The following is a 72,089-nucleotide window of genomic DNA, read 5'->3' on the forward strand; positions in this document are numbered from 1 at the left end:
AGGCAAGGACAGTAACATACAAAGACTGCTGCAATAAGACCTACCTTAAAGACACTTGAATGGGCTTGCACCAGTGAAGTAACTCGGTCGCCCAAGCACACTGAAGACTACGCACCCCGGCAAAGAAGGCAGAATGGAGAGCACGCCACATATTACAATAAGGTGAGGATAGAGCCAAAGGGTTGAACCCGGGGGAGCTGGGATTAGACATTACCTGATCTTGAATCCAGTCCTCCTGTGCTTTCAGGCCCGAATTCCATTGAAGGTACCACCCGGGATCGGGAAGAGGATTCCAGTTACAAATCAATCAACCAGGGCTGAGTGGTGGCCCCGTGGGTGCCACGTGAGCGTAACAGATGAAGACCTATAAATGGTGGTGAGGGGAATCTTTGTGGAATTTCTAGATGCAGAAGCAAACCCAGAAGTTAGGATCGACAGGATTCATAGAGTGGGCCCCCGAAGAATGGAACCAAGGGCATGACCTAAAGATGTGTTGGCAGCCCTCCAAGATTATAAAACAAAGGAACAAATCTTCCAAGCAGCAAGGAAGGTGAAACAAATAACTTACAAGGGGGCATAGGTAGTGCTTTTCAAGACTTGTTCCAGATAACATTGTTAAAATGGAGGAAAATTGCCCCGGTCCTCGAGGCTTTTAAGGACAAGGACATCAGATATCACTGGACAAGAATATTGGGGATCGAGGAGGAAGATTAGGAGTCAGGGCTCCCTCAGCCAAAAACCCAAGGCATGCACAAAAGCTGGGAATGGTCGATGGTGGTGAAACCAATGAGAAATAAAAAGGGGGGTTACCAACCCCAATTTAAAGGCCCTGCTCTCTGATGAGGTCACAAGAGGAGGTCAAATCCTGTGAAACACACAAAACCTAGAAATGAACTAAGATGTACAAGGGCGAACAGAATAACAAGTATGCGGAGGGTGAGTAATGGTAAGGACATAGGAAGTCCCGAGGGGAAAGATGGGGTGGGGTGGAATCAGGAATGGGTTGAGGAGAACATGCTGGTGTTCGAGCTGGGTTGGTTACGGGCCTCAATTCCCAAGAGGGAGATTCTGGGGTGCTATAGGCCAGTTCAGTCCTCCCAGCAGAGGGGGAGGCGAGAGGTGGGAAGGGCAAGGGGAGGAGGGTGGTTGAGGAGAGGAGGGTGGGTGAGGGTAGGGGGAGAGAGGAGGGAGTCTGACCAGGATTTGACGAGGCCCAATAGGATTGGTGGTCACCCCTATGATAATGGATGGCTATAATAATTTAACCATCATATCCTTGAAAATTAAGGGATTACATTCCCCCTAAAGAGGGAAAATGAAGACAGATACATGTGGAGGGACAGACCTGAAATAATAACACTACAAGAGACCCATATAAAGACCTGGGATAGGAAACGACTGAGATTGCAAGGCTTCTGATAAATCTAACAGTCCACAGATGAAAGCAAGAAAATGGGAGTATTGATCGCCTTACGGAATAACCTTGACCTCACAGTTATGGATACAAATAGGGATGCACAGGAGAGATACATAGCTTTGAACCTGAAGGGGAGGGAGGATTCTTCATGGTAGCAACCATTTACGCCCCAAACAAACAGGAGTATCTGGACCCTCTGATGAAAAACCCACACCACTTACCACCCCAAGGTTTTGTGCATAGGTTATAGCACTTCACCGAACTCAGGGAGGAAGAGGTGGCATTGATGATACCCTTGGATGGTGTGTATGGTGCTGGTTGACATGGCTTGAGCAGTGTCGGGATCTGCCTGCACCTAAAAAGATACCAGATGTCTGTAGTGCTCCAACTCTTCCCTTTTGTTCCACATGGATCCCTGATATCCCCTGTCCCTGGGAATGCTGGAATCACCTGAGGGTGTGGATGTGGAGGAGTTCAAGTGGGAGTGAGGTGAGTGCTGCACCAGTTGCCAGTTGCTTCACTGGGTGGCGAGCCCAGGCAAGCTGCAACAGCCGGGTGCAGTTAGTTCTGAATGTATAGGTGCTTCTTGCAGTTCAAACACTGTAGGCACATTATGACTCCTGTGGTTGTTTTTTCCTTTCAACAATTGGCGTGTGTCTGCTTGTTGTCCTTTGCCAGCTCAAAGCTGTCTTGCTGTCATTTTGCTTGCTTGGTTTGCTTTCCAGTCCTTTTGCTTGCTTCCTCTGCTTTTCTGTTCTTCTACTTGCTTGCTTCGCTTTCCAGTCCTTTTGCTTGCTTCCTCTGCTTTTATGTTCTTCTACTTGCTTGCTTTTCTTTCCTGTCCTTTTGCTTGGAGTGTTTCTCCTGCTCTGAGCAGTTTCTGTTGCTCGGAGCAGCTTGTATTGCTGCCCCTAGCTTCTCCTGTGTGTTGCTGCAGTGTGCGCTCCTATTTTTGTTCTTGTCCCTTTGTGTGCTGCTGATCTCACGGGATCTGTCATTGTTTTCTATTTACATACTTTTTCTGCTTTCTATGCAGGTCATGCTCGTACATGCGAAAGCACGAGGTACCCAGAATCCAGATTCAGTTACAGGTAAGTGCAGGTAGGGTTTCTTCTTCCTTCTGGGTGTAGGCTTCTGGGGATCAGTGTACAGAGCTTGCGGTAAGTATGTTACTGATTGAATCAGTAAAATGTGAACCAAGGCTTAACTCCTGGGCATGGCTTATAGCCACGTCTGCAGGAAGGCTAGCCCGAAATGCTGGTTGAAGGGCCATGGAATGTTCTGGTGGCCATCTTGGGAAAACAGGCAATTGCCAAAAGGGTGGCTATCATGGAAGTTCTTTAAAACATGGCTGCAATCATTGTACAACCTGCCTTCAGTTACTGGCACATGTTGAGCCAGTACACCAATAGTGCATTAATGCAGCCCAGCCTCCCCTTTCCTGCAGGGAGTTTACCCGGTGACATGAGGCCCTTGCCGCTCCATAGCCAAATAATCATCGAGAATTGATTATGCCTGGTTGTCTGGTGACTCTTGGGAAGGATAAATGATATTGAGGTGGGGGCGATTACTTTATCAGATCACGTGCCCCTGACATTGAACATTCTTAGAAAGCCAGGGCCTCTAGGACTTTGGAAATGGAGATATCCTGCCTCGTTGTTCAGGGATGAAATCTTGAGGAAAGAGAGGAGGCGATTGAGCGCTTCTTTGAGGTTAATAACTAGAATGACACATCCTCGCAGACGAGGTTGGATGCCTTCAAGGTAACAATCAGGGGGAACATTATTGTGATTAAGACCTGCCGGGACAGAGAAGTAAGGCTTATAAAGTAAGGCTTATAGAAAATGATCTAGAAGAAAGACTAAAGAGGGTAATGTTAGGGAGAACTCTCAATATGTGCTAATTTCCCTTACCTTTTGAGAGCCCCAGCAACTTTGCTGAGTTTCTAGGATTGATTTTTTTTTACCTGGGAAGAGTGGGAGCCTTTTTTCCTACTCTTACATGTATTTTGATGTGTGTTTTACTTTTGTGTTCTTTGGTTATGGAGTTTTAATACAACTCCATATGCATCATCTTTTTTTGTGTGTCACACAGTACCTTCAGTGCAGTGGCACAGGGATGTATTTCAGACTTCCCAAGGTTTAAATACCTTCTGGGACGGACTACTGACTCCCAGAGCATGTAAAGTTAAATTGACTTTACGAATCTCTTTAAATTTACTGACCCAGCACACCTTATCTTACTATAGAGTGCGGGAGGGGTTGCCTAGCTTCCCCTGAGTCAAAACACTCATGTAACAGTCAAATGTTACCCTTTCCTACTTTAAATGGCTGGTGGCAGTGGTTTAGTTCAAACACCACGATTGTTCCGACAGCTAACAAAGGTAGCTAAAAATGGGTCCAGCCATGTTTTTCAATATGGAGCCCAAGACCTACCTGTAATAACGGCGGTCAATTTTTTTTTGCCATTTCTTTTAGGAAAGGTCCTTCTTGTGTTTGTCTCTGCACGCCAAACCAGGTTTGGTCCCTTTGTTTGTTGGCCTTTGGCGGGCTTCAGTGCTGAAGCCCTCCTCTGGCGCCAGGGTGTCTGAGGTGGACAGGATGTGAGGCAGGTGCCCAAAACTCCCTGTGCTTACTCTCCTAAGAGACCTGAATGCACTCTGGCGTGATTGGCCGGCTGGCTGTCCGGTAAGGACAGACACCGTGCAGTGTGAGTGACAGCCAGGCTGGAATGAATGGGGGAAAACTGTTTAAAAGCAGGTCTCTGGGACTTGGAAAGCAGAGTTGACTACTGGACCGAAAGAATCGAAGACGAGCTTAAGAAGGAAGACTGATGCATTTCCTGGGTGTCTGGTGAAGCCCTGCTTTAGGTCAGAATTGCCTGAAACTCCATTGACAGAGAAGCCCTTCAAGGTTAACTTCTTCCCTTGAGTTTGGTGGTAACAACCAACTCGTAAGCCACCTGGACACCGTCCCCATCTGGACGAATTTTCATCAGAGTGCCGAGGGAAGGAAACCAGCTTCTGGACATTAAGGCACTCACACCTTAAACCGACGTCTTGCTAAAGCTTTTGGCCTCATCCCTGGGCAGTGCAGGAACTTCCTGACGTCCTCCTTCTTGCCCACACAACTGCAGCTCAGGAGCAGCAAGATCTGCTCGAACTGCCAGGAACAACTGCCTCAGCTACAGCTCTTCTTCACTAACAAGGTACTGTGCAAACGCAGTCTGGAAATCTTTTCGCCCTTTGAGAAAGTGAGTGAAACTTTCCACAACTTTGAAGGCTTGTCCTTCCCTAAACATTCGTCAAACTTTTCACCCAGCCAAATTCTTCTAATCTCTGTGGCAAAAACGTAACCGTTATCTACCAAAACTGTGCTATCCTATACAAAGACTCTGAACCACTGACCAAGACCTTCCTTACTTACAATTTAGATCTAATCATATCCACTGGATTAAGGAACATGACAATTAATGCACTGGTACTCTCATTGACCCTCTATGTTCAGCTATAATATAAAACTTGTAAATCGTGTATGTTTTTATGTAAATATTGACAGGGTAATTCATGGAAATCCTGACAAAAGTGGCGCAGGCAGCTGGCGCACAGTGTTCCCGTGCCATAGACTGCGCCAGCCGCGTGCAATAAAATCCATTTCAGTGCACAGCGTATTCATGGATTTTAGCCTCTAAAACCAGCCGTGGCGCAGAGTGGCGCAGCGACTCTGCAGCAGCGCCAGTTACGCCCCCAAGAACGCCCTCGCGCAAGGAAAAGGCATCAAAATCCCCAATCCAGCGCAAAGGTCTGCGACAACCCAAAACCAGTTTACCGGACTGCCAAACAGCAAACACCAAGTGGGGAATGTGTATTACGGGTTTTGCAGTAACTTCCACACGCGAAAGGGCCTGTGCGAGCGGGTACGTGTATAACTGGGGTTTGCGTGAAGTTTCACACGCGATTGGCCTGGGTACGTGTATTTCAGGGGTGCGCGGGAAGTTTTACACGCGATCGGGCCTGGGGGAGCGGTGTACGTGTATTCCAGGGGTGCGCGGGAAGTTCTACACGCGATTGGCCTGGGTACGTGTATTTCAGGGGTGCGCTGGTGTTTTCACACGCGATTGGCCTGGGTACGTGTATTTCAGGGGTGCGCGGGAAGTTCTACACGCTATTGACCTGGGTACGTGTATTTCAGGGGTGCGCGTGTGTTTTCACACGCGACTGGCCTGGGTATGTGTATTTCAGGGGTGCGCAGGTGTTTTCACATGCGATTGGCCTGGATACGTGTATTTCAGGGGTGCGCTGGTGTTTTCACACGCGATTGGCCTGGGTACGTGTATTTCAGGGGTGCGCGGGAAGTTCTACACGCTATTGGCCTGGGTACGTGTATTTCAGGGGTGCGCGTGTGTTTTCACACGCGACTGGCCTGGGTATGTGTATTTCAGGGGTGCGCAGGTGTTTTCACATGCGATTGGCCTGGATACGTGTATTTCAGGGGTGCGCGGGAAGTTTCACATGCGATTTCAGCAGGGTACGTGTATTACTGGGGTGCGCGGGAAGTTTCACACGCGATTTCAGCAGGGTACGTGTATTACTGGGGTGCGCAGGAAGTTTCACACACAATTTCAGCAGGGTACGTGTATTACTGGGGTGCGTGGGAAGTTTTACACGCGATCAGGCCTGGGGGAGCGGTGTACGTGTACAACTGGGGTTCGTGTGAAGTTTCACACGTGATTGGCCTGGGTACGTGTATTTCAGGGGTGCGCGGGAAGATTCACACGCGATTTCAGCAGGGTACATGTATTTCGGGGGTGCCGGGGAGTCCTACACGTGATTTGGCAGTGTGGGTCCTCCCAGGTGTTCCCTGTACACCCTCCATGGCCCCTGCAGGCAGCCCACACCACAGGGGACTACCCTGCATCCCTGGTCATGTCCCGCAGGCAGCCCATCCAACATGGGCATGCCCCCCAGCAAAGGCACATGTCTCTTTGCACTACTGATCACCAACTCATGTCCCCTTGCACCCCCACCCCCCAGCATTGCGGTGCACCTGCCAGCAGGCCCCCACTCATGTCCCCCTCATGTCCCCCTGCACCCCCACCCCCCAGCATTGCGGGGCACCTGCCCACAGGCCCCCACTCATGTCCCACTCATGTCCCCCTGCACCCCCACGCCCCAGCATTGCGGGGCACCTGCCAGCAGGCCCCCACTCATGTCCCACTCATGTCCCCCTGCACCCCCACCCCCCAGCATTGCGGGGCACCTGCCAGCAGGCCCCCACTCATGTCCCCCAGCCAACACGTCATCATAATCTAGATCCCTGGCCCTTATGGGCAGCCTCCACATGCCAAACACCCACCCAAGTATTGCATCCACCCACTTAGATATGCCAATTACATGATACAACCCCAATGGCAAGTATGTAAATGAACACATGTCCCTCACATACACACAATGGGTGTAAGTGAATGTCAAAACCCATATCATGATATGCATGAAACCAATGAGATAATACTACACATTGAAGTTTGATGAAACAAATGTATTAAAAGCAACATAAATGGAATTAAAAACAAACAAATGACAATGGGGATTAAAAACCAAAAGCAGCATGTCCGTAAAATAATGAAAAACCACAAATCATAATCCAAAGGAAAGGTGTCCAAAGTCACAGTTCAAAAAAGTAAATCCAAGGGAAAAACAAAACTGAAAACCATTGCTCCATGGGTAAATCCAACAAAAAAAAGCTAAAATCCAACAGTCAACTATATACTGAAGAAAAAAAACTATATACAAAAATGTGGTCCATTGTCCAAAAGGTCCAAAATAAATAAAAAAGCAAAGGAAACCTAACACTAACTACATAACTATTTACAAGGGCAGCGGGCTAGTCCGACGGCTCACTGGTTGTTGTCATGGGCCAGGGCATCATCGAACTCCTGTTCAATGGCTTGGAGACGGGCATGTTCCCTGGCCCCGACGTCTTGCAGGGATAATGCAGTGTCCAGCTCCAACTCCCTGTGAATACCCTCGAGGCACTCAGCCCGCCTCCGCGCCCTCTGCATGGAGTTCTCCGCCCTGAACATTGTGAGCCATTCCTCCTCTGCCCGCTGCCGCTCCGCACCAATCTGCTGGCCAAACCGCTCCCACACGGAAGGCACTCCCATTCCAGGGTTCTCCTGCCCTCTGGCCGATGCCTGCCCCCCTGAAGTTGATGGCCCCGAGCCATGATGCCTCCCATGTCGAGCCTGCCGCTGCCTCCGACGCAACTGCCTGTGCCAGCACAACGGCATCCAGGCTGATGGAATCCACCGACGCCGTCGTGCACGTGCCCTGCCCGATGATGCCGTCACATCCTCCATCTGCTGGGCTCCAGTTGCTGGTGTGTCCACGCCTCCTGGACCTCCGACTCCCGACTGTGGCAGGGATGGGATCCCCACCGAGTTGGCTGCGTTGGTCGGGGCAGGTCCACAGGGGGCCCTGGTGGCATCAGGGCCGGAAGACGGCATGGAGAACGACTGGCGCATAGCCTCCACAGAGGAGGAGAGGGTAGCCAGAGTGCCCAACACATGTACGAAACCCCCGACCACGGCCACTCCCAACTGGGCCACATTGGCACGGTGCTCTTCGTGATGACGTGCGTGCTCCCCCCAGGAAGCACGCACCTCATCACGAATGACACCCGTGCGCAACGCGACACCAATCAGGACCTTCTCCATACGGCCAGGGGTCCCCTCGTCCGCAGGTGGAGGGGAGTCGGATGACATGGACATCCCCCCTACCTGTGCACGGGCCTGGGATGGGGCATCCCTGCTGGTGCGTGGTGGTGCAGTCACAGTGTCAGGGACAGTGACATGCACAGGCACCTCCACGGCGACCTGTGCTGCCTCCTGCCCCTGCCCCTGGACTGCACCACTTGCACCAGCAGGGATGCCCCCACCAGGCCCCATGTGCGGCTCAGTAGCGGCCTCCTCCTCCTCTGTGGAAACCACCAACCTGGATGGCTCCACCCCATCTTCCGCCATTGCAAGCCCTTGTGGGGGCTCACCCAACCCTTCCGCTGCAGCCGTGGGGGCATCCCCGCCGCTTTGCTCCACAGCGCCATCTCCGCCCTCTTCTTCACTTTGCGCTGTGTAGAGGGAGACATAGAACACAAGCATCATGGTACTGTTCAATGGTCCCCTAGACAGGAAGCAATAGCAGATGAGTGGCACTGTCAAAGATCACTTCCATCATGTCCCTCCACAACACATGGGTCAGTGCAGGCAAAACACATGCAGTAACAGGCATGGCGCATGCTATGGACATTAGCAAACATGTCCAAGGGACTCTTGAAACATACAATGTTATTTTTGAACTCACATGCATCATGGGTCATGCCTATCACATGCACACACTTCACCGTACTTTCATCCATCTGGACTTGTACACCCCAGACACAGTGGATGCAAGGATAACTAGGCTGCATCAGTGATTCTGAACATTGTCACAGACATGTGTCATGCATCCATGGCATTCACAAGTCACAGACACGCATGTCAGACACACAGACATGGACACCATACATGTACATGGCATCAGCACCCATCCCTCACCCCCACCCATGTCCAGGAACAGAGACTGGCATGCTCTCATGTGTCCATTCCGCATAGGGCTCCCCATGTTGCATTTAAACACATACACCAACCGTGTGCTTCACACATTACTGGTCTCACATGCATGACAATGATGTCCCTGCACACACACACGCGTACATGGCCTATGTCACACATACAGGCAAGTATCAGACAACCAGCACACTGCAACATGCCCTGTCTCACACAGCAATGCTTGGCAACTTACCGCTCGACTCCAGACTGGTCTGCCTCTCAAGGATCTGGACATGGAGCGCTGGGTGTACGTGTTCCAGGACCCTCAGCTGGATGGTACTCATGCTGCCCCGGACCCCCTCCACGAGGCGCCTGGCCTTTATGAGGGTCCTGGACCTCAAGTCCTCCCAGCGCTTCTTGACTTGCTTGATGTTGCGGGTTGCCACCCCCTCTGAGATGGCAACCACAATGTCGTCCCAGATCCTGTCCCGTCCTTCCTTGTCGGCGTGTGATGATCAGAAGAGGGCATCATAATGCTCCAGGACAAGCTCCACCAGGGCAGGAGCGTGGTCTTCTGTGTGCTTACGCGTGGCCAGCTTGATACGGAGTGATTTGGCACGTGAAAATTTTGCACGTCAGCGTGTAATTCGAGGAAATGTCCTTAGCGCGTAAGCGCGTCAGCACGCATACGCGATTCCATTGGGCCAAAGGCCCTTAGCGCGTAAGCGCGTCTGTGACATATCACGCACGGGCATTGCCCTGGCAGGGCTTGAAGATCCCACGTGGATTTCCATTGCTCTGTATGTGCTTTTCATGGGGTGCGGCGCGTGTTTTCTGCAGGCATTGGGGTTCACACGCTATTACTTCACAGCGGGTGGGTGTTGGCTACACGTTCTTCTACACGCAAGGCAGACGGTGAGTGGTAGCCTGTTCCCCAGGACCGATCACGTGTTAAACTTCCCCGAGCCCCTGAAATACACATACCCCGTTCCCCCAGGCCCGATCGCGTGTTAAACTTCCCGCGAGCCCCTGAAATACATGTACCCCGCTCCCCCATTCCCGATCGCGTGTTAAACTTCCCGCGAGCCCCTGAAATACACGTACCCCGCTCCCCCAGGCCCGATTGCATGTTAAACTTCCCGCGAACCCCTGAAATACATGTACCCCGCTCCCCCATGCCCGATCGCATGTTAAACTTTCCACGAGCCCCTTAAATACACATACCCCGCTCCCCCAGGCCCGATCGTGTGTTAAACTTCCCGCAAGCCCGTGAAATACACATACCCCGCTCCCCCAGGCCCGATCGCGTGTTAAACGTCCCACGCACCCACGAAATACACGCACACGCTACTATTCACACAGCGGGTGTCCGTGTTTGTCGAGTACCCCTTTGCACGTCATTTAGGGGTGCGCGGGAATTTTCACATGCAAATTCAGCAGAGTACGTGTATTTCAGGGGTCCCGGGGAGTACTACACGTGAATTGGCCGTGTGGGTCCTCCCAGGTGTTCCCTCTACACCCTCCATGGCCCCTGAAAGCAGCCCACACCACAGGGGACTACCCTGCACCCCTGCTCATGTCCCGCAGGCAGCCCATCCACCATGGGCATGCTCCCCAGCCAAGCCACATGTCACCTTGCACTACTGATCAACAACGCATGTCTCCCAGCACCTCCACCCCCCAGCACTGTGGGGCACCTGCCAGCAGGCCCCCACTCATGTCCCCCTGCACCCCCACCCCCCAGCAGTGCAGGGCACCTGCCAGCAGGCCCCCACTCATGTCCCCCTGCACCCCCACCCCCAGCATCCAGGGGCACCCTCCGCCAGGCCCCCACTCATGTCCAACTCATGTCCCCCTGCATCCCCACCCCCCAGCAGTCAGGGGCACCCTCCACCAGGCCCCCACACATGTCACCCAGCACCCCCACCCCCCAGCAGTGCAGGGCACCCTCCGCCAGGCCCCCACTCATGTCTCCCTGCACCCCCACCCCCCAGCAGTGCAGGGCAACCTCCACCAGGCCCCCACTCATGTCCCCCTGCACCCCCACCCCCCAGCAGTGCAGGGCACCCTCCACCAGGCCCCCACACATGTCCCCCTGCACCACCATCCCCCAGCAGTGCATGGCACCTGCCAGCAGGCCCCCATACATGTCCCCCCAACACCTCATGACGATCCATGATCATGGCCCCCATGCCCCCTCAATACACTGCCCACGCCACCCCAGTCCGAACACACCACCAGGTATGACATCCACCCCACAAAGAAATCACCAGCACACGATGCATCCCAAATGGTTAGTCTGCACATCAACATATATCCGTCAAACCCACACAATGACAGTATGTGAATGATAAAACACACATTGCGACATGCATGAAACCAAAGAGAGAATACCACACATTGAAGTACCAAATGATAATGTATTAAACAGAAAAGCAAAGCAATGAAATGGAACAGAAAAAAATGGAAATAATAAATGAAATCCAGCATGTCCAATAAATGAAAAAGACGCATGAAATCCAAATGAAAAGCAATCCAAAATCAAGTCTCCAAAGTGTCAGTCTGAGAAAATAAATTCAAGGTGCAAAAATAATAAAAAACCATTGATCCATGGGAAAAATAAATCAACAATCCAAATCCATTGTCAAACTATGTACAAAGTGAACATCCAGGGTCCATGTGCCCAATCCTTTAAATGAAACCTATAAAATAAAATCCTACCTAATGAAGAACTATATACAAGAAGTAGGGGCATCGTCCAAGTGCCCCAAAAAAAAACAAAACCGAAAGGAAACTTAACACTAAATAAATATTTACAAGGGCAGTGGGCTAGTCCGACAGCTCACTTCTGGATGTTCCGGGCCAGGGCATCATCGAACTCCTGCTCAATGTCCCGGAGACGGTCCTCTTCCATGGCCCAGAGGGTCCGCAGGGATGACGACATGTTCTCCTCCAACTCCCTGTGGATTGCCTCGAGGCACTCGGCCCGCCTCAGGGCCCTCCGCATGGAATTCTCTGCCCTGACCATCGTGAGCCGTGCCTCTTCCGCCCGCTGCCGCTCTGCATCTATGGCATGGCCCAACCGCTGCCACACGGAAGGCACTTCCCGTCCTGGGTCTTCCTGCCCTCCGGCCGATTCCTGCCCCTCCGATGTCGAAGGCCCCGAGCCATCATGGCTCCCACCTCGCTGCTGCTGTGCCTGTGCCCGTGCCCTGGCTCCTGCTGCCTGCACATCCTCCACCAGCCGTGGTGCAGTCGTTAATGTGGCCACCCCTGCTGGACGTCCGACTCCCGACTGTGGCAGGGATGTGTCCTCCACCAGCCTGGCCGCAACGTCAGAGGCAGCTCCACAGGGCACCCAGGTGACAAATGGGTGGAAAGATGGCACGGAGGACAACTGGCGCATAGGGTGTCCAGTTGAGGAGGGGGTCGGAACAAGCTCCAGCAAACGGAGGAATCCGGCCTGGGTGACCTGTCCCAGTAGGCCGACGTGGTCAATGAGCCATTCGAGATGACGTGCAGTCGCCTCATGAAAAGACTGCAGGTCACCTCGCATGGCCCGTTGACGCAATGCCACACCAGTCAGGAGAGGCTCAACCCGTACCTGGATAGCCACTTCTGCAGGCAGAGGAAGGCCAGTTGTTGTAAGCTCATCCCCTGCCTGAAAACGGGTCTGGACGTAGGCATCCCGGCTGGTGCAATATGATGCAGTGATAGGATCAGGGACAGGATTGCACACAGGCACCTCCGCAGCGGTCTGTGCTGCCTCCTGTCCCTGGTCCTGCACTGCACCACTAGCACCAGTGGAATACCCACCTCCAGACCCCATCTCTGTCGCTTGCGCGGCCTCCTCCTCCACCAAACCCCCCACCAACCTGGATGACTTCGTGCCATCTTCCCCTGTTGGGCCCTGTGTGGTCCCAGCTGCCCCTTCTGCTGCCGAGGAGCCCAACTCCGACCTCCGCCTCTTGGACCTCCCCCCGCCAGCTGCGCCCTGGCACGTGGCACTGGACTCCTCACTCCCCGACGAGATGACAACCTGGGAGGGGAGCCGGGCCTTGCGTCTCCGGCTGGAGGTGAGATCCCTGCCGCTGTGCTCCACAGCACCTTCTCCGCCCTCTTCATCAGTTGACGCTGCAGACAGGGAGAAATAAAACACAGGCATCAGGGCACTGTACAATGGACACATACACACATGACAGTTGTACATGAGTGGCATTGGCAAACCTCAGACATGGCATCACAATCGCCAACACACATGTCATTTCAACTCGCACACATGAGCCATACCACAGCCATATCACAACAGCCAGCACCATCCATACACATACAACAGCATGAGCAGGCAAAGGTGAGCCAGACATCACATGCAACACAGGGAGTGCACTACACATGCACACACACCACCACACTTGCATGCATGTGTACACCTCTGCCAACTGTTGCAGTGTTGAGATCGGCATCCATGTCACATCTGCCAATCAGTCTTCCACATCCCGGTGTCACATGCATCCATGTTGCATCACTGTTGCCCCCTTGTCAAATACACACACATGCCCATGTACACAGTGCAGATACATGCAGCTGAAACCAACATCCATTTGTGACATCACGAACATGCCTACTTACATACACATTTATTCAAACATGTGTGCCCACACATCTGCATTTGGCATGCAAGCCTACACACACAAGCACCATCCATGTCTCACACATGAGAGCCCTCGCATGTGTTAGCCTCACGGCCCTGTACACCCCCCAATACTTGGCCCCATAAAAACACATGTGCAACCTGCACACTACTGGCACACCACCACATGCACAGTTTACAATCCGGATGCATGTACACTTACCGCTCGACTCCAGACGGGTCTGACTCTCAAGGACCTGGACGTGGAGCGCTGGGGATATGCGTTCCAGGACCCTCATCTGATCTTCCGACAAGTGGCCCCAGCGCCCCTTAGCATCCGCTGCCTTCAAGAGGCGCCAGGCCTTGTTGACGGTGCTGGACCTGAAGTCGTCCCAGCGCTTCTTGACATGATTGAATAGTCGGACTGCCCCCCCCTCCGCGTTGATGGCAGTCACGATGTCCGTCCAGATCCAAGTCCGTCCTTCCTTGTCGGCGCGCAAACTTCCGAAGAGGGCATCATACTGCCCCAGGACTTGCTCCACCAGGACACCAACTTTGGTGGCAGTGAAGCTGGTGATCCTCTGCCTCTCTGGCCGGGCGTTGCCAGTGGTGCCAGATGTTGCAGTGCCCGACATGACAACCCCAGATGCAGGAGTGGGTTGGCAACTGGGTCCTGGGGAAGGTCTGTGGAGCGATGGAATCCCAGTCGGGAGTCTTCGGTTCCAGCAGGGGTGGTCACAGCAACAGCACCCCTGGCTGATGTGCAGGCAGCAAATGGCAGGGCACGTGGGCAGCAGGCAATCAGGCAGCAGCAGATGGCAGGTGGGAGCGTGCTCGGGGCTCTGCGGGGCAGTAATTCGGCCTTCTGGGCAGGAGCATGGTCTTCCGTGTGCTTACGCGTGGCCAGCTTGATACGGAGTGATTTGGCACTTGAAAATCCAGCACGTCTGCGTGTAATTCGAGGAAAGGGCCTTAGCGCGTAAGTGCGTCAGCACACAAACGCGAATTCATTGGCCCAAAGGCCCCCAGCTCGTAGGCGCGTCTATGACGTTACCCGCATGTGCGTTTTCCATGGCACATAGAAAAAATAACCACGTCAGAGTGTCATAGCGTCTAATTTGTGGAGCGATGGAATCCCAGTCGGGAGTCTTCGGTTCCAGCAGGGGTGGTCACAGCAACAGCACCCCTGGCTGATGTGCAGGCAGCAAATGGCAGGGCACGTGGGCAGCAGGCAATCAGGCAGCAGCAGATGGCAGGTGGGAGCGTGCTCGGGGCTCTGCGGGGCAGTAATTCGGCCTTCTGGGCAGGAGCATGGTCTTCCGTGTGCTTACGCGTGGCCAGCTTGATATGGAGTGATTTGGCACTTGAAAATCCAGCACGTCTGCGTGTAATTCGAGGAAAGGGCCTTAGCGCGTAAGTGCGTCAGCACACAAACGCGAATTCATTGGCCCAAAGGCCCCCAGCGCGTAGGCGCGTCTATGACGTTACCCGCATGTGCGTTTTCCATGGCACATAGAAAAAATAACCACGTCAGAGTGTCATAGCGTGTAATTGGTGGAAAGGGCCTCAGCGCGTATGCGCGTCTGTGACGTGCGTGCGAGGGCATTTCCCTGTACACAGGTGCATGTTACACGTCCAATGACTGCACGTCAGAGTGTCAGCTCGTGTAATTGGAGGATAGGGCCTTAGCGCGTACACGCGGAAGTGACACTGGACGTGTGGGCATGTTTAAAAGGTACGTGTAGAACGCCATTTCCTTGTACGTGCTTTTCGTGGAGAGCGAGTGGGTGAAATCTGTACTTCTTGTCGGTTCACACGCGATTTACTTCACTGCGTTCCCAGTTCGTACTCCCTGTTACCTCTGACAGCTTTTTCTCTTTTTGTCTTTTTCCTCGGCCTGTTTCCTCAAACAGCGTTTCCTTCTTCTGTTGTCCTGTCTCCTCAGACAGCTTACAATTCTTCTTTTGGCAGGGGTGTTGCCAACGCACACACGCGCGTCTTTTTCATGCTATTTTTCCAGGCAGACGGTGAGTCGCGCACGTATTTAACATCTGTGCTTGCCCCGTGTGTCGCATACCACTTCAGAAGTCATTCTAGGCTGCGTGTGACACGCATACGTTCATTTTTGTGTTTTTGGGTGCCACAGCGTAGTGCAGGTTTATTTTTCCATGCACGTGGTCTAGGATGGGTTGCGTGCACATTATCTCCCTTTTTTGGGGTGCCTGTGCGTTGCGTGACCCGTCATCTTCCCCCAGGGGTCACACAAAGCCTTGCTAGAGCACTAGGGTATGAATTCCATCTAGTACCCTACCCCTTTCACCCCCAATTGCCCAGAACAATAGTTTACTGCAACTCCCATATGCACAACAACATCAGTGCCATGGTTGGGAGGCGAGCACGCAGTAAGGGTGGCAAAGGTGGCCGAGCCTCAAGAGGTGGGCGTGGTGGATACGGTAGGGGACGTGGCCGGGACTTGCAGGGTGCCCCTAGCCCCCCATGTGTGGGTGACCAGTCAGGGACACCCATGCCCCCCCCCTGGTTGAGGGTAACGTGGCTGACACCATCCCTGCTCAGCCCTTGTTGGACCAGCCCATTGTGGCACAAGACCTGGCACAGGGTGACTCCATGGCTGACTTCTGAGTCAGTAGGTCTAGGCCATGTGTGGCGGTGCACGTTGGTGTCACCAGGCCACGTGGATCAGGGGCAGCTATGTCATATGCTGCCCCGAGTAGGCAGGGTGGGTAGGCTGCAGGGGCAGCTGCGGCTCCATCCATCCCAGCTCTGAGTCTCCTAGCCAGGACAGTATCAGTCCCAGTCCATCCTGCTGACGTTCCCCCTGACTACATCACACTTCAGCTAATGCACCAAGTCCCATGGTGAGTGTTCATTCCCACAGCTCTAGTCCACAGTCCACCGGGGCTCCTGCCCCTAGTGTCCAGAGCGGTGTAGGACATTCAGGATCCCCACCACCTTCCAAGCGGAAGAGGAAGAGTGCTCGTCCAGTACAGGCTGATGCCCCAGACATGGCTACACAGTCCGGCCCGCCAAGGAAGCCCAACTTCAATCAGGCCGAACTTGATGCACTTGTGGAGTATGTGTCCGCACATGACAGCGAAACGGTGATTACTGCAGGATGCAAGACCCCACCTGCACAACGTCTGGCACACTGGCAGACCATCGCGGACATCATAAGTGCCCTTGGATTCTTGAGGTGTACAGCTAATGATTGCTACAAGCGCTGGAATGACCTGAAGCACAGGGCAAAGAAAAAGCTGGCCTCAAGTCATGCCGCTACTCTAGTGACTGGAGGTGGGTCTCCAGCAGAGGACATTGAACTCACTCCACATGAGTATGTTGCTGGGACCTACGTCACGGAGGGACAGATCCAAGGCGTGGGAGACCTGCCAGATTACGAGGCATTGTCCGGTGAGTGCACATGCATGTGTGTGTCATCCATGTGCATGGTGTGTGCGTGAGGGCTTCTGATTGAGTGCCAGGTGAGGGTGTGTGTGCCTGAGTGGTTTGGGTCACCCATGTGCTTCATCCAATACATTCTGCGCACCAGGATTTGGGTATTGCAGTATCCCTTCTGGCAACAGTAGACATTTAGCCCAACCTCACGCCAGTTGCCCTTGAAGTGTCATATTGCCACAACATTGTTGCGTATTATTCTGTGTTCATTCAGGCTGATTGTTTGCATTCCACCACTTTCACTAGGCATTTCTCAGTCCTATTGTCACATGTGTGACATGGCTATGGTACATGCCATCTGCGTGATGGCATGTTTCATGTATGTGTATTGGACATGCTAATCACAGGCCAATGTGTGATGGCACTGCTAGCCAGCATGCAGCAAATGTGTTGGTCTTCCATCTTGGTGTCATCAATGTGTGCCATTTGTCTCCCCTTCATACGCAGTGACGGGGCATGCATGGGAGGGTTATAGTCATGTGGGACATGTGTCAATGAAGTACTGGTTCTGTTGCTGCTCAGCCCTAATTGTGTGCCATGGTGCTAATGCCTGTTCCCATTTCTTTTCTTTCATGTCTTTGCAGGGGATGACGCTCTTGATACTGCTGGGGATGTGGAGATGGTGCAGTCCCAGGAGGGGTCTCAGGCCCGACCGGGCACCAGTGAGGGACGTGGTGTGGTTGTGGGTGAGAACCTACACTTGCTGCAGACCATTCTCTCAAGGGGTGTCTCTGGCTGCACCTCCCCCGAGCTCTATTCAGGTGTCAATTTGGATGATGAGACCTATGTGCCGTCGCAGGTAAGTGTTTCTGGGAGGGATTCTGCACTCTCCAACCCACCTGCACCAGGGGTAGAACCCTCAATGGGGATGTCAGTGTTGGTAGGTCCTCCTTTGGTGGTTACGGATGCAGGGTCACACTCCGCAACATCTGATCCTGTTCCTGGGCCAGCAGATCAGAGGGGGAATGCAGTCCTGCAGCCTCAGGCAGTACCGGTACAGCAAGGCGCAGTTCGCCTTGCCCCAGACAGGTGTGGTGCCTGCCGACACGGTGGCCGTACGCCACCTGGCAATACCGCATGGGAGCAATCCATATACGGTATGGCAAACCAACAGGCAGCATCATCTGAGATGATGACTCAGGCCATGGACAGGGTGGCCACTTCCATTGTCCCCCAAGAAAGGCTGATGGAACAACTACAGCAGGCAACAGACTCCATTTGCCAGTCACACAGGGAGGACATGTTGGCGTCTAACAAGGATAGACGAGCGGCACTGGAGACTCTGCGGGAAGCCATTTCTATTGAGTCCCAGGGCCACAGGGAAGCCCTGAGGGTGGAACTTTGTCAGCTCTATGTGACTCTTATTGAGCTTGAGGCTTCAACTGACACGAGGACAGAACAGCAGCTGGAGCGGCTCACACGTATGCTCTCAGCTGAGATGCAGGCAACTCGGGAGGAGGTCCAGGCATCCCGTAAGTTGTTGCATGGGGACCTCTGCACGATTATCCTCCAAAACCAGACCTTCCACACCCGCATGCTTGCTGCCATGGAGGACAAGACTAGGGCTTTGCGTGGGCTGCCTCCCATAGTACCACCACCTCCTGATGCAGCTGCAGAGGCTGAGGAGAGCAACAGCAGCGATTCTCCCACAATAGGGTAGCGGTGCAGGCCATGAGCCCATGGAGGTGTTTTTTTTTCCCCAGAATCCACACAGGTGGGTTTAGGTGTGCACCCTGTCCTCGGACCTCCTGGGTGGCCTCCCCCTCCCCCCCTGGCCCATAGATGGCCATTTTAGATTTTTGAGTTTTGATTTTTGATTTTTTTTTTACAGTGTGTTGCCTTGTGTGGCTCCCGTGGGCATACGCTTTATTGTGGCTGGGCACATGCAGGATTGTCCTGAATTTGGGTTAGATGCTTGGGTTTGTGTGACACACACCCCTCCTGCTTCCCATTTCCATTGGCTTGCAAAGGGTGTGCCCAAGTGACATTGACTTACACAGTGACGTTGGACTCCCATTTGATGTGTGGGCAGTCTGTAGTCAATACTGTGTTTACATTCCTGATGTATATTGTTGTTGTATTGTACAATGCATGGTGTATTGATATGTGCCTCTTCATCCATCTCATCCTCCTAATTTGCAGGTCCATTCCTCATGTCTTCACAAGGCGGTCTACTTTGGAAATGGAGTCCATGTTGTAAGCAGTGCACCTACACTTTTGTGTGGCACTAACACTGTACAGTTGGAAGTGGTCGAAGTGCTGGCATTATCAGGTAGTGAGACTACCAATTTTTTAAATCCGTACTGTCATGTTTATGGTAGGTTTGAGGTTGTGTAGGTGATTTGTATTATTGCAAAATATTTGGTAATATGTGTTGTTGGTCCTGCATTACTGTGAGCATTTCATGTGTGGTGAGTTTCCAATAGGGACACTGTACTTTGTGACACTGGTGTCATGTTGTGGGGATTACTTTGTTTGCTCTCACATAGCATGACATTCCATGGTGTGTTGTGTGGCGGTGCCGGTGAGGGGTTGAGTGACATGGCACTGTTCTCATGTTGTTTTTTGCAAGTGGGTATTCATTTTTTCTGCATATAAGTGTGTCTTTTGATGACACTGCATTGGTGGTGTTTGTGTAGGTAGGGATGCACACATTGTGACACTTCCAGGTGAACAATCTCAGGCTGCTATGGTTCTGACAGTTGACTGTCCCTTCATTCATCATAATTGTCGGATTGAGTCATCATTGATTGTCAGATGGTATGTGCCAGGGCTGTGTGCACTCCACAGGGGTGTGATTTCTATGTGAAGTAATTAGCCACCAGCTGCGTATGGGCTGCCTCACCCCGTGCCCTTTCCCCTCCCATGCGCAGCGGGCGTGCATGTGGTTGGGGATGTGGGGGCACCACCATGTCCACAGCCAGGCCCTGGCGTGTTGCAACATTGTGCAGGACACATGCTGTCACTGTGATCCTGCACACTACTGGGGGAGCTATAACAGCTGCCCGCCAGAACGGTCAAGGGAGTGAAAGCGTGACTTGAGCACTCCGAATGTGCGCTCCACTATGCCCCGGGTTGCAATATGGGCTGTGTTGTATCTTACCTCGGGAGGCGTGATTGGGTTCCGAATTGGCGTCATCATGTGGGTGCTCAGAAGGTAGGCACTGTCCCTTGGGGAGGTGGTGATGGGTATCATTAGTGGGGTAGTGACATTACTCTGTATCTGACATGCATGCATGTGCTGTGGCATTTATACTCACCAAGCAGCCATGCATCGCCATGCCGCCCAGCTTCCATGTCCCGGTTTAGGGTTGACATCCTGTAAATGAAGCTGTCGTGGGTGGACCCTGGATAGTTGGCATATACTCAGGTGATGATTCCCTTGGCATCACATACTACCTGGACGTTGATGGAATGCCAGTGCTTGCGGTTTCTATAGATGTGCTCAGATGCCCTGGGGGGACGTAGAGCCACATGGGTGCAATCAATGGCACCTAGCACTTTGGGGAATTGTGCCACCCCGTAGAAATCCTAGATGACAGCCTGCCTTTATGAAGGTGTTCTGGGCAGGTATATGTGCCTGCGGACTGATGGGCGTGCAGTGATGATGGCCAACACCTGGTGTAGGCACAATGACTGCGTGGCCTGTCACACCCCCACCGCTATGGCACTTGTCGGTTGAAATGATCCGGTAGCCAAGAAGTGCAGTACATTGAGGACCTTCTCCGGGGGGCTGAGTGCTTGGGAGCACAGGGTGGGTGATGTGAGGTCATCCTCCCACTCACTGACAAGGTCGAGTATTATGTGAGGTGGAAACCTGTACCTCCCATACACCTGGTCATCAGGCATACCAAAAAGGCTGGTTCTGGTTGTAAAGATTCTGGCCCTGACTATCCTCCTCCTCCTCCTGCGGTATCCCATGACCACTGCTGCTAGGAACGGTATATTCATCCTGGCGTCTGAGCTTGTTTGTTGTTTGCGCACACTTTTATGCTGCGCGGGTCGACGTACGCTTGCTTCCTGCGAGTCGACTTGCGCCTGCTTAATGCTGGCGTACGTATTTCCGGATTGGACTGTCTTTTTTGGCGTGTTGTAGGCGACCGTGTAAATCTTCCCGCCCACCCCAGGAATACACGTAACACGGTCTCCCAGGCCCAGTCGCGTGTAAATCTTCCCGCCCTCCCCAGGAATACACGTACCCGGCTGATATCGTGTGTGGAAGTTCACGCGAACCCGTAATACATGTACCCTGCTGTAATCGCGTGTAAAACTACCCGCGCACCCCTGAAATACACGTACCCAGGCCAATTGCACTGCTGGGGGGTGGGGGTGCTGGGAGACATGAGTGGGGGCCTGGTGGAGGGTGCCCCTGACTGCTGGGGGGTGGGGGTGCAGGGGGACATGAGTGGGGGCCTGGTGGAGGGTGCCCCTGGATGCTGGGGGTGCAGGGGGACATGAGTTGGACATGAGTGGGGGCCTGGTGGAGGGTGCCCCTGGATGCTGAGGGTGGGGGTGCTGGGAGACATGAGTGGGGGCCTTGTGGAGGGTGCCCCTGGATGCTGGGGGTGGGGGTGCTGGGAGACATGAGTGGGGGCCTGGTGGAGGATGCCCCTGGATGCTGGGGGGCGGGGGTGCTGGGAGACATGAGTGGGGGTCTGGTGGAGGGTGCCCCTGGATGCTGGGGGGTGAGGGTGCTGGGAGACATGAGTGGGGGCCTGGTGGAGGGTGCCCCTGGATGCAGGGGGGTGGGGGTGCTGGGAGACATGCGTTGGTGGGCAGTAGTGCAATGTGACATGTGGGTTGGCTGGGGGGCATGGCCATGGTGGATGGGCTGACTGCGGGACTTGTGCAGGGGTGAAGTGTAGTCCCCTGTGGTGTGAGCTGCCTGCAGGGGCCGTGGAGGGTGTAGAGGGAATACCTGGGAGGACCCACATGGCCAATTCACGTGTAGTACTCCCCGGCATTTCCGAAATACACGTAGGCTGCTGGATTCGCATGTGGAACTTCCCGTGCACCCGAAGTGCACGTACCCTGTGAAATTGCGTGTGGAACTTCACGCGCACCCCGAAATACACGTACCCTGCTGATATCGCGTGTGGAAGTTCACGCGAACCCCGTAATACACGTACCCTGCTGATGTCACGTGTGGAAGTTCACGCGAACCCCGTAATACACGTACCCTGCTGATATCGCATGTGGAAGTTCATGCGAACCCGTAATACACGTACCCTGCTGTAATCGCGTGTAAAACTACCCGCGCATCCCTGAAATACACGTACCCAGGCCAATCGCACAGCTGGGAGTTGGGGGTGCTGGGAGACATGAGTGGGGGCCTGGTGGAGGGTGCCTCTGACTGCTGGGGGGTGGGGGTGCAGGGGGACATGAGTTGGACATGAGTGGGGGCCTGCTGGCAGGTGCCCCTGGATGCTGGGGGGTGGGAGTGCAGGGGGACATGAGTGGGGGCCTGGTGGAGGGTGCCCCTGACTGCTGGGGGGTGGGGGTGCAGGGAGACATGAGTTGGACATGAGTGGGGGCCTGGTGGAGGATGCCCCTGGATGCTAGGGGGTGGGGTGCAGTGGGACATGAGTGGGGGCCTGGTGGAGGGTGCCCCTGAATGCTGGGGGGTGGGGGTGCAGGGGGACATGAGTGGGGGCCTGGTGGAGGGTGCCCCTGGATGCTGGGGGTGGGGGTGCAGGGGGACATGAGTTGGACATGAGTGGGGGCCTGGTGGAGGGTGCCCCTGACTGCTAGCGGGTGGGGGTGCTGGGAGACATGCGTTGGTGGGCAGTAGTGCAAGGTGACATGTGGGTTGGCTGGGGGGCATGGCCATGGTGGATGGGCTGCCTGCGGGACATGTGCAGGGGTTCAGGGTAGTCCCGTGTGGTGTGGGCTGCCTGGAGGGGCCGTGGAGGGTGTAGAGGGAACACCTGGGAGTACCCACACGGCCAATTCACGTGTAGTACTCCCCGGCACCCCCGAAATACACGTAGGCTGCTGGATTCGCGTGTGGACCTTCCCGTGCACCCGAAGTGCACGTACCCTGCTGAAATTGCGCGTGGAACTTCACGCGCACCCCGAAATACACGTATCCTGCTGATATCGCGTGTGGAAGTTCACGCGAACCCCGTAATACACGTACCCTGTTGATGACGCGTGTGAATGTTCACGCGAACCCCGGAATACATGTACCCGCTGAAATCGCGTGTGAAACTTCACGGGCACCCCGGAATACACGTACCAAGGACAATCGCGTGTGGAACTTCCTGCGCACCCCGAAATACACGCACATGCTATTTTTCACACAGCGGGTTTCCGTGTTTGTCGCGTACCCCTTTGCACCTCATTTGTCCTAGAGGGCCACAGTATGGATCATTCATCATAGCTGTGTATAGGTGCTTTTTGTTAGCGCACATTTTGGCGCACATTTATTTCAGGCACAGGGATGCTACCACCTGCTTTCTTGTGGCGGACTTGTTTGGCCCTGTGCGCGTCTTTGCCCGTGCGCTGGTTTGCCCTATTTGATTCCATGAATACGAGTTGTAGGCGAGCGTGTGGGCGTTCCACGTACTTGCCTCCTGTACTTCCCCCATGACGCCCATATTTTCACGTGTTGTTCCCCATTCCGAGTGTTACGTCCCGTGTTCCGCCTACTTTTGTTATGTGGGCCGCGCTATGTGCGATTTCGCTGTGGCCGTGGCGCACGCCGTTGGTTGACCTGTGCGCCGGCGTGCGCCACGCACTCTTTCAGCGCACATCCAATATTTTTCTCGCGCACGGACTTCCATGAATCGATGTGCGCTGGTTTCCCTGCGATTTTCGCACTTGCACTGCGATTCGCACGTTTTGGCACCTCTGCGCAGGAATTTTCGGCGCACATTAATTCCATGAATCGGCCTGTGAGTCTCTAAATGTGACAATACAAACATCTTCTGTGCAAAAAACAGATGTGCTAAAGATAGCGACAGCATCAAGCTGAAATGTGCAACTGCACAAAGTAAGTAATGAGTTACAAACAAAGAGTATAGACACTCAAAAATTAAGAGAGGATGAGTTAATGAAGAAGATGTTGAACCTGTCAAATTATGAAACAGAGGAAGAAATGGAATATTACAAAAATGGTCAAGAGGCAAGAAAGACCATATGTCTAGACTCTGAGAAGGAACCTGACCGATGTATAAAGGATCTAAGAATTGATGACAATGAAGAATCTGAAAGGGCGACTTGTGAAATTGTATCCTGCATAGAACCTAAGATGGGCCTCAATAATGAGCAGTTTAATAGTGGTGCTGACTCTTCAAAATGTTTTACCAACAAAGAAAAAAGAGAGTGAATAGAATCATAAAACCTAATAAAAGAACTCTTACCAAAACAAGGTCAGATTGTAAATTGAATGGAAGCAGAAAACAACCAACAAACTCAGCTATGAAACAGAGTGCATTCTACGAATCGTGCACATGAAAAGGATGTTGATAAACTTGATGACAGGAAAAACATCCGGATAGTGTGGGGCAATCCTGAAAGAAGAACCTTGCTTTCAAGTGCTGCTAATAAGAAAGAAAAGACAACATTTTGCACATAGTACTGTCTTCTGTTGGAACATATTCTACCCACCAGGGCCAGTCTTATCTTAAACAGAAAAACGTACTGCGATTAATACATCACATACCTAGTTTGAGAACAATTGTATCTGACAATATTAAAACTGTAGAATTTATTGAAGACACAACTTTTGATAGCGTGATGTTACACATTCAATCTTACACATTCAATCATCAATCGCAAATAATAACCAACATGTTATTAAATTCTGCAATTATCATCAACGCATTAGGATTTGACATATTAGATATAAAAACAAATGATAATGGGATAAACGAACTGTATCCCTGTAATCGTAACGACAATAGGAGGTTGCCTGACTGCTTCTTTATACAGAAACTGCAAACCAACTGTCAACTGCACACCCTGCAAAGCACTAACAGCACAACTGAACAACAAACTGGTAAGTGCACTACATTCATTCCTATAACAACGCACTTTGTTCACTATGCTACTCTAAAAAATAATTTCTCTTTTTTTACGCAGAAATGGCTAGCACCCTGCAGTGGCTTTAAAATGTTTTCCTCGGAATTAAATGAGTGAAGACAGTGATACTATTGGTACACAGTGCAGTTTCCAAAGTAAGCCAATTAATGCACATTGTTTCACATATTTTTTTCATTAACAGAACATACAGAAAATAACGGCAATGCACCAGAAACTATACATCATGTACAACTCTAAGAGCATATGGAAGTGACACTGTGCAAAATCATCTAGTGCATTTGGAAGAAATAAAATTGGTCAATTAATGAACACTTTTGCTGATTTGAAAGACTTTGTACAAAAACATATCATGGAGAAAATTAAATCTCACTGCCCCACCTGCACCTGTACACCTTCTCCCTGCCTCAGCCAATCTTGCCCACACATTCCCCATCACCAAAAACGTTACGATGAGACCTCAATCGCTTCCTCTCCTAATTCCCAACTTCTATAAACCCCAATTCCCTGTATATGTCTCCATTTCTGCTTCCCCCTCTCATTCATAATTTGTATATTTATGTGTCTAAAAAAAGTTATATGTATACTGTTCCTGTATGTGTTTTATTTTTTATAAGATCAGTTAGGAGTATGCGGACAGCGCAACTCTCCGGAATTTCTGCAATTAATCAAAATAAAGGTGTCCTATGGACACTGAACCTGTCCGGATTGGCCGCAATCAAATGGAGGTGTACGTAGAACACCAAGCTTGTCTGCATGTCTGCAAAGTTGTGACACACCTTTTATTAGTTTGGGGACCCTAGCCCTGTCCGGCAGACACGTGTGTGCATGCTCATCCCACCTTCGGGGTCCTATGAACATCGCGCCCATCCGGAACTGTCTGCTGCATGTGTGTCACACTTTTAATTAGTCCGGGGAGCCCAACCATGTCCGTAGAACACCTATGTGCATGCGCACAACCAATCCTGCGCAATATGTGTCCTATGGACACCCATCCCATTCGCAAATGTCCTCGATGTCACCATGTGATTGCATGCACGCTCAGTGAAGGCCCTTGTCCGGGAACAGGGAATCGGCCCCCGGACACCAAAAAAGTATTTTTTGGAGCAATCAAAGATGTTTTACTATGAAACCTCACTCTTGCACAGGTCCCAGACCATGCCCTAGGCAATCTGGACACTTTTTGAAGTCTTTTGAACTCTCTTTGTTGTTTGAATTATCTGCAGAGTGTGCAGCTGTCAGCAGAGCGCTCCCGAGCACCCCTGTAAAAGGCCACACCCCAGAGATGCTCCTCATTCTGTCTTTGGATACCGGGACAAAGCATCGCTGCACACTTCTGTTGGCTTACATTGCTTTTCCTGCTGGACTGATCTACTGGTGGCAAACCTTCCAGATCAGATGGCAACCAGGGCAACTCCTGCTGCTGCTGATTCTGCTTCAGCACCACCCGGAACCCCTCCACCACCACCACCTCTCCAAGGGCCTGGAGAGGGGAATTGGCATGGATATGTAGAGTGGGATGAAGAGGAAGATGAGGATGAATTAGTGTAAGTCCTCATTCCAGCCAGCCAGCGTAAGTCTTGGGTGTGGAGGCACTTTGCCACCATTGGAGGGGTACCCAAGGCATGTGCAGACATTGAGTGGAAAATGGTGCTCAGTCGTAGAAACTGGGTCTGTACAGCTACGGGACCACCTCAATGCAGCGACCCCTAAGGTCGAACCACAAGGCATCAGTTTGGAGGGTTGTCCCCTTTCAACAAAGTAGTAGGTTGAGTTCCTCTAGAACATCCTCTGTATCTTCTCCTGCCACCACAAGAGGCACTCCTGTGGGGCAGCACATCCCTGAACCAGCCTTGCAGGCCATACGCGACGCAGCAGGCTCTTACCTTTCGATGGTCACTGTATTGTGCATGTACTGCAACGCGGTACTCTGCAGGGGAACAATTTTGGAGTGCTTTCGAGGCTTCGGTCCGGGAGCATGAGAAAGAGTGCCCCCTACCCAAGTGAGGCCCACCCAACATCTTCCTCTCTCCACTTGCCATTTCGTATCCCTTCCTTTACTTGTGTGTCATGCATAAAAAACCCAAATAAAATACAAAATAACAAAAACCCAAAAAATGTTCTTTTCAGACCCTCCTTTCACAGTTTAAAAATAGAAGTGCCAATGAAATGGTACAGGACCGTCCGCGAACTTCAAAATAGATGAAGGGGGTGGCACTTTCAAAAAGATTTCCGGGGGAAAGTGCTGACTCGTAAAAGAGCCTTTTTGTGGTGTTTTTTTTTTGTTTTGAGAAGGGTGGAAGAAGCCAATACCTACTGGAAAAATGTTTCATGTACCTGCAAAAAGGGCTGCAATGCATTTTGGATTTTTTGCAGAAAAAGCTGATTACCAGCATCAGCAAGATGGACTCCATCTCTGTGAAAAATGTTTGTGCTATGAAATGTAATATTTGCAGTGTGGAAGGACGACATGCCAACATCTCCCAGAAAGGCACAAACAGCCTTGTTAAAATTTCACCTCCCTTTCTCCATTTGTGGACCAAATGAAGAAGAGCACAGCCACGTCTTGCTCTGAGCAATGCGAGAAAAAATTACTTGGGAGTTTGGAAACATGTCCATGACTTTCCCAAGTGCCTCCTTCATTGCAAACTGCAGTGAGAAGCCGGAAACCTGTCCTAAACTGTTCCCTCCACAATGAATAATAATAATGTCTGGATGATGATGTGTCACCAAAGTGGCACAAAGAGGAACCAAATCCAGCCACTTCATTCCACGCACTCCATACCAGTGCGCATCCACATGATCGAATAAAAAATGTCCAGCCACTCCACAATGCTTTGCATACACCAGCAACCAATGTATCCAAGAGTGTCCCAAAATCCAGACACTGCACAGCCATAGCCATAGCCATCTGCACTTCTCTCAGCAAACAAACCTTCTGCCACAGTCTCTCCTTACACACCACACTCAGGAAAATGTATTGACAATCCCCTGGCCTCCCCAGTCCCATTTCCATGCCTGCCAGCCTCAAACGCCTTGGATGTGGAACATGCATTCCGCGGACTACTGTAGTGTCCGCAAACATAGCGTGCAATTTGTGAGGGTGGGGACAAAAATTGCAAACAGCGTTGCACATTTCCTATTTGGTGGTGGCTCTGAAAAGAGCCTTTTTTACTTTTATTTTTGTTTTTGGGGCTGTTTTTTTTCTGCTACACCTACTAAATGTACTCTAGATGATTTTACAACAACCGTCTGATTGTATTTTGGATATTATTAAGAAAGATGTTATTCCCACAATCCGTAAAAGTCCATAACAAAAAAACGAACTAGCGCTATCCTCCAAAATGTTCTAATTTGGGAATGATGACATCCCAACAGCACACATCAAACAAGTTATCCCTTGGTTAACAATATGCCTTCCTATCTCTTGTTGAGGATTAATGACACTACGACACATCCATGCATCCCTAGGTGGTATTTGGGAAAAGATAACCTTTGCACATGGAAAGAGGTGAATTAGTTCCTCCAGCAACTGCTTCAGTGCACCCTGCAAAATTTGTCTTCTGATTACATTATCCGCCTTTTGGTGCAAGTCCACGTTGGCTCCCTTGGCAAAGATAATTTAATTGTTGAGACGCAACAGCGAAGGAATATACAGGGATTCGCAACTGATTATTGCATTTTAGCTGCAAAACCTAATGGACTATGTGAACAACAAGAACACTTTAAGCCTCAGAAGAAGAGCTTAAGCTCGAAACATTTGTCAGGCTGACTCTGGAATGAATAAATACATATGCATTTATGAATGAAACTTTACAGCGATTGGTGCACTGTGACTGAATACATTTATCAATATATTACCCTTTTTTGTGGAATGTTTGGCCAAATACCCATGACATACAACCACCTGCTGCTTTTCAAGCAGTACTACATAGTGTGCAAGCGCTTGAGTTTCTTTGTCTTCTGTGCCACTGCTTTCCTTCCACCCTCCAAAGTTAATGCACTCACATACCCCAAATACATTCCTCCACAATTAATCACCGGAACATCTGTACTGTTGAAAACAGCCATATTTTTACAAACTGTAAATACACATTTCGAATTTCTCCCTGGTACACCACAACACAAAGCCTCTACTCCCTCCAAACCAAGGTTGGCAGAAATGCCACATATCTCTGCATACCTCTGCAGATTAGTCATGAAAAAATCTCTCACCATCCACACACTCACTCTCTCCAACTCTCCAACCACAGCCATCGTCACTACAAACCGCAAGGAGAAAAGGATGACCCTCTCTACCTATGAATGGCACCCACAACACCTGATTGGCTAATCCCCCCAGTCCCATTTACATGCCAGTCATGCTGAGAAGCCCCGGGTGTGGCAAGTCCTGTCCGCGGACTACCACAGTGTCCGCGGACCCCAAAACACAGGGGCAGCCTTTTTCCCTTTTGACGTTTGACGTCACTCTCTGCGCCACTCCCTCATTGGCTACACATAAGCAATCACACAACCATTCTGTAAGACTATATATGGAATAAAGGCACAATAACCATATACTAATGACACGCCCGTTTTGAGGTTTGGTTCCCAAACAGGTCTGGTTTATTTCAGATTATCTCAGTTGGCTGACCTGGTCTCAACACCTCACAACGTGTGTTCCCAGACACCGTGAGAGGAGAGAGAGCGAGCCGCGGTAAAGCAGTCATATATATATATATGTACATAATACATCATCATTCTACAGTATTATTTGGTCCACCCCTATACGTGACATACAAGCTAGGGTTCGGTAATTGACAGTTATGCATGTAACGTCATTCAGCCTAAACATTAGTATTTCTAGCTGAGGATGCAGAGACAGTTTTCTATTATGGGGAACACGGGTCATCAGCACGAGGAAGGATATCATGTTTTAGCAGGAAGACATTCCAACCAATGTTATCTGTTCGCTGTGCTCATGGTCTAAGGGTCTGACAGTTCTGAAGCAGAGAAATACCATCCTCTGTGAAGGAGCACCGTTAGCTACATATAATTCTCATTTAACTGCCTTTTACAACAGTGCTTGCAAGACAGGCTGGCACCTGGGCTTCTGATTAGCCACAGCTTTTGTACAGCTTCAAGGCTTTACCCAATAATGCAGGGATTCACATTCCTTTCTACGTTACAATTCATAGTTCAAGCTATGGCCTCGCACCGTGTGTGGGTCTGAAGCACAGACTATGTTTGCAATGCGTTACAGAAAATGGCAGGCATTAATAAAATGGACTCCCAATGGTCACATTCAAGTTTCATAGTTTGCAATGTTTGTCACATGATATGATTTGCATCTGGCCAACATACTATTCATACTACTCGGGATATGTGATTGCATTTACAGTTTTACAATTCACCAATCACATCCACGACCTCTACATCTACCTCTGTGATCACTCTTCAGCACTTCAGATCTACTGTTGAACACTCTGGCTACAAGTCTGTTGTGATTGCAAAGCACCTACAGAACAAAGTACTGTACAACTCTCCAACATATCAGCTTCCAGATATATCTACATCTGCATCCATCAACACAAACTACATATATGCATATAATTTGTAGAGTACATTTGCAACTCTTTTTTGAAATGCCTGTGGACAGGGTACCTGCCACTCACCATGCATAACATACTTCATATGCATACTGTCATTTGTCCCATCTCCTAACATCAAGTGGCACTTCCTTACAATGCTGTGTGCTTACAAAACTTTCTTTTAATGCCCACTTGCATAACTGTTTACCACTTCATATATCCATTTTATCACCACTCAATCTGATGTATTCATCAATGAAAAAAGAAAACCACATTGGAAATACTTTTACAGCTAGTTGAAAAGGCAGATCATATGTGAAATGCCCAGAATGCACACAGAAAAGAGAAACTGCATGTGTGTTCACAAGGAATGGCAGGTAAATACTTTGAACAATTGACAGAAAGCAACATTGCTTCAAAAGCAAAGAAATACATGTGTACATTGGGAACTGAGCCATTTGTAAATGTGGATAAATAAGTCAAACAACAGAAAGGATTTCTGCACTCATGTAGCAAGTATCTATGTACAGGAAAGTTAATGGAATTCCACATAAAGAAACTTTATCCTTTCCAATCTATACATCTTTCTGAGCCTTTTTCTCACCCTGCTACAACTTACACTAATCAATTTCCAAAGTAAATCGTGCAACAGCTGTTAAGCACACCTGGTATCCACGGGGATGCCACTCAGCCCTGGTTGGTTGCCGGAACCTTCTCCCGATTTCCAGATGGTGTCTTCGGAGGAGGTCTAGCCTGAAAACATAGGAGGGTTGGGTTCAAGACTGGCTGACTCAGGTCAGTATCCTCCCACCACACCCCTTTGGCTTCAGCCCCTTAGGTCTTCTCCTCACCGTGTTACTGTATTAGGTGTGCTCTCCATCCTGCCTTCTTAGCAGGGGTGCGTAGTCACAGTGGGCGCAGGCGACCGAGTTACTTCACTGGCGCGCGCCCTTTCAAGTGTCTTATTGCAGCAGTTTTGTATAGTGCTGACTGTTCTTCCCTGCCTTTCCTTTGTGAGTAATAATGTCCTTTCTTTCTCCCTGGGCATGTTGGAGATTTGGCACAGTGTACTGGATGGTTGAGCACGGCCGGTAAATGATGGCTTGAGATGTGCGCTGTAATGCGGTAAGTAATGCGCTATGTAACGCGCTGCTTTGTCTTGCCTTTGCTAACCTGTTTTTCTTCTCTTCCTTACAGGTCGCAGTCCTTCTCCAGCGGGTGTGGAACTCTGGAGAGATGCCGGCCATGAGGTGAAAAGCCAGGTAAGCTTCCTCTAATGTTCGTGTCTTAGCACTACCGGAGCATGTCTTTTCTAATGTTGTCTTTCTCCTTTTCATGTCGCTTCGTACCATTAGGTGTGCGATGCCCAGAAGAAGCTATTCACTGCAGAGCGGATGACAGGATGGAGATTGCAGGTAAGATGCTATTAACAATGTTCCTTTTGTCTCCTCTTCAGGTTCATTGCACTGAAGCTTGCGGGTATCACAGGACATGGTGAGCGTCACGATGCAGTCTGCAAAGTAACGCAAAGGGTGCTCAGTTGCTTGGGTGTGGTTTAAATAGCCTCCCAACAAAGTAGTCCAGGCAAAGTATTCCCAGGCTACCAGACGCAAAACACTATACCGCATAGCTTAGTTCTTAGGAACCAAGCTATGCGAATGCCTCCATGTTGACTGCAGGCTTGGTGAAAAAGTAGTCCACCTTCAAACATGTTCTCCATAATGAATATGAGCCTGGCGCCAGAGGTGCCAGGACTGACTCAAAGAGAGTCTTGGGAGAGGATGCAAGGCCTCCAAGGCCTTAATGGAGCCCCAAACCCTCACCTCACCTGGCAAGTGGGCTTGCCAGTGGGGTTACGGGGTAAGGGGCATGACAATAGCAATGCATACACCTGAAAAAGTGCACCTCATAGGACAGACTTATAAATACACCAGTGCCCCCTGATGCTCTCAAGTCCTCATTCATATACAAAGCTGTGCAATTTCACACACTAACTCTTCCTGCCAAGAAATCCTTCTATAACTTTAAATAATGTGTTCTCCAAGTGCAATTACTGTGCCATTAACACACATATGTGCCAAATTCCTTCTTTCGCAATTACAGTGAAGACAACTCTCCTGAAAACCAGTGGTGTCTCAAGTGGAAAATAGAACCCAGAAGAAACCTACTGTTCACATCCAACAAAGTAAGTGCAATACTGTTGTAGTGTTCTGTCTATTACTCAGACAGTGCAGTGCTCCTGTATTCTAGGCTACAAAAGATAAAAAAAAATGTGTCAGCAACTAGTGGACTTACTGCAATACCTAAAAGACAACAATGAATACTACAAATAAATAAACATTGAAGAAAACCTAATGGAAATCACCAAAATAATTCAGGAACTGGCCAATTTGAACTTCTAAATCCTACTACAGCCTCCAATATTTTAGAGCACTATACAATTCACCCACTGCACTCAAAAGACACCATAGACGATGCACTGGAAACATATCAAATGCGGCAAGCCAAAGGATCTCCAATCAGCATATGGGAAAAAAGTATAGAAGCACAAGCCTTTCTTCTACTTTTTCATACTGGAAAAAGTGGAAGGTATGATGAAAGATGCACAGAAATAACAGCATAAGAATACCGCTCTTTACAAATATGTTCTGAAGACCCCTGATTTAGCCAAAATGTTGAATACATATTTGTAGTAATATATATAGGGCTTTATAATATTTATAGCGCTTTAGAGTATATAGCGCTTCAATAAATGTGATGGCATTTTGTTGCCAGCAATAATGTGGCACACACATATAGTTATTTTATGTTGCCAGTATAACATGTGAATATGTTGCTGGTGGCATGCAAGGTATAGAATTCATAATGCAGTAAAATACAGTGCTGAAAGGCGCGCCACATAAGTGCTGAGAAGGGGAAAGTCTTAAAGGCATTCTGGAGCCAGGACCTGGTCAATGATCAAGATGTCCAGGTTCTTAGAGAAGATGCACTCGAAGCTCTAGAGTTCCTTCGGTAGGTTTTCAATGTATGTGGCCTTTCCATCCTCATAGTTCTGGTAGATTTGTTTTGTATATTTCATGCGCAGATCCTCTACACCATCAGCCACCATGTCTATGTAGGTAGCCTCTTCATCATTCTAACCATAGAGACTGTGGGACCTGACCAGGTGGCGTATGATGGCGTTGGACTGATACAGCTCAAAGTTTCCATCTTTAAATCCTGGCATTTGCTTTTGAGGTCCCCTTGTGTCCATGTGTCAAAGGTGACAATCTCTTCCTTCCTGTCCTGCCCCTGGTCTGCCAGCAGCATGCGGGCTGTCTCACAACGGCCTCGGACGTTAAAGTAGATGAAGGTGTACTCAGGCATGTTGCAGGTGGTCTTGGGGCTGCGGCTGCTGCTACCGAAGGCGAGAGCAGCTTCTGTTCTTTCCTTCAACACCAGAAGCTGCCAGGATTTAAAGATGGAAACTTCGAGCTGTATCAGTCCAACGCCATCATACGCCACCTGGCCAGGACCCACAGTCTCTATGGGAAGAATGATGTAGAGGCTGCCTACATAGACATGGATATGTTATACTGGCAACATAAAATAAGTATATGTTTGTGCCACATTATCGCTGGCAACAAAATGCCATCACATTTATTGAAGCACTATATACTCTAAAGAGCTATAAATATTATAAAGCGCTATAAATATTACTACATATTCCACCTCCTCTTTGAAAGTGAAGTAGCAACTCTATGTTAAGGAGTTGCACACACATTGAAAACAGGTTCCAATTTTCAAAATATGTCTGTTCTGCAGCTACTTCAGAGAAAGATGAAGTTTTACAGTCAAGTATAACAAATCTTTTAGCAAACATGCGTGGTACGAAAGAATACTGATTCTGACGTCACACATATGTACGTTGTATGGTACGCAACCTTGGCACACCCACATGGTTTTTGACTTTAAGTTGTGCAGAGTATGCATGGAAAGACTTCCACGATTTCCTACACATAGCAAACGAAAACAAAGCAAATATAGACATAAAAACATCAGGATATATTTGCTTTCTTGATCCTGTAAATGTATCAATGTACTTCCATGATCGCCTTATTGCCATGCTGCACTTCATTTGTAATAAAACAGTTCCTCCCCTCGGAGAATGGAAACACTTTTTTTGGAGAAAAGAATATCAAGCCAGAGGAGCATCACACATCCACATGCTTTTGTGGATTAAATATGCTCCTAATTTTGGTAAGGACAGTGATGCCACTGTTTTGCAAAAATGTCACTTATGAAATCCCTTGCAGAAAGTACTTATAGCAACCTACATTCACACATTTTGCAGTTTCAAAGACACAAGTAAATTGCAGACAATTCCACTGCAGTTGCACGATATGTCACAGCCTGCTTAACCAAAGCAGAGAAAACAGAGCTGAAAGACCTCTGGGATGACATATCATCTGACAAAACACTGTCACAGAAATTGTACAGCTTCTGCATAAAAATGCTCACCCATGGAGAATGAGGCTACTACGAAGCTGCAGATTGTTATAACGGGCACCGCCTTTTATGGGAAATCTGCAAACACCATCTGGCTATGCTCGGTCCTGTGCATGAAGAAAAAGAGTTCTAAACTCATACCAAGACATACAAACAATAGCCAAAATGATCCCAAGAGCCAGGGCACTTAGAAGAAAAAATGTACTGGACACATACTACCCAAACAGGAGTACTGCTGTGGAAACCATGTGCATATACCACATAGCCCAAAACTTTTCCTACAAAAATAATATTAAACCAGATGAGAAAAAAAAGTAAATACACAGTCAAAGGTTGTGAGGGCAGCCTGGTTAATCATATGAAACTATCAATAAAAACTCTTCAACATAAAGAACTGTATTACATGGCCAACTTTTTAAACAATGCAGAAAAGAAGAAGATTTATTAGGCACCCGTGCTTCCTATGAAGATGCGTTCAATGCAAGTGAAAGCACTGTAAAAGATATACATTTGACGCAGTACAAAGATATGTTGAATGCCAACAAGAAGAAGAACTCCACAAACAACTAAATATAGACACTCCTGACAGCAGTGAACCTTCTCTAACAGGAAGCCAAGAACCACTTGGACAGCCATGGCTACACCTTTACTGCATACCGGGTCTGGGTTCCCTGAATGGGGAATTACCAGGCCCTTCCAACCTTAGAGGACCCAGTATTTCCTCATTCAGGGAACCCATCCCCATTCGAGCCCCCATAGGGCTCAATGGGAATGGGGACCATGCTAACAACGGGTCTGTTAATAATGGGCCCGTTGTTAGCATGCTGGTCCTTTAGCAGCTCCCACTAAGGGTGTCTGGTATTACACTGTTAACCTCTTACCGCCCACCTCGGAATGAGGCCCCATGTGTCAGTATGAGCAATCTGCAGAAGACCTTGCCCTACTGAAATCACAATTAAACAAAGAGCAGCGTAGCATTTTCCTAGAAGTAAGTAAAGAAATTGAACATTGTGTGCAGCATGCAACTAAAACTTGTACCTGTTAAGACTATAAACCAATACTGCTGAATGTAAGGGGTTAAGTTGGTTCAGGCAAAATATTATTATAGAAATCATCAGCAAGTTCCTCCAACAATTCACAAACAACAAGCTTTCAGCTGTTGTGTCTGCCCCCACAGGTTTAGCTGCCTACAGCACAGGTGGTGTCACTTTTCATGGATTGTGACTCCTTCCAACAGAACACCAAAACTAATTAGACTGCTACAAACTTTCAGCAGAAGCTGCTATGGAGCTATGCAGAGTTTTAAAAAAATTAATATTCTGCTAGTAGATGAGGTGAGCATGGTCTCCAACCTAATGTTAGCTTTGATGCACCTCACATTGCAAGAGGTCCTCAATACAGACTGCAAATAACTCTTTGGAGGAAAACATGTTATGGTTTTTGGAGATCTTCAATTAACACCAGGGAAAGGTGAACCTATTTTTAAAACCTTAGGACACAAACTGTGCCGTAAAACTCTTGGCAGCATAGAAAATGTAAATCTTTGGCAACATTTCCAATGCAAAGAACTAACTGAAAACATGCATCAGTCACCTCACCTGTAATAACATTTTGAAAAATATTTGGATTGGTGTACTATCTAAGGAAGCACAGTCTATATTAAATACCAGGCACATCCATGAGCTATACAGACATAACATATTTGCTATTGATATCATGGAACAATTAGCATACAAAAATGTAAACTGTATGTCCTTAATGCCAACTCTTGCAAGCTGCACACAATTCAATGAAACAATGCTGAAAAAAGAACTGCAACCACTAGTGCAAATTTACTCCACAGACAAACTGGGCGTGCATAGTTTGAAACTACCTATGTGTCAACAAGTCACAGCATGACACCTTAGAAAACTCTATCTCTAACACAGCTGGTTTAGAGAAAATGTTAACATTGTGTTTAAACTGTAGAGTGATGCTAAAGCATAACCTTGATGTGGAGCAAGGATTAGTTAATGGAGCACTTGGTACAGTTGTTGGCTCCCATACATACCCATGGATAGGATGCTCAACAGCCCAATTCCTTCTTTTCAAAGACATGTATGCACTCTGAGAACAGTTTTCTCTATCTCTAGCATGCACAGTCACCATTCATAAATCACAAGGTCTAAACCTAGATCAAGCATTGATTGATATTGGCAGCACAGTCTTTAAAGAAGGCATTAGTTACGTAGCACTGTCACGACTACGTACACTTGAAAGACTATTTCCAGTCAATTTTGATGCAAGTAAAGCCAACACTGACATTCCTTGCATTGTAGAGTACAATAGACAAGGTGCACTCTACACACCCCATCTCAAAATGTACCCTGCTCATCAAAGAGGCAAACTTTGTAAGAAAAAACTAGTGCAAACTCAATTTATACATGATCTCACAACATTACCATCAAAGAAATTGAATGCAGCTCGTACTTCATCAATTACCACAACCAAAGAAGCATGTACTGAAAAGAAAAATGCATACCCAACTGCACATACAAAGACAACTACCTCTTCAAAGAAACTACTTGCACTTCCATCAAATAACTCACACACAGAACTCTCTGGTCCATTCAAATGTTGCAATGCAAATGGCGTAAATTGCTATGCAAATGTAGCAATCAATGTTGTATTCCAATTGCCACCAATTGTTGAACAAACTTATTTAAATGGCACAGACCAATTGTGTTTGCAAATGTTATTCCTTCACTGACATGCAACAAACAATCCTGACACCACTTACAGTGTTTCTGAATAAGGCAGGAATTGGACTACTGTGCAGTAACGGTGAGATTCACTATAAATACACAGAAAAATCCACAAGAATGTCTAATGTACTTACTACAAGTACTGGAAAACAAAAACATACCTAGAAATGAAATATTCCAGATTTTATACATGTGGAAAAATACATGCCCTTTCTGCAATCATGTAATGCATGATCAAGTCCCTAATGAGCGCTTTGTGTATCTATCTATACCTAACTATGAATCCATTCCATTTCAGCACCTCGTACAAAATGCAAATCATGGCATATTATGTACTTCTTGCAATTCCGATAATAGTTCCACATTACAGATACAGTCACATAGCCAATACGTAATAGTAATGCTTTTACGTTACAATGCAGATGGTACCAAAAACAACTGCAAGCTTACTGGCTTCACACATGGACAAGTATCACTTGGCAAGGAAACCTTCACAACAGTAGGAATAATGTACCACACAGGAGCCACAACCAATGCAGGTCAATATACTGCATACATTAATAAGAAAGGCAGATTGTTTTGAATGCAATGATACTTCCATTACTCTGAAAGAAAGATTACCAGCAAATCTTTCAAATGCCTACTTAATATTCTTGAAACCAAAATGTACTCACTAATCTGAGTATGAGCATCTACAAAGTGTCCTCAATAACCTTTGAAACCACCAACTGGTAGAATAAGGCAACAACTATCTAACAATGCCCAAACCAATGCAACTAATACACATCTACTGCAAATACACCCATACTCCTGCAAAAGCACTTCACAAGAGTGAAAATGTACATCCACCAAGAAGAATATATGTGCCTGAAAACATAAATACAAAAAAGGTAGCAGGCGCCCCACTCTCGAAAGAACATGGCATGAAAACCTGTTTATTGGTTATTAACCACTTTGAGAGTTCACAGCCATATGCTTTTTGCTCACTGTACCTTTCACACATGGGAAATATCCATTTGCATATCAGTCTTTGTCCTGCCTACATGGGCAGTCCAGCAGCACTATGCAATTCCCTTCTGAACTAGAGTACCAACAGCAACCCCACACACGTGTTTCAGCCTTGTTGGGCATCATCAGTAAGTTGGAGCTGTGCCTCTCTGAGCACAGTGAGCAGGGAGTCCACGTCTGGTTGCCCCCAGGTAACTTAGGGTGACCAACACCAAGTTCCTTCCAAAAATACAAAAAAGGAAGCAGGCGCCCCTCTCTCGAAAGAAGATGGCATGATAACCTGTTCAGTGGTTATTAACGACTTTGAGAGTTCGCAGCCATCTGCTTTTTGCTCACTGTACCTTTCACAGATGGGAAATATCCATTTGCATATCAGTCTTTGTCCCGCCCACATGGGCAGTCCAGTACCGAAATGCTATGGCAATTCCCTTCTGAACAAGAGTACCAACAGCAAGCCCAAACACGTGTTTCAGCCTTGTTGGGCATCATCAGTGAGGTGGCGCTGTGCCTCTCTTAGCACAGTGAGCAGGGAGACCACGTCTGGTTGCCCCAAGGTAACTCAGGGTAACCCACCCCAAATTCCTTGCAAAACTTTTAAAAAAAATTAGAACTGCTTTGGGAACCCAGGGTGCTAATGGTCTTCATCCCCCATTGCAGTAGCTGGAATGGGGATAACGGTCTGGAGCCCTCATTTAACGCCCTTGCTTTGCTTGGGCCGATAACCTGGGCTGCCAGGCAGTTATCCTCGTTCCAGTCCCTAGAACGGGGAATTAACGCCATAGCATTACACAAAATACTAATGGAAATGCTGAAAAGTTTTATTGAGTCTATGTACTTTACTGAGAAATGTAAAGGAGATGGGCCCTCATTACAACCCTGGTGCTAAACTATGGCACTATTAGCACCATGGTTGATGCCAGTGTTGTAACGAGTCCACCATGGTGGAATGGGGAAATACCGCCCCATTCCAAGGTTGGTGGGGCGGTATTTCCCCATTTCACCATGGCCCTTCCCCATTCCCATTTTCGCCCCATACGGCTCAATTGGACTGGGGAAGGTGCTAAGTACGGTACCACAAATTGCGGTACCGTAATTAGCACCAAGGTCCCTTTGCAGCACCCTACTTTAACGGCTGGTAAAACCAGCCGTTAAGGTCGGGTCCCGCAAAGGGACCTCGTAATCAGGCGTCAAGGGTTTAACGACGCCGACACCTTTACAGCGCCGTTAAAACCCTTAACGCCAGGGTCGTAATGACCCCCATGGAGTCTATAAGATTTTTTTTAGTTCTATTTTTTTAACTGTTAAAGGTGTTTCCATAAGGAACCTTAATTGTGTTTTTTTTTTAATGTATTTCTTTTGCAGGAGAGGTTAGAACGTAAGGTGGGGAGGGAAATGAGGGAGGAGGCACCAAGCACTAATATGGAGGGGCAGCTGGGCAGGGGAAGATGCTGTGCATGTGTTATGTCTTTGGTAGGGGCAGTGTTTCTCATGCTCCTTGATTACAGCTTCCAGCTTCCAAAGCACTTTGGAACAACAGCCTCTTTTATTGCTTGCAAGGTAACTGGTGGGAGTTTGTGCCTCACAGAAGTAGGCTGTGTGGTTTCACTATTGGTTGCGGAAGATGAGGTGGAGGAAGACAGCCTACAACTTGCTATGAAAGGAACAACCTTTCTGAGAGCATTGCGGTATTTGGATTTGGTGTGGCGGTGCATGGAGTTGGTCCCATAGGAGTACTGTCCAGGTAGTCCTCGGCTGAGTACAAAGTTGCACTCAGTGCATTTCAATTTGGTAGCTTTAGCCTTTGGTAATTCCCAGCAGTGGTAAATTACTGCCACATCCATGATTATCTCTGGCTGCTAAAGGTAGGCACTTCCTCTACCTCATGTTCTTGTTCATCTTCATTATCTTTGGAAGTACTGTGCTTTTTTTGTTGTGTAGGACCTCCAGCTGGTGGTGGTGGTGGTGGCTCTTAGCTAGGAGGGACGCCATTTTTAAGATAAATGGCAGTTTTATTAATATTCTTTCAAGTATGTGCTATGTATTAGATTGTTAATAGATAACGAGCATGTTTAGGTTGAGGAGCTGTGCAAGGGTCCATTTTGAGCTTGAAAGTTCCTAGATCTGTAGAAAATGCATTTCTGAACTATCCTCGAAGCACGTGCCTGATTGCGCACAAGTGCATGGACATGTGGCACTGTCCAGAAGGTCCACGATGATGTCAGATGTTCGCGGACATCAACAGATGCTAAAACAGTGGGGAAAGTTGCAAAAAGTTTATAGAAGTGTTAAAAATGATAGTAGAAGGTGGGGCATTGCAGATTTTTAAGGTGAAACGTTGTGAATTGGACAAAAATGTTGCTATATTGGGGTAAGTATGATATTACTAAGTTGTAGGAAAATAGCATGCACTGGTAAAAAACAATGAAAATGTTTTGATAAAGGGACATTATGGCTAAGTTGCACTTATAAAGACCTATGAAATTCAGTGAAAAACATTGTTAAAGGGACGTGTTGGGTTCCAAGTAAAACCGGAAAACCTCAGAAATGTGCCAGTTATGGTAAGATAAACAACCATAACTTGTGCCACCACTGTGCACTGCTAAGACTAACACCCAGGGCATCAAAGATGACATCACAAATGTTATTGATGAAATCACTGATGACATCACATGTGAAATTAATTTTCATGAAAAGTCCCTACAAGGGGCTGTGTTTACAATGTTGGTAAGAAGATGTTGGGTTATCGGGAGACCTATCATGAACTACTTAATCTATTAAAGAATGTACTCATCTAAAGAACATTGTATTGGAGTGTTGTTGTTAATACCGTAACCTTATCATGCATAAACATAGGCAATCGCTGCAGTATGCACCATAGAAGTACAACATTCATAATCTTGTAATTTTGGATAGTACAATAATGAATGCTACCTTATAAGAGTTTTGAGTAATGTTATGTTAAACATGTGAAAGTGAGTAGTCCCCCAAAATACAATACAAACTCCCCAATGAGAGTCAATAAGGGACACACCCCAGCAGGGAATGAGACCAAGACCAAGTGCTGGTGAAGTTAAGAGGTAAAGTTTATCAAGATAAGATAGGGTATGCAGATGACTGTACTTACTCCGAGAGCGCTTTGCCAAACAATACTCTGTCATTACACTTTAAAGGGTTACAGCATCACTGATGACAAAGTACATACAGTACAAAAGTTAAATTTCGATTGGTGGGGCAGCAGGTGTGTCTTCATGTGATTGGATCATGGCTACTTTATCAGGTATTCATTCAGGGAAGAACATATGGGCCTCATTACACGGTAGGTGGTAGCCATGGCGCTATTAGCGCCATGGCTACCCCCTTACCGCATTCCGGGTCCGTGTTCCCAGAATAGGGACTTACTCGGTCATTCCGACCTTGGAGGACCCGGTAAATCCCCATTCCGGGAACATTTCCCATTTGAGCACCCATAGGGCTCAATGGGAATGGGGAAGGAGCTAATAATGGTAACGCAATTTGCGGTACCGTTATTAGCTCTGAAGTCCCTTAGCGGGTCCCTTAAAACCAGGCGTTGGGGGAGGGACCCGCTAAGGGACCGCGTAGTAGGGCGGTAATAGTAATACTAATAATAAGAAGAAGAAGAAGGTGCCCTTACCGGTGCCGGTAATCCCTTACCGCTTACTGTGTAATGAAGCCCATGGTCACATACAGGATTAGTAATAGCGGTGAATCTGAGTGGCACACAGTTGTGGGGCACGCATGTGCTACATCAAGAAAAGGAGTGAGGTTATGGGTTTTGTGGGTTGTATGTCTTCTGGGTAAGGTCCGCAAGTACAGAGGCAAGTTTGTGGAGATGGATGTTTGTTCCCATGACCCGGCTCTGGCCCGGTCATTCACAGGGCAGTGATGTAAGGAGGAAGGCGAAAGATACAGTGTTTAGTTTGTAGCTTTTCACGCCCATTCTTCAGTGAGAACAGGACAGTCACAGAGACTATATAGTTGATGTCGAGGGGGGTTGGTCTGCTGGCCATGCGCGGACGCTGATGGGGAAAGGCGCCAGCCTGTAGCCTAGTGTTTCTATGGGCCTTTCTAAGCCTAATACAAACTGGAGTTGTAATTGATTTTACCTTATATGAGTTGCACATGTATGGGCCGCCCTGGGGCGGTCCAGCACCCTGGCCAGGGGCACATGGTCAGCATCGGTGTGAGTGTAGTGTGCACATGTGGACTGTAATATAGGGGGGGGTCAAAAAAGACCCTTCCTTCCTTACATGCAGCCTTTCATTACTTAAGTAAAGAATATTGTAGCTCTCCCAAACTCTGGCGTTCTGCTTCTTCAGCCACCGCGTCATCCAAAGCAGGGGTTCCCTTTCATGGCATCCAGTCTCGGCATACCGCCCGCAGGCTTTCCTCTGGCCGTGCATACTCATCAGGGGTGCAAGCCATATAAATACAGCCCCATACCCTTCCAGGTCCGCCCAAACCTCATCATACTATTCTAATATGTGGGGCTCCTTTATGGTTGTGTGGTTTAGTGTGTCTACAATGTACACAGTGTTATATATGGCGGTCATTGTATGTTTTGGCTCAGAGTCATCCCCAGTCTGAACTTGCACCTCATGTGTAACATGCAACAATGCTTCTACTCAGCATGTTATTTGCTTGTCTTGACATTTATTGTCTGAAAATAATGTTCCTTTTATCACGAGAAATGGTTCCTTCAAGCATAATAATCCTTGTGGCTTGCTATAACACGTCTTCTCATTCTGCAGCATTTCAAATGAAACAATGTGTGCTTGAAAAGTGTTTTTTATTCTGCACAATGCGAGATGAAGGAGACACTGGGCCTCTGCAATAGGCAACTCTTGTGGCAGAAGCACTTTAAGAGTACCTGGGGCGTGGGGTATTAAGGAGCATACATAACAGCTCTGATTTGTGATTTGCGTTTCTGTTGTGCTCATGTCTGCATACCATTTGTTAGACTGATGTGGGTGCTGTGGGTCATCTATTGTATTCAACCCTAGACCACTATATTCATCATATTTCTTCCATCCCACCCCCCTTTTCCTTCTTCTGTTCCCCCCTGGGCCGTCCCGTGTTTTTCTTACCCCTCCCTTTCCCACTCATTATACATTACAACATATTTGTATGGTCCCCGGGTGCCCAAATCAATTTGAATCCATCACATATAAGGTGGGTTCCTTGTTTTATTATTTCACCCCTTCTCCCACCTCCTTTTTATACATTGATATAAAGTATATTGCCCCGTACAATATAAGGGCCAACATCATGGAAAAGAACACGATTGCAAAGAAAGACAGTCCACATTAATAAGTATATACTCTTAAACTATTCATTCTATTCCTATCTCTATCTATGCTAGTCTTGTTGACATTGGGGGCCCCCGTCATTGCCATGGGTGATCCTACAGAGTGAGACATAAAATGGGGTTAAGTACATATTCATATAAACATTATTACTTCGGCATTCTACCTGTATTTTATCACTTGTTTTTTTTTCTTTTTTTCTTTAGACACATAAAATGATTTGTTGGCATTGAGGGAGAGAGAGAGAGAGAGAGAGAGAGAGAGAGAGAGAGAGAGAGAGAGAGAGAGAGAGAGAGAGAGAGAGACACCAAAATACTGAATAATGGGCCTCATTACGAGGTTGGAGGTAACCATGGCGCTATTAGCGCCATGGCTGCCTCCAAATCCTTACCGACTCCGCCCTGGTGAATGGAGCTATTATCGGTTGGCGGGGGCGGTAATTCCCCATTCACCAGGGCCCTTCCCCATTCCTATATGAGCCCCCATAGGGCTCAATGGGAATGGGGAAGGCGCTAATAACGGTATTCTTCAGCGTGTGGCACAATTTGGACAGTCTGCTTTTTAGAGGCCGTTTATTTTTTCTACTACGCCATTTGATTGCGGATGGTAAATGATGCACAATTTATGTCTAATGCCCAACATAGTTGTCACTGCTTTGGATAGATCATTGACGAATCACATATTCCCCAGTGTGGAAAGACATCTCTCACTAAAAAAATGCAGCATATTTCACATCTGGGTGTGCGCAGGGACCTGCTTCCACACACCATGAAAAGGGACAGACCACCACTATCAAGTATTGTGATCCATTGCACCTCTCCCCCATGTCTGCATAATCAATATGCAGTTCACGGAATGGTCCAATGGGTCGGGGTAGTGTTCCTCTTTGTGTTCTTAATGTAATTCCTGAATTATATGTTTGGAAAGTGGTGCATTCTATTACCATTTTCGATATATGTTTCTGCAACCCCCGCGCAAACCAGTCTTCATGTATATCTGCGGCAATATGCTGTTTTGCTTTGTGGGCTGAGAAGTGAAGTAGCAGGAATGTTATTTCTAGTAATTTAGCTGACATTACTACTTTTCCTGTATTATTTTGTCGCCAAAGGAGATCAGTGAACGACTGGCTACATCCTCTCTTTCCCCATAGCTCTTTTTCCTCTGGTGGTGCATCCTGCTGCAACTCTATTATCTGCGAAACTGGCATGGAGTTGTATCCTTCCCCCTGCTCTTCCGCCACATGTTTTTGTAATACAAACTCACCTGTTACTTCCTTTGTCAAATAGGATGCTTCTTTTGTGGTGTCTACCGCTGCCGCGTTACCTAATGACATGACGTCTTTCTTATTTGTGTTGGACTGGCATGTCACTAGCGCTGCTACTGTAGGTTCTTTTAACGCTTCAATTAATTCCACACATAATTCAGCGTGTTGTGCAGGGGACCCATCTGCTCTCCTAAATCCTCTCCTTCCCCACTGTGCTAGTCCCGCATGCTCGGTGGTTGTCATGTACGCCAAGTCAGTGTATATCATTACAGCACTCCCTTTGGCTGTATGCAGGGCTTCAATCAATGCCACTAACTCAGCCGCTTGTGCTGAGAAGTGGGTGTGCAATCTCTTTTGTACAATCACTTCATACTCTCCTTCTTCTATTTCTACCACTGCTGTCCTTACATGTTTTTCTCCTGTTTCACAATTGATAGACGCTGACCCATCTACAAAGTATATCTCTCCCTCTGTTAGCGCATCTTTTCTTGCTGTGGGCATACCATCATCTTCTCCCCTGTATGTGGCACAATCGTGATTTTGCATATCTTCCACTCTGCATGCTTCTGTGAGGAACGTGACTGTGTTCACAGCTTTGCATCGTACTATGTGTATGTTTGCACTTGATAAGATTACTTCGTATTCTGTGGCTCTTTGATTTGTTAATGTGCTTTTTTATCTTTCAAGTATTGTGAACAATGAGTGCTCCACAAATAAAGTCACGGAGCATCCCATCACAATCGTTGCACTTTTTTTCTATGGCGAATGCTGCAGCTACGAGAGCTTGTTTGCAAGCGAAGTGCCCCTGCATTACTGCGTCAAGTGTACCACTGTAATATGCCAGTGGTTTGTGGCCCAAATACATCGTCTGTGTCAGCACTGCTGTCATAAGTGTTCCATCACAGTGTGAAATAAATAAAAAGTGCATTCATTGTCTCGTGTTGCTAAAACGGTGCCATGGAAATCCGTTCTTTCAATGTGTTAAAGGCTGTGTGCATTGCTTGTGTCCATTTTAGGGCAGCGTGCTCCTTTTGTGCTTTCTTTAGTGCATGCAAAAAGGGTTTTGTGTATGCTGCATAGTCTAATATCCAGGCACGACAGTAATTGCACATGCAGAGACATTTCTGCATCTCTTTTACTGTTCTAGGTTCACTTACTGCTCGTACAGCTGCTGCTCTGTCTGATATTATTTGTTTGCCATCTTTGGATCTCAATCGGCCCAAGTATAATACTCCTACCACACAATACTACAACGGTTGTTTATCCACCTTATAGCCTTTGTGTGCTAGTAGTGTTAGTAGAGATACTGAATCTTTTCTGCATTCTTCCTCATTTTCTCCACAAATCAAAAGGTTGTCCGCCTACTGTATTATTGTGCTATTTGTGTCAATATTCCCAAGGTTGTCGTGCAATATCTTGTTAAAGATACTTGAGCTTTCACAATATCCCTGGGGCACTCTGCAGTGTTCTTAAATTTTCCCACCCAAGGTGAATGCTGTAAAATATTGTGATTCAGTGTCCAATGGTACTGAGAAAAACACATTTTTCAAATCCACCACCGTAAAACGTGCTGCTCTTTTTGGGATGCTGAATAAAATTGATGCAGGGTTTGGGACAAGTGGGAATTCTTTTTGTAAGACTTCATTAAGGGGGCGTAGATCCTGTATAATCCTCCATGGCCCTCCCTTTGCCTTTTTGATAGGGTAAAAACAAGTGTTACAGGGAGAATTTGAGGGTACTGTGATCCCTTGATGTAGTAATGCATGTATTATCTCCTTAATTCTTTCTTCAGCCTCTCGTGACAGGGGGTATTGTTTCACTCGGGGCAGCTATGCCCCGGGGTTTAAGTTTTATTTTCACAGGGGTTACTTCTCGTAACAGCCCTACATGAGGGGGAGCGGCACCTGTCTGCGCTGGATCATTATATCACAGGGAATTGCTATTTCTATTATTATCTCCCCATCAGTGTAGGCGTCAGTGAAAAGCTCCACATCTGAAAGATCTTGTAATGCTATGCTAGCATTTATGCACAATACAGTCCGCCATTCAAATCCATGAATGTCCAGGCCAATAACTGTTATCTGTTGTGATGACACCTGCACTCTGTGTATGTCTATAGACACCACTGATCCCGCCACTATTTCTGGGGGTGCTACAGGACAAATTCAGATGATACTCAATACTCTTGGTATGTTAATTCAGGCACAACATGTGGTAAAACCTTTAACCCTTGAATAAACATGTCTGGGTCAACTGGTACCCCACGTACCTGCTGTGCTGTGGCTTGTGTATGTATCACTAACATAGCACATATAGTGCATACCCTGGGAGTTGAACACACTATCCCCCTTTCTGTAAATGAGATGGTAATGTTAAGCTTGCTGAGGAGGTCCCTCCTTGGTAAATGTATGGGTGAGTACAGTAGGGGTGCTCACACTGTTTTCCCCCCATCGTTACATCCAATTCTTCTGTGTACGGAACCTCGACCATCGCCACAGAAAATCCCTGCGTCTCCATTTTATATTTCACCAGCGGAAACCGGCCTTCCTTCAGGCATGATTTTTCCGCTCCCGATTCTACCATAAAGATTAATTGTTTATTTCCTATCTCCGTCCCCACCAGTGGTTCCTCTGCTGCATTGAGGGTTGTTGACAGTAATGGACATGCAAGTGCTTTCTGTGGGCTGTCCTTTGCGTAACCTCTGTTCTCATTGTTACTGAAAACATTATTCCCCACCGTTGCTACCCCCTGTAAGGTGCTGGTGTACCATTTACTGTTGTGGCAAAAGGGTTTCCACGCATCAAGGGCATATTTTCCTGATACTGCAAATGTTACTGTACATTTTGTGAGTGTGATCTTTGTTTGTTCATGTGTGTACCTTGTGTCAGGTTGCTCTTCTCTCCTACTTCTACCCATAGGAAAGCCATATGGGCCGCCAGGGTGAGGGTGACAATATTCATGCTTATTCTGGTCTGGGACCTTTGGGCGTCTTCGTCACTCTCTTGCAAAATGTCCCCTTCTCCCACAGTTCGAACACGTCCCATGCCCCACTCCTCTAGGTTCTTGTCCTCCATATCCGTACCCACCCCCTCTTGTTCCTCTGTACTCACCTCTTCCTCTGCGTGCGCTTCTTCCCCGCCACTGGGGCCCTCCATATTGCGCCTCGCCATTCCATTGCTCCTGTCCATTTGCTGCCCAATTGTTCTGCCATCCTTGCCTGTATAGCTGTCAGTCCCTACTCTGCTTCTGTTCCTCTATCTTGGGGGAGGGCTTCTACTGCAGCTGCAACCTTCACTAGTTCTGTATTAACAGAATGTTAATAATGTCTGTATTAACATTGCTTTGTCTGCCAACCTTCTCTGAGCTATCTCCTTCTCTCTCTCTTTGATCCTTTTACAATGATCTATTATGATGCTCTATATTTTGGGCCAACCTTTGGCTTCTATCCCAGCTATTTTATCTAGGGCCTTCTACACCTCCTTCGGGAGTCCTTTTTTGATTATAAAATAAAACAGTGAAGTGGATTGATCCCAAGCCGTGCCTGTTTCCGCTCTCCTCATCTCTTACACTTGAAGTATGTAAACCATTGTATCTTCCTCCTCCCCCATTGTACATTGCCTTACTGATTGCAGATCAGGTGTGTCCGGGAACGTCTCTCTTAATGCATTCCATACCCTGGTCATTACTATGTTGAACGATGCCCCATCATGGCAGTCACAGTCTAATGTTACCCTGGGGAACCCCGCCTTCGCTCTCACCCTGTTTGCTTCATCACCCACTGCAGAGAACAACAAACTCTTAATGTCTCCTTTTGCTAGAGGAACCCCAGCAGTATTTTTCTCAAATGCATATATCCATTTACTCGCCCCTTCTGACAGTGGGGGTAGTGTTTTGAGCAAATTTGCTTTGTCCATTTGCGCCCATGGGACATAATGAGGCCTTCCCGCCCCTTTGTGTATTAGTGGAAGTTGTAACTTACCTGTTATTTTTCCCGTACTCACCTTTGTTCCCCTTTTCCCCGGCACTGCCTTCCTCCCGGCTCTTGACCTTAGTCTTCCCTGCCACTCTTCTTCCAGCACCTTCCCTGTAGGGGATCCCCCCACTCCAAATGGTTCCCCACCTGTTTCTTCTCCTAACGTCCTTTGTTCCTCGTCTTGCTCATCTATGTCGCACAGGTACTCTTCTTCTCTTTCGGACAATATACTCTCCCCTTCCATACTCAACTATCCATTTGCTTGATCTATTTCTACTATCCTAGTGGGGGTGTTGTTAATTCTGAACAAAATGTCTCCCCTTCTCCAACCTTCTTCTGCTTTTTTATATGGTGTCTGGGCTTCCTGAGTCTGTTCTGATCTCGGCATGAGTGTGCAACTCTGCTCGCATATACCTCTTAATCGGGTTGATTCTGTTTGAGTCATTATTAATTGTGTTTCTAGGTCCTGTGTAATTTGCTCTATGTCTATAGTGGGGGTACTCTCTTGTCCCGCTGTTTCTCATTGGTCAAATGGGGGTGGTGCTGGTGCTGTTCTGTGTGGTGCAGGAGGTGATGTGTGTTTAGGCACCTATACTGGGTCACTCTATCTTTCAGCTGGTTTTGTTAAGAGTGGGTATATCCTTGTAACCTCTACTTCTCTTTCTTCACCTCCCCTTCCTTCTCACCATTATTTGCTGCCAGGTGGGAGGTGCCCTGACACTTATTTTTACTTGGTGGTATTTCCTCAGACAGTCTCCACAAATCTAGTATTTTTCTCCTGTTGTGCAACTGTTTCCCTTTGTACTTCACAAATAAACATGTTGTTATCATGTCCAATACACTTTTATCAGATGACCCACCTTCGGGACACACTTGGGGCGAACATTATCCTTTTAGTTGTGTAAGCCACTGGTCGTGATATTTCTTAATCCTGTCTGCATAACCTGGCAGGTTCTGACAAATATGTGAAAGTGGTGTCTCTGCACCCATTTTTGCCTCAGTGATACCTGTACTCCCTTGTGAGTCAATAAACATAGATCAAAAACCATTTACTACAATAGTGCTCCACGTCTTTAGTCACTCTTGTGACAATACCTTCAATTGACCACCCTGTGTCACACAATTTTTTGCGAGATGAGTAACAACACAATTTTGAAATTTCACTTTTGGTATCAATTACGTACTTTACACTGAAGTGCGCAATAGACATGAACAGTACATAGTGCATAACAATAAACATTTTAGACATGCCACATTTAACATGTAAACAGAAATCATCCATGTCTCTTTTTTGCCCCTCTACTTCTCTTCTCACCTGTTACCCAGTCCTGTCCCCTTAATCTTGGTCCCTTAGGAACCCCCCCTTACCTAAGAGTGTCCCTTTATAGAAAAGAAAAGAAGCATTTTTAAATACTAATGTGAGTCTTCTCCTCTATACAAGACTGCTACCATTGCCACTTATTTTTCCTCTTTATTTTCTGTACTATTCGAGATAGAACTAATGCAGCACTGCCTTCTACCCCCTCACAGAGCTAGGTTCCCGTGCCTCTTTTCACCATATAATCTCCTTAACTGTCCTAGTGGCCATATGCAAAAGAAAAAGAATAGATTCAGAAGGAAAGTTCCCATTATGAGCAGCTTTGAGGGGGCGCGCCCTGGGTCCGCTGTGGCCGGGGGACGCCTCATGCCATAAGGAACGGAAAGAAAGCTATTGCTCGGGATCACCAAATGAAATTGAGCAGTCCCCCAAAATACAATACAAACTCCCCAATGAGAGTCAATAACAGACACACCTCAGTTGGGAATGAGACCAAGACACCAAGTGTGGGTGAATTTAAGAGGTAAGGTTTATCAAGATAAGATAGGGCATGCAGAGGGCTCTGCTTACTCTGAGAGTGCTCTGCCAAACAATACACTGTCATTACACTTTAAAGGGTTACTGCATCACTGATCACGAAATACATGCAGTACAAAAGTTACATTTCAATTGGTGAGGCAGCAGGCCCAGCATAGACATTTATGGGCCATCTTCATGTGATTGGATGGTGGCTTGGGGGGAGGGCGGACATCACATGCATCACCTGGACTGGTCAGTGCGAGGTAAAGGTCATGTTGGTTCTGGGTGATGCGACTGGTGCTAACTCTCTAATCTACACATCACTTCAAAGTATGCAATAAATGATCACCACTTGTATCTTTGACTTTTAGAGAGAAGACCATATATTTCACATGTATACATTAATCAGTTTGTTTTTGAATCATTGACCAGGTGGAAGGTGTGGGGGTCATCTACTGCAAGGGGCATGGGGAGCACAGGCTCAATGAAGGGATAAAAAGATACATTTGTTCTATTGAGATATCCATGTGAAATGGGCTTTGGCAGCACAGGCGAGGGAGGAAAAAGGTGAGGGCCATCAGTGCTTGCTCTGCGTGGCGCTACTGTGGGGAGAGGAGGCCCTGCAATTTCCAGAATGTGGCCTAGTCCAATAATGGGGTTCAAAGTACACAGAATGGAGTGTAAGTGTGTTTTGCTTGGGCCTCTTCTGCATGAATATGCAAGGGGTTTGGTCAGGACTGGATTTATACCTTCATATATATATTACATGGGTCCAGCAAGGTTCATTTTGCAGTAAAACACCTTCTGGTTTACATCTACCTTTTGACCCACCTAATTTACATCGTGACATATATTTCTTCTAACATCTTACATGGGCATATATTTTGTTAAAACAGTTGACCTGAACTGTGAGGTAAGGGCACGTGGGCCCAAATATATTATCTACTACAATCAGTCCGTTAATACATTTATCAAACATTCTCTTAGATCTCGCGAAGGCTACTTTATCATGTATTAGTACAGGGAAGAATATATGGTCACACGCGGGATTAGTAATAGGGATGAATCTGAGTGGCACACAGTTGTGGGGCACCCATCTGCTACATCAATAAAAGGTGTGAGGTTAGGGGTTTTGTGAGTCATACGTCTTCTGGGTAAGGTCTGCGAGTACAGAGACAGGTTTGTGGAGATGGATATTTTTTTTCCAGGACCAGGCGCTGGCCCGGTCATTCAAAGGGCAGTGATCTAAGGAGGAAGGCGGAAGATACAGGGCCTCATTACACGGATGGCAGAGAACCATGGCGCTATTAGCGCCATGGTTCATGCCGGTAAAATACCGGCACCGCCTTGGTGGAAAGGGGAATTACCGCCCCATTCCAAGGTCGGCGGGGCAGTAATTCCCCCTTCCACCATTGCCCTTCCCCATTCCAATTTTTGTCCCATAGGGCATAATGGGAATGGGGAAGGCGCTAATCACGGTGTCGCAAATTGCGGTACCGTAATTAGCCCCCTGGGTCCCTTTGCGGGTTGGTTTTTAACGCCTACAAAAAGCAGGCGTTAAATTCCCCAACCCGCAAAGGGACCTCGTAGTAAGGCGGTAAGGATTTACCAGTACCGGTAAAATGCTGGTACCGGTAAACCCTTACCGCCATCCGTGTAATGAGGCCCACAGTGTTTAGTTTGTAGCTTTTCATGCACATCTTTCAGTGAGAACAGGAGTCACCAGACTACAGAGGGGAGTTGGAGGGGGGGTTGGTCTGCTGGCCGTGCGCGGTCACTGATGGGGAGAGGCACCAGCCTGTAGCCTAGTGTTTTTATGGGCATTTCTAGGCCTAATACAAAATGGAGTTGTAATTGGGTTTACCTTATATGAGTTGCACATGTATGGGTCGACACAGGGCAGTCCAGCACCCTGGCTAGGGGCACATGGTCAGCCTCGGTGTGAGTGTAGTGTGCACATGTGGACTTGAATATGGGGAGGGGGGTTGAAAAAGATCCTTCTTTCCATACACATGTAATAACTAGCCATCAATTCAACTTACTACAGTATGCTAGTACAAACAATACATATGAAGACCCACAATGCATACAAATCATAGGGACATACAGGGAAAATAAAGTAAGGAAGAAAGAAACAGCATCATCAGAAAATGTTAATAACATCAAAGTGTATCTACATGTAAACAAATGAACTGTGTGTTTGAGGCCTGCTTATTGCCCCATGTATGTGCACCATGAGCTGAGACCAAACCCTAAGGAAAGTACTTTAAGAACAAGAACATGTGACAAGGTTAATGTCTAGATAGATAACACCTTTTGAATTGTAATACTCTTAGTGTCATTGAACAAAAACAAGTGGCCCAGATATGTGATGTTATCAGTGATGTCATCATTGTCATTTGTGATGTCATCTTTGATATCCTTGGAGTTAGTCTTAGCAGTGCACAGTGGTCCCGCGAGTTATGGTTGCTTACCTTACCATAACTCAGGAATTTATGAGGGTTTTTCATTTTTTACTTATAACCATAACATCCATTTTACAACATTTTTTCATTGAGTTTCTTTTTTTTTTAGTGCAACTTAACCATAATGTCCCTTTAACAAAGTTTTTTCAGTGAATTACACAGCCCACAGTAGTGGCTGTGTAGTCATGTGGGGTCATTACGACCCAGGCGGTAAGTACACCAACTTTACCACCATGGTGTAAACTGTGTTTACACCATGGTGGATGGCGGATTTACCGCCCCATTCCAAGGTGAGTGGGGCGGTAAATCCCCATTTCCCATTTACCCTTCCCCATTCCCATTTTTGCCCCATAGGGCATAATGGGAGTGGGGAAGGCGCTAATTACGGCACCGTAAATTACGGTGCCGTAATTAGCACCAAGGCGGTTTAGCGCCATGGATTTTAACGGCTGCTAAAAGCAGCCGTTAAAATTGGAATCAGGCGTTAAGGGTTAACGACGGAGTTAACCCTTAACGCCTGAGTTGTAATGAGGCCCATGGTTAAGTTGATAATCCCATAGGAAGAGCACTTTTTGGGCGGCTTCTTACTTCGCTCACCCTGGATGAATCCTGAGCAAACTTTGCAAAAAAAAGTATATGGCCCACTCTGAATTGTGGTGAGGTTTAGTCGAGGGGGGTCCAAGTTATAGGGGAGGTCCCAAATTTTTTTTTTCCTGTAGACATAATGGGAAAAAACTTCGGGCACGCCTACAGCTCAAACCGCTGGACGGATTTCCACCAAATTTGCGGCAGGAAGAGCGGCTTAGTTCTGAAAGCGCGCTTTTGTTAATTTGGTGTAAATATGTCCAGTTATTTATTTTTTTTAAATGGCTAAAACATAGGGCAAAAAAATGTGTGATATCTATGTTAGCTCCACGGATGTGCTTCCCTGTTTGTTCCGCGAACAGTATACCGATTGGCTAAACGGCTTGAGTCATGTCCGCGGACACGCAACGTGTTTGCCGAATGGCTGGGGTGAGGCATAGTTTCATTTTGATTTTGTCTTTGCTTTTTACATACTGATTGAGGAAGTGGCGTAAAGATTTGAAAGATTTTTTGGCAATGTTACACATTGATGTGCACGCCCATTTGTAGACTGGACATTTTGGTTTATTAGAATGGAGAGGTGATACTGAGTTTCCTGGGGATATTTTTGTGAGCAAAGTTTCTTGCTTCATAATGGTGTTTTTAAGTTTTTCATACCCTCGTCTTCTGATATGTATGGCAATTGGGTTTGTTTGCTTTAGTTTATATGTTTCTTCATTAAAATATGGTTCTGTTCTCGTGGTGTGACTCCATTCACCTACGCAGATGTTTAAGGAGCTATTTTTGTTGATATTCTGATTATTGAGAAGTGTTTTTTGTAATTTAGTAGTTAGTTTTGTTAGTGGTGTCATTCTGTTTAAAAATACAATAAATAACTTCCTTTTGAGAAGGATTGCACTGTCTATGAGAGCTTTTAGGATTACTTTCTACAGTAAGTTTTAAGAGTTGTCCATGACTTCTCTCCTGTTTTTATAAGGTTCTGAAGCACTCTGTGGCGGAATATATTTTGTAAAATATTTTTTTTGGTATGGTTATTTGCTATTATATAAAGATTTATATGTGCAGCGTTAGCAGTAGTGGTAGCTGAAGGCTTGTTATTCCCTTTTTGTTTCATTTTACATTTTGATAGAGGAGGGAAAGTTTCTGTACTGGAAGATTGTTTTGTTTTGCGTAATTACTGTATTAGCTGTTTTTGTACAAAATCTGGTAGAGATGGATGATTATTTTGGAAACCTTTATTTTGATTTTGCTCTACTTCTGCGTTGCTTTCTACAGAGTTACTTTTTGGTAGACATTTTTTTGGTTTGTTGGAGAACAAAAGAAAGTGTGGATTGGGCTGTTGTGCCGTGTATGCGTGATTTGTGCATGAGTGTCTGAGTATGATGGAAAGGAAGATTGTGGAGGTGTGTGATTGTGCAATGAGCAGCTATATCAAGTTGGGAAGGTTATTCTTGTATTTGTGTGTTCCTATACTGGGCTTCAGATGACAATGTAAAGTATGCAACTAGTAAGGGGAAGCGCTAATAATACATCTAATGGGAAAGAGTTAATACACTTCTTTGTTCAACAACAGTAAAATGCTAGTGTGTTTGAGTAACAGTTAGAACATTATGCTAGTATTATACTTACTTTTTTGTGTGGAAAGAGTAGGTTTCTTCGAAGTCGTTGTTCGTACTTCATATGCTGCTGCTTTTCAGGAGAGTGGTCTTCACTGCAATTGTAAAAGAAAGAAGTTAGTGAATATGTGTGTTTATAGCATGTTTGTCAATGTAGACATTGTTTTTTAGTTTTTGTAGTGTTTTCTTACAACTGAGCATAGTATGCATATGCACTTTCATTGCCTATGTGCATCCTGTATATTTTATTTAGAATCTGTTAGTTGAATATGTTTTACAAATGAGTATAATAGTAAACGTATAGAGCACACTTTGATGGTAAGAGGTATAAGAAATAATTGTATGCATTTTTTGCTATTTTTACAGCGTAAATGGCAGAGATTGTACAGAAAAGGGTGCAATGTATGTATTTGTGAAGGTGTGGGAAATAAAGGAGTAGGATTTAATATAGAGGCAGTGGTGTTGTTTGAGCTGTGAGCCTTTGTAATGATATTGTCTGTGTGTGTGCTTGAAAGAAGATGCATGTACTCATCCTGGCTGCGTGTAATTTTATAACACATTGGACAGTCTTTTCCATAATTATGCTGTTATTTCTGCCATCTTTTAATATGAAATTAAACATTTTTAGATAGCTGTGTGAGTAAACAAACATTTGGAGAGAGAAGACAGGTTGACACATCATCATAACATATGGGATAAATGACAGTAAGGTCATTTTACAGTTTATACAGGGTAAGTGGCAGTTATTCTGTTTATATATATTCATAGAAGAGCTGTACATATACTGTGTAGAAAATATTCATACCTGTAGTCTGTGTTTGTGCATTAATCTGCAAGTAGAAATATTGGCCACATTTATAGTAGTTGTTGCTATAGGTCTGTTGCAGTGACAGCCAAATTGTACTGAGAGTGATCAATAGTACATCTAAGTGCTGTTGTGTGATGATAGAGTTAGATGTAGAGTTCTTGGATGTGATTGGTGGATGATTGTGCGACTGTTTAACAGTAGCCAATGAGGAAATGGTGCAGAAGGTGAAGTGGAAAGGGTAGAAGGGCTACCCCAGTGTTACTCGCTCTTCGGACATCGTGGGTAACCATGGGCAGGACGTGCTACATCCTGGGTTTCTCAGCAAATGCAGCATGTAAAGGGGACTGTAGGGATCAGCCAATCAGATGTTTAGGCTGTGGTTTGTGTTGAAAGAGGTTGTGTGTAGTGAAGATGGTAGAGGTGGAGAAAATCAGGGTGTTGGTGGTTGGAGATATGTTTGTGCATGGTTTGGAGTAGTATGCTAAATGTAGGAATATGGCAAACAATTTTGATGATAAAGGAGTGGAGGTGGTGTGGAACACTGTGCCTGGTTTTAATGTGCAGGGAATTGTTCAAGTTTGCGGAGATATGGGCAGGGACAATATTGCACATGTAGTTGTTTTGCACTGTGGTGCTTTGTATTTGGGGTATGTCAGTGCCCCTACTTTGTTGGCAGATTTGAAATATTTGGTTCAGGCAGTAATGAAAATACTTCCAAATGTCAGGGTTATTTTTTCTGGTTCAGTTCCTAGGTGTGTTGATTGATGCAGGCTCATTGTCGCCTAGTTACTTCACTGGCAAGAGTCTGAGAGGTAAGTATAATGAGTCTTTTGAACAGTTCTCTAACTTCATTCCTTTTCTTCCTTAGATGATGGCCGGTGTCTGGTGATGGCGGCGTGCTGCTGAGATGAGTAGCGCTGAAGGTGAGTGAGAGCGCGATGCACCCCTTTCGTATTTGTATTGAACTGAGTTCTTTTCCTGTGTCTTTTAGGTGCCGCAACGTTTTCAGCATGGATGCTGGTTATGAAGAACAAATGCAGTGAGTAAGCGCGGTATGCGGCGCCTCTAGATGTTTCCACGCTAGCCTGGAGTGTCTTTTCCCTCTTGCAGATGGATGAGAAGTTCCGGAGACAGAGTTCCCCCAGAGCGGCTGGGATTCAGGTAAGCGTTTGAAGCTCGTACAGTATTTAAAAATAAGCGAAGATTTGTAGAATGCTTACTAATGCCTTTTTTCTGTTCTTTTCCCTTTTCCTTAGGAAGCGGCGTACCGGGTTGGGAATGTCACCGCCGAACATGCCCGCAGAACAGAAGGGGTGATGAATGAATGGCAGAAGCGCTGCAAGGTAAGGCTGTTCCTAACAGTGTTCTTGTTCTTGCAGGAGCTGAGCACAGAAGAAAGATGCAGGCCTACTGGAGACCGATCCAAACACGGTGAGTGTCACGCTGCAGGTGCAGAAAACACAAAGCATGTTTCTCAGCCTGGGCATGGCTTAAATAGTCTCTGGGTATCCCAGGTGTCTCTGGGCTGAACCATACCCAAAAGACTAGATTGCACATGCAGTTCTGGGAACCGAAATGTGTGGGGGCATCCATCTTGTCCCCATCAATGCACTACAAGTTCAATCCCCAATGTTATCCTATGGGAGTGAGTGAGTCTGGTGCCACAAGCACCAAGTCTGACTCCAAGTGGGTCTTTGGAGGGATGCAGAGGCCCTTGATGACCATGTAGGTGATCGTGGCCTGGCTCCAGCCTGACATCTTGGAGGGCTGGGGACATGAGGGGCAGGAATCATGACAGCACTCCCCCCCAAGGCCCCTCTCAAGGTGGCTCTTCTGTCTGGTCCTGGTTTGGTTGGATGGTTTTGGTGAAATCGTCTAAGCAAGCGAGGCGCATGGATGTAATCAAAAGGCTCTCATGTCCTGTCTTGTGGACCATACCTGTTCCAGTCTACTAAGTAGTATAATTTGGATCTGACATACTTTGAATCTAGGATGTCCTTGACTTCAAATTCTGGCTCCCCGGCGACTACTACTGGCTGCGGTGGCATTGCTACACGGGTCCCAGGTTGAACAGGTTTAAGGAGAGACACGTTGAACACAGGATGAATCTGCATGTTTGACGGCGATTCTTAGCTTGAAGTAGGTGTTCAGCTGCCCTTTTAAAGGTTTGAGAAATGGTTGTGTGCAAGGTTTTGACTGCTGGCATTTCCAGGGTTGTAGGAACGTCCAACTCAGAAGTACGTGGGTGCCTGCCATGCATGGTATAAAAGGGTGTCTGCCCAGTGCTGGTGTGTAGGGAATTATTATAAGCATATTCAGCTATCCATAATAGGTTGAACCAGCTTCCTTCAGCTTGCTGTAACATGCAATGCAGATACTGCTCGAGCGTCTGATTTGTCCTCTCAGTTTGACCATCCGTTTGGGGATGGTGACTGCTCGATAGCCGGATGTAGATCTGGGCCATAGATCAGCATTTTCTCCAGAAGTTAGATACGATTTGAGTACCTCGATCTGAGACCAAAACTGAAGGAAAGCCATGGAGCCGTATGATGCCTTCAAGAAATACCTTTGCCATAGTGGAAGCATTTGGGAGCCCCTCAAAAGGAATGAAATGTGCCATTTTTGAAAATAGGTCCACGACCACAAGAATAGTGTTAAACCCTTGACTGGGTGTTAAGTCAGTAATAAAATCGAGGGACAACGTGTGCCAGCGTGCTGGTGGGATTTCCATGGTTGTAATAGCCCAGCCGGTTTCTGCTTCGATGACTTGTTTTGGGCACACACTCCACAAGATAGGATGAATTGGATAATGTCTTTACGCCACGTGGGCCACCAATAATTTTGTTTTACCTTGGCTAGGGTTTTAGCAATTCTGGGGTGGCCCTCGATCAAGGAATCATGATAACCGGACATGACTTGTTCTCGTAGTTCTTGGTTTGGTAAGAATAAACAATTCCTGAAGTAGGGCAACTGATCTTTTATCATGTGATGTTCTCCTTGTGCACTCCACGCTTGTAATTGCTCCGGACTCATCAGGTTTTGGATTTCTTCATGTCATTCTTTCTGAGTTATGGTTGCTGTTATGCCTAGGAGCTTGTCACTCGGGATGATTGTTATGGAGTCAGGGGTCTGATACCCTTGCTCTTCCACCCCCATACGGGAAAGGGCATCGGCCTTCCCGTTTTTCCCCCCTGGTTGAAATGTAATCATGTAGTCATATTCAGCAAAAAAAAGAGCCCAACGTAGTTGTCGTGAGGATTGGGCCTTTGCCGTTTTTAGGTACTGGAGGTTCCGGTGGTCAGTTATTACAGTGATTGTGTGTCTGGCGCCCAAGAGGTAGTGCCGCCATGCCATAAAGGCTGACTTAATGGCCAGGAGTTCTTTGTCTGTGATAGCGTAATTGAGTTCAGGGGTGTGAATTTACACGACCAGAAGGCAACAGGGTATAACTGGCCCGTTTCGGTTTCCTTTTGTGAGAGGACGGCTCCCATAGCCATGCTTGAGGCGTCCGTTTCCACCAGGTATGGGAGATCAGGGCGAGGGTGGTGTAAGATTGGGGAAGATGTGAATCTTGCTTTGAGTTCCTGGAAAGCCTCCTCGGCTTCTGTTGTCCACTGGAACTTTTTGTTGGTTTCCCTTAGTAGTGACGTGATGGGATGCACCATTTGCGAAACTCCTGCGTGAACCAGTGGTAGAAGTTTGCAAAACCCAGCATACTTTGAAACCCCTTCAATGAATTTGGGGATGGCCAGTTCAGGATAGCATCTACCTTGCGTACATCCATTCGGATTCCATTCGGGCTGAGAATAAAGCCCAGGAATTCCACCTCGGAGACGTGAAATGAGCACTTTTCGAGCTTGGTGTAGAGCTGGTGTTGACAGAGTTTCTCCAATACGGATTTGACATGTTTAACATGGCCTTGCTTTGATGCGGAATATACTAGGATATTGTCGATGTACACTAGAGCACAGACATTAATCAATTCCTGCAGGACATCGTTCATGAAGTATTGAAATGCATCAGGCGCGTTGCAAAGGCCAAAGGGCATTACTTGATATTCGTACAAGCCGTATTTGGTACGAAAAGCGGTTTTCCATTTGTCCCCCTGTTTTACGCAAACAAGGTGATATGCCCCTCTCAGGTCTAGTTTTTTGTAGATTTGGGCATCTTTGACTTGATCAAGCAATTCAGGGATCAGTGGCAGGGGGGAGCGTTTTTTTACGGTAGTCTGGTTCAGTGCGCGATAGTCGATACATGTTCTCAAGTCCCCCTCCTTTTTCGGTACGAAGAATAGAGGACTGGCTGCTGGAGACTTCGAGGGACCGATGAACCCGTTGGCCAGGTATTGGTCAAGATAGGCCTTCAGGTGCTGGTTTTCTGGTTCCGTGAGTGTGTAAATTCGCCCACAAGGGATTTGTGCGCTGGGTATCAGGTCGATTTGACAATCGTATGGTCTATGTGGTGGCAGGGTATTAGCCTGTTCTTTCTGAAAGACATCTTGAAAGTCCTGGTATTCACTTGGTAGGATGCCGATTGCCACAGTCGCAAGCGTGGAGGTTCTGGTGTCTATTGGTTGTTTCTCTTGGCGATAACATGTGTGGGCGCCAGTCTCGGGAAAGGCCAATTCTTTTGTTCGCCAATTGATTCGAGGATTGTGAGCTACCAACCATGGCATTCCCAAAATCAACCAGAACTGTGGTGCCGTAATGAGGTCGAAAACGATAGATTCTTGGAGTCCATCCTGGCACAGAAGAGTTAAAGCTGCAGTGCATTGGGATACTGGACCAGAAGCTATTTCCGTGCCATTGACAGTGGTAACAGTGTCGGTGGTTGATTTAGGGCGGAACGGAAGAAGCCCCACCTTTGCCACAAGATCCTGGTCGATGTAATTACCAACGGCTCCACTGTCTATGTACGCTCTTACTGCGTGCATCCGAGATGGTTGTTTTTGATTGATCAATAACACAGCTAGTGCAAAATGGAAGGTCTGTAGTTCACTTTCTTCGCTCAACAAGTGGACCCCTACACTTGCCGGGCTGGGGAGTTTTCGATTCCTTGATGGTATCTTCTTTGTCTGTTGCCCCTACCGTCCTCCTCGGTGGATACACAGGGCACTCTTTAAGGTAATGACCTGACCTTCCACAGTACAGACATAACTGCTGCTGTCTCCTTTTATACCTTTCCGCTTTAGTCAAGGGGGATTTGACTCCCCCGATTTGTATTGGTTCTCCTGAACCTTCCGTTCTTCGGGCAGTATTGTCCTTTGAACGCACACACATAGCGCGAGGGTCCGGTCTGGTACAATCTGCTCTTCGGTCCTGCAACCTATGATCCAGTTCAACAACAAGGTCAATGAATTCCGAGCAGTATTTCGGGGGGTTCACTACTTGTGCGAGAACATCCTTCAGCTCCTCCCGCAACCCCTGATGAAATAACGTGGTTCTCTTCTCCACTGGCCATTCTGCTTCAACTACGAGTCTATTGAACGTGGCTATGTATGTTAATAGGTCTTGATTCCCTTGGCGTAGGGACAGAAGCTCATTGTCTAATGCCTGCGCTTGAGTACGACGAGCAAACAGCTTTTCCATCTCCAGCTGAAAGCCCCTGAAGTCATGCAGCAAAGGATCGTCTTGGGCCACAAAGGTACAGGCCAGTCCGCGGCACTACCACTCAGGTAGGATAGCACAAAAGCAACCCGTGATTGGTCATTCAGAAAGGCCCCTGGCCTACAAACGAAGTGTAGACGGCACTGGTTCATGAACATTGCAAACCTCTTGGGATCCTCCGTAAATCGTTCGGTCGGGGCCAAGGGAACTGCCTCAGGAAGGGTTATCTGAATGGAATTGGCTGATGGTGCTGGCATCGAGGGCACGCTTCCCGGCAATGGTGCATGCCCTGCTTGTGACTGGCGAAGTTGCCAGCTTAAATCATCAGTGCGTTCTTTGGCTACTATCAGCTCTCTCCTCAGGGTGTTGGTCTCCTGCCTGGCTGCATGTACTTCCGAACGTAGCTGGCCCAACATGTGGGCTAACTGGTCGGTTTCTGACGTTTTCATGACGCACAGGTGGATTTTGATGTGAGGCTTTGTGTTCTGAAACGCTCACCTGGTATCCACGGGGACGTCACTCAGCCTGTTCTGACCTCTTACGACCTCAAACCCTTCAATGGAGGCTATTTGACTGGAGACTGGGCCTGAAACAGAGGATTGGTAGAGTTTAACTCCCTGTTATCTCTGTGTGCCTGAACCCCTTCTTCCACGGGGTCCAACCCTTCCCTTTGATCCACAGCTCACCTTGTTTTCTTGGATAGTGTGCTCTATGTCCTGCTTTCAGTGCAGGGGCGCATTGATTGATGCGGGCTCATTGCTGTCTAGTTACTTCACTGGAAAAAGAGTCTGACAGGTAAGTATAATGAGTCGTTTGAACAGTTCTCTAACTTTGTTCCTTTCCTTCCTTAGATGATGGCCGGCATCCGGGGAAGGCGGCGTGCTGCCGAGATGAGTAGCGCTGAAGGTGAGTGAGAGCGCGATGTGCGATGCACCCCTTTCGTATTTGTATTGAAATTAGTTATTTTCCTGTGTCTTTTAGGTGCTGCAACGTTTTCAGCGTGGATGAAGAACTAATGCTGTGAGTAAGCGTGGTATGCAGCGCCTCTAGATTTTTCCACGCTAACCTGAAGTGTCTTTTCCCTCTTGCAGATGGATGAGAAGTTCCGGAGATAGAGTTCCCGCAGAACGGCTGGGATTCGGGTGAGCGTTTGAAGATCGTACAGTATTTAAAAATAAGCGAAGATTTGCAGAATGCTTACTAATGCCTTTTTTCTGTTCTTTTCCCTTTTCCTTAGGAAGAGGCGTAGCGGGTTGGGAATGACACCGCCGAAGATGTCCACAGAACACAGGAGCGATGAATGATGGGCAGAAGCGCCGCAAGGTAAGGCTGTTCCTAACGGTGTTCTTGTTCTTGCAGGAGCAGAGCGCAGAAGAAAGATGCAGGCCTACTGGAAACCGATCCAAACACGGTGAGTGTCACGCTGCAGGTGCAGAAAACACAAAGCATGTTTCTCAGCCTGGGCGTGGCTTAAATAGTTTCTGGGTATCCCAGGTGTCTCTGGGCTGAACCACACCCAAAAGACTAGACTGCACATGCAGTTCTGGGAACCGAAATAGGTGGGGGCATCCATCTTGTCCCCATCAATGCACTACAAGTCCAATCCCCAATGTTATCCTATGGGAGTGAGTGAGTCTGGTGCCACAAGCACCAAGTCTGACTCCAAGTGGGTCTTTGGAGGGATGCAGAGGCCCTTAAGGACCATGTAGGTGATCGTGGCCTGGCTCCAGCCTGACATCTTGGAGGGCTGGGGACATGAGGGGCAGGAATCATGACAACATTCCCCCCAAGGCCCCTCTCAAGGTGGCTCTTCTGTCTAGTCCTGGTTTGTTTGGATGGTTTTGATGAAATTGTCTAAGCAAGCGAGGTGCATGGATGTACTCAAAAGGCTCTCATGTCCTGTCTTGTGGACCATACCCGGTCCAGACTACTAAGTAGTATAATTTGGATCTGACATACTTTGAATCTAGGATGTCCTTGACTTCGAATTCTGGCTCCCCAGCGACTACTACTGGCTGCGGCGGCATTGCTACACGGGTCCCAGGTTGAACAGGTTTAAGGAGAGACACGTTGAACACAGGATGAATCTGCATGTTTGACGGCAAAGCTAGTCTGTCCGCCACAGGATTTATCACAGAGGTGAGGGTGAATGGACCCAGGTATCTTGGACGGAAAGTTTGGGTTCCTTTAATGGACACGTGTTTAGACGCCAGCCAGACTTTGTCTTCCAATTGGTAGTTGGGGGCCTTTGCTCGGTGTTGATCAGCAAACTTCTTTTGGCGATTCTTAGCTTGAAGTAGGTGTTCAGCTGCCCTTTTAAAGGTTTGAGAAATGGTTGTGTGCAAGGTTTTGACTTCTGGCATTTCCAGGGTTGTAGGAACGTCCAACTTAGAAGTACGTGGGTGCCTGCCATACATGGTATAAAACGGTATCTGCCCAGTGTTGGTGTGTAGGGAATTATTATAAGCATATTCAGCTATCCATAATAGGTTGAAGCAGCTTCCTTCAGCTTGGTGTAACATGCAACGCAGATACTGCTCGAGCGTCTGATTTGTCCTCTCAGTTTGACCATCCGTTTGGGGATGGTGACTGGTGGATAGCCGGATGTAGATCTGGGCCATAGAGCAGCATTTTCTCTAGAAGTTAGATACAAATTGAGTACCTCGATCTGAGACCAAAACTGAAGGAAGCCCATGGAGCCGTATGATGCCTTCAAGAAATACCTTTGCCAGAGTGAAAGCTTTTGGCAGCCCCTCAAGAGGAATGAAATGTGCCATTTTTGAAAATAGCTCCACGACCACAAGAATAGTGTTTAACCCTTGACTGGGTGTTAAGTCAATAATAAAATCGAGGAACAACATGTGCCAGCGTGCTGGTGGGATTTCCAATGGTTGTAATAGCCCAGCCGGTTTCTGCTTCGATGACTTGTTTTGAGCACACACTCCACAAGATAGGATGAATTGGATAATGTCTTTACGCCACGTGGGCCACCAATAATTTTGTTTTACCTTGGCTAGGGTTTTAGCGATTCCGGGGTGGCCCTCGATCAAGGAATCATGATAACTGGACATGACTTGTTCTCGTAGTTCTTGGTTTGGTAAGAATAAACGATTCCTGAACTAGGGCAACTGATCTTTTATCATGTGATGTTCTCATTGTGTACTCCACGCTTGTAATTGCTCCGGACTCATCAGGTTTTGGATTTCTTCATGTCATTCTTTCTGAGTTATGGTTGCTGTTATGCCTAGGAGTTTGTCACTCGGGATGATTGCTATTGCGCCACAAGATCCTGGTCGATGTAATTACCAACGGCTCCACTGTCTATGTACGCTCTTACTGCGTGCATCCGAGATGGTTGTTTTTGATTGATCAATAACACAGCTAGTGCAAAATGGGAGGTCTGTAGTTCACTTTCTTCGCTCAACAAGTGGACCCCTACACTTGCCGGGCTGGGGAGTTTTCGATTCCTTGATGGTATCTTCTTTGTCTGTTGCCCCTACCGTCCTCCTCGGTGGATACACAGGGCACTCTTTAAGGTAATGACCTGACCTTCCACAGTACAGACATAACTGCTGCTGTCTCCTTTTATACCTTTCCGCTTTAGTCAAGGGGGATTTGACTCCCCCGATTTGTATTGGTTCTCCTGAACCTTCCGTTGTTCGGGCAGTATTGTCCTTTGAACGCACACACATAGCGCGAGGGTCCGGTCTGGTACAATCTGCTCTTCGGTCCTGCAACCTATGATCCAGTTCAACAACAAGGTCAATGAATTCCGAGCAGTATTTCGGGGGGTTCACTACTTGTGCGAGAACATCCTTCAGCTCCCCCCGCAACCCCTGATGAAATAACGTGTTCTCTTCTCCACTGGCCATTCTGCTTCAACTACGAGTCTATTGAACGTGGCTATGTATGTTAATAGGTCTTGATTCCCTTGGCGTAGGGACAGAAGCTCATTGTCTAATGCCTGCGCTTGAGTACGACGAGCAAACAGCTTTTCCATCTCCAGCTGAAAGCCCCTGAAGTCATGCAGCAAAGGATCGTCTTGGGCCACAAAGGTACAGGCCAGTCCGCGGCACTACCACTCAGGTAGGATAGCACAAAAGCAACCCGTGATTGGTCATTCAGAAAGGCCCCTGGCCTACAAACGAAGTGTAGACGGCACTGGTTCATGAACATTGCAAACCTCTTGGGATCCTCCGTAAATCGTTCGGTTGGGGCCAAGGGAACTGCCTCAGGAAGGGTTATCTGAATGGAATTGGCTGATGGTGCTGGCATCGAGGGCACGCTTCCCGGCAATGGTGCATGCCCTGCTTGTGACTGGCGAAGTTGCCAGCTTAAATCATCAGTGCGTTCTTTGGCTACTATCAGCTCTCTCCTCAGGGTGTTGGTCTCCTGCCTGGCTGCATGTACTTCCGAACGTAGCTGGCCCAACATGTGGGCTAACTGGTCGGTTTCTGACGTTTTCATGACGCACAGGTGGATTTTGATGTGAGGCTTTGTGTTCTGTAACGCTCACCTGGTATCCACGGGGACGTCACTCAGCCTGTTCTGACCTCTTACGACCTCAAACCCTTCAATGGAGGCTATTTGACTGGAGACTGGGCCTGAAACAGAGGATTGGTAGAGTTTAACTCCCTGTTATCTCTGTGTGCCTGAACCCCTTCTACCACGGGGTCCAACCCTTCCCTTTGATCCACAGCTCACCTTGTTTTCTTGGATAGTGTGCTCTCTGTCCTGCTTTCAGTGAAGGGGCGCATTGATTGATGCGGGCTCATTGCTGCCTAGTTACTTCACTGGAAAAAGAGTCTGACAGGTAAGTATAATGAGTCGTTTGAACAGTTCTCTAACTTTGTTCCTTTCCTTCCTTAGAGGATGGCCGGCATCCGGGGAAGGCGGCGTGCTGCCGAGATGAGTAGCGCTGAAGGTGAGTGAGAGCGCGATGTGCGATGCACCCCTTTCGTATTTGTATTGAAATTAGTTATTTTCCTGTGTCTTTTAGGTGCTGCAACGTTTTCAGCGTGGATGAAGAACAAATGCTGTGAGTAAGCGTGGTATGCAGCGCCTCTAGATTTTTCCACGCTAACCTGAAGTGTCTTTTCCCTCTTGCAGATGGATGAGAAGTTCCGGAGATAGAGTTCCCGCAGAACGGCTGGGATTCGGGTGAGCGTTTGAAGCTCGTACAGTATTTAAAAATAAGCGAAGATTTGCAGAATGCTTACTAATGCCTTTTTTCTGTTCTTTTCCCTTTTCCTTAGGAAGCGGCGTAGCGGGTTGGGAATGACACCGCCGAAGATGTCCACAGAACACAGGAGCGATGAATGATGGGCAGAAGCGCCGCAAGGTAAGGCTGTTCCTAACGGTGTTCTTGTTCTTGCAGGAGCAGAGCGCAGAAGAAAGATGCAGGCCTACTGGAAACCGATCCAAACACGGTGAGTGTCACGCTGCAGGTGCAGAAAACACAAAGCATGTTTCTCAGCCTGGGCGTGGCTTAAATAGTTTCTGGGTATCCCAGGTGTCTCTGGGCTGAACCACACCCAAAAGACTAGACTGCACATGCAGTTCTGGCAACCGAAATAGGTGGGGGCATCCATCTTGTCCCCATCAATGCACTACAAGTCCAATCCCCAATGTTATCCTATGGGAGTGAGTGAGTCTGGTGCCACAAGCACCAAGTCTGACTCCAAGTGGGTCTTTGGAGGGATGCAGAGGCCCTTAAGGACCATGTAGGTGATCGTGGCCTGGCTCCAGCCTGACATCTTGGAGGGCTGGGGACATGAGGGGCAGGAATCATGACAACATTCCCCCCAAGGCCCCTCTCAAGGTGGCTCTTCTGTCTAGTCCTGGTTTGTTTGGATGGTTTTGATGAAATTGTCTAAGCAAGCGAGGTGCATGGATGTACTCAAAAGGCTCTCATGTCCTGTCTTGTGGACCATACCCGGTCCAGACTACTAAGTAGTATAATTTGGATCTGACATACTTTGAATCTAGGATGTCCTTGACTTCGAATTCTGGCTCCCCAGCGACTACTACTGGCTGCGGCGGCATTGCTACACGGGTCCCAGGTTGAACAGGTTTAAGGAGAGACACGTTGAACACAGGATGAATCTGCATGTTTGACGGCAAAGCTAGTCTGTCCGCCACAGGATTTATCACAGAGGTGAGGGTGAATGGACCCAGGTATCTTGGACGGAAAGTTTGGGTTCCTTTAATGGACACGTGTTTAGACGCCAGCCAGACTTTGTCTTCCAATTGGTAGTTGGGGGCCTTTGCTCGGTGTTGATCAGCAAACTTCTTTTGGCGATTCTTAGCTTGAAGTAGGTGTTCAGCTGCCCTTTTAAAGGTTTGAGAAATGGTTGTGTGCAAGGTTTTGACTTCTGGCATTTCCAGGGTTGTAGGAACGTCCAACTTAGAAGTACGTGGGTGCCTGCCATACATGGTATAAAACGGTATCTGCCCAGTGTTGGTGTGTAGGGAATTATTATAAGCATATTCAGCTATCCATAATAGGTTGAAGCAGCTTCCTTCAGCTTGGTGTAACATGCAACGCAGATACTGCTCGAGCGTCTGATTTGTCCTCTCAGTTTGACCATCCGTTTGGGGATGGTGACTGGTGGATAGCCGGATGTAGATCTGGTCCATAGAGCAGCATTTTCTCTAGAAGTTAGATACAAATTGAGTACCTCGATCTGAGACCAAAACTGAAGGAAGCCCATGGAGCCGTATGATGCCTTCAAGAAATACCTTTGCCAGAGTGAAAGCTTTTGGCAGCCCCTCAAGAGGAATGAAATGTGCCATTTTTGAAAATAGCTCCACGACCACAAGAATAGTGTTTAACCCTTGACTGGGTGTTAAGTCAATAATAAAATCGAGGAACAACATGTGCCAGCGTGCTGGTGGGATTTCCAATGGTTGTAATAGCCCAGCCGGTTTCTGCTTCGATGACTTGTTTTGAGCACACACTCCACAAGATAGGATGAATTGGATAATGTCTTTACGCCACGTGGGCCACCAATAATTTTGTTTTACCTTGGCTAGGGTTTTAGCGATTCCGGGGTGGCCCTCGATCAAGGAATCATGATAACTGGACATGACTTGTTCTCGTAGTTCTTGGTTTGGTAAGAATAAACGATTCCTGAACTAGGGCAACTGATCTTTTATCATGTGATGTTCTCATTGTGTACTCCACGCTTGTAATTGCTCCGGACTCATCAGGTTTTGAATTTCTTCATGTCATTCTTTCTGAGTTATGGTTGCTGTTATGCCTAGGAGCTTGTCACTCGGGATGATTGCTATTGCGTCAGGGGTCTGATACCCTTCCTCTTCCACCCCCATACGGGAAAGGGCACCGGCCTTCCCATTTTCCCCCCCTGGTTGAAATGTAATCATGTAGTCATATTCAGCAAAAAAAAGAGCCCAACGTAGTTGTCGTGAGGATTGGGCCTTTGCCGTTTTTAGGTACTGGAGGTTCCGGTGGTCAGTTATTACGGTGATTGTGTGTCTGGCGCCCAAGAGGTAGTGCTGCCATGCCATAAAGGCTGACTTAATGGCCAGGAGTTCTTTGTCTGTGATAGCGTAATTGAGTTCAGGGGGTGTGAATTTACATGTCCAGAAGGCAACAGGGTATAACTGGCCCGTTTCGGTTTCCTTTTGTGAGAGGACGGCTCCCATAGTCATGCTTGAGGCGTCCGTTTCCACCAGGTATGGGAGATCAGGGCGAGGGTGGCGTAAGATTGGGGAAGATGTGAATCTTGCTTTGAGTTCCTGGAAAGCCTCCTCGGCTTCTGTTGTCCATTGGAACTTTTTGTTGCTTTTCCTTAGTAATGACGTGATGGGATGCACGATTTGCGAAAATCCTGGGATGAACCAGTGGTAGAAATTTGCAAAACCCAGCATACTTTGATCCCCCTTCAATGAATTTGGGGATGGCCAGTTCAGGATAGCATCTACCTTGTGTACATCCATTCGGATTCCATTCGGGCTGAGAATAAAGCCCAGGAATTCCACCTCGGAGACGTGAAATGAGCACTTTTCGAGCTTGGTGTAGAGCTGGTGTTGACGGAGTTTCTCCAATACGGATTGGACGTGTTTAACGTGGTCTTTCTTTGATGCAGAATATACTAGGATATTGTCGATGTACACTAGAGCACAGACATCAATCAATTCCTGTAGGACACCGTTCATGAAGTATTAAAATGTAGCAGGCGCGTTGCAAAGGCCAAAGGGCATTACTTGATATTTGTACAAGCCGTATTTGGTATGAAAAGCGGTTTTCCATTTGTCCCCCTGTTTTACGTGAACAAGGTGATATGCCCCCCTCAGGTCTAGTTTTGTGTAGATGTGGGCATCTTTGACTTGATCAAGCAATTCAGGGATCAGTGGCAGGGGGTAGCGTTTTTTTTTACGGTAATCTGGTTCAGTGCGCGATAGTCGATGCATGTTCTTAAGTCCCCCTCCTTTTTTGGTACGAAGAATAGAGGACTGGCTGCTGGAGACTTCGAGGGACGGATGAACCCGTTGGCCAGGTATTGGTCAAGATAGGCCTTCAGGTGCTGGTTTCTGGTTCCATGAGTGCGTAAATTCACCCACAAGGGATGTGTGCGCCGGGTATCAGGTCGCTTTGGCAATCGTATGGTCTATGCGGTGGCAGGGTATTAGCCTGTTCTTTCCGAAAGACATCTTGAAAGTCCTGGTATTCACTTTGTAGGATGCCGATTGCCACAGTCGCAAGCGTGGAGGTTCTGGTGTCTATTGGTTGTTTCTCATGGCGATAACATGTGTGGGCACAAGTCTTGGGAAAGGCCAATTCTTTTGCTCGCCAATTGATTCGAGGATTGTGAGCTACCAACCATGGCATTCCCAAAATCAACCAGAACTGTGGTGCCGTAATGAGGTCGAAAACGATAGATTCTTGGTGTCCATACTGGCACAGAAGGGTTAAAGCTGCAGTGCATTGGGATACTGGACCAGAAGCTATTTCCGTGCCATTGACAGTGGTAACAGTGTTGGTGGTTGATTTAGGGCGGAGCGGAAGCCCCACCTATGCCGCAAGATCCTGGTCGATGTAATTCCCAACGGCTCCACTGTCTATGTACTCTCTTACAGCGTGCATCCGAGATGGTTGTTGGTGATTGATCAAGACCACAGATAGTGCAAAATGGGAGGTCTGTAGTTCACTTTCTTCGCTCAACAAGTGGACCCCTACACTTTCCGGGCTGGGGAGTTTTCCGATTCCTTGATGGTATCTTCCTTGTCCGTGGCCCCTACTGTCCTCCTCGGTGGATACACAGGGCACTCTTTAAGGAAATGACCTGACCTTCCACAGTACAGACATAACTGCTGCTGTCTCCTTTTATACCTTTCCGCTTTAGTCAAGGGGGATTTGACTCCCCCGATTTGCATTGGTTCTCCTGAACCTTCCGTTTTTCGAGCAGTATTGTCCTTTGAACACACACAAATAGCACGAGGATCCGGTCTGGTATGATCTGCTCTTCGGTCCTGCAACCTATGATCCAGTTGAACAACAAGGTCAATGAATTCTGAGCAGTCTTTCGGGGGAGTTCACTACTTGTGCGAGAACATCCTTCAGCTCCCCCCACAACCCCTGATGGAATAACGTGGTTCTCTTCTCCAATGGCCATTCTGCTTCAACTACGAGT

General features: G+C 47.5%; 1 pseudogene; it reads right to left on the reverse strand.

The window, feature by feature from the left end:
* Positions 1-33,575: 33,575 nt before the first annotated feature.
* Positions 33,576-34,104, reverse strand: LOC138567747 (glutathione S-transferase P 1 pseudogene; annotated as a pseudogene).
* Positions 34,105-72,089: the final 37,985 nt, after the last annotated feature.

The sequence above is a fragment of the Ambystoma mexicanum genome, chromosome 2p, assembly GCF_040938575.1.
Source record: "Ambystoma mexicanum isolate Mex_15411 chromosome 2p, UKY_AmexF1_1, whole genome shotgun sequence".
NCBI classification, from domain to species: domain Eukaryota; kingdom Metazoa; phylum Chordata; class Amphibia; order Caudata; family Ambystomatidae; genus Ambystoma; species Ambystoma mexicanum.